This window comes from Dipodomys merriami, unplaced genomic scaffold (genome assembly GCF_024711535.1).
Source record: "Dipodomys merriami isolate MVZ:Mamm:240054 unplaced genomic scaffold, mDipMer1.0.p SCAF_1, whole genome shotgun sequence".
NCBI lineage: Eukaryota > Metazoa > Chordata > Mammalia > Rodentia > Heteromyidae > Dipodomys > Dipodomys merriami.
This window is the reverse complement of record NW_027202270.1, coordinates 141,156,191-141,228,279: the sequence shown is the minus strand read 5'-3', so window position 1 is coordinate 141,228,279 and position 72,089 is coordinate 141,156,191. Positions and strand designations below refer to the sequence as shown.

The 72,089-nt window shown below is 38.5% G+C and overlaps 1 protein-coding gene and 1 non-coding gene across 2 annotated transcripts; one reads left to right on the top strand and one right to left on the bottom strand.

Annotated features, from left to right (window-relative positions):
* The first annotated feature begins 31,035 nt into the window (after positions 1-31,035).
* On the top strand, positions 31,036-53,841 carry Naa30 (N-alpha-acetyltransferase 30, NatC catalytic subunit). Its single transcript, XM_070032850.1, has 5 exons — positions 31,036-31,270; positions 31,550-32,366; positions 38,454-38,577; positions 39,831-39,886; positions 50,214-53,841. The coding sequence occupies exons 2-5, from the start codon at positions 31,551-31,553 to the stop codon at positions 50,349-50,351; spliced, it is 1,134 nt and encodes a 377-aa protein (XP_069888951.1). The 5' UTR covers positions 31,036-31,270; position 31,550; the 3' UTR covers positions 50,352-53,841.
* On the bottom strand, positions 40,213-40,318 carry LOC138834833 (U6 spliceosomal RNA). The gene has a single exon (XR_011374273.1). It is a non-coding gene; the product is annotated as a U6 spliceosomal RNA (small nuclear RNA).
* Positions 53,842-72,089: the final 18,248 nt, after the last annotated feature.

Sequence of the window (72,089 nt, the reverse complement as noted above, 5' to 3'; positions counted from 1 at the left end):
CAGGGACACTGAGTTGTCACCTTGCAGAAACATCCATCTCCCTTATCACCCCATGGTGCTTTTCTACCACACATCAAACACCAGACGCACAGCCAGCTGTCAGAAAACATTGTCTTCTTGCCTCCTCAACAGGAGTGTAGTGTGTGGAAGGTACCATTTTAGAGTCTTGTACTTTCATGTGAGAAGTGCTTGTAAGGCAGCAGGAACTCGGGGCAGGGGTTGCATGTTAGAAAAATGTCCAGAAACATCAAACACCATGTTCTCTGCAAAAAAAGGTAGGCACTGGCTTTAGCTACTGATTTGTTTGGCTCAAGCTGAGTCAAACCAAACACAAAGAATAAACAAAAGTCTGCACACGACTGGCAGTCACCACGGGGGATGCCAAACCAACACAGGCTCACTCCGAACATTGTTCTCGCCCTGTGGAAGAGCAGCTGCACCTGCGGCCAGTTGAAGCTTGGCCGCCTCTCTTCCTCTGGACTTCTGGAAAATTCTCTGTGGCAAGAAGACAGGGATGGACTCATTGAAGCTCTGAATATGTTTGGTGCTTATTCGTAGGAAGATTTTGATTTGTCATTCTTCATGGGTTTTAATCCAAGTATTTTTTAAGGAACTATAAAATGCGATACAGCACAATTATTAAAAAATAATTTCTCCTTCAATAATTCAGTCCCAATACAGTCTGTCCTTCCAGGGAGAGTATGGAATTAGCCACTTGCCTTCTTGGACAACCCTAATGAATCTCTGTTTTTAAGTATATGTTTTCTGTTTAATATAAAATCTTACAGACCAATGTCTTATCTTCTGCTAGTTGTAATGGTATGTCAGCTTTTTCAAAAAAAAGTACTTGCTTCTTAAAAAAATTCTTTCCTTTGATATTATGAATGTCAAAGATTAGGAGAAAATTATCAATCTTAAGAACTGCCACCCCATAGGGTTAATTTCTTACATGAACACATAATACACACACACACACACACACACACACATACACACACACACACACACACACACACACACACACACACACACACACATACACGTTGGGGGTTTTGCTTTTTTTTTTTTTTTTGTCAGTTATGGGGCTTGAACTCTGAGCCTGAACGCTGTCCCTCAGCTCTTCAGCTCAAGGCTAGTTCTCTACCACTAGAGCCACTGCACCACTTCTGGTTTTCTGAGAGGTTTATTGGAGATAAGAGTCACGTGGACTTTCATGCCAGCAGGCTCCTGAGTAACTAGGATTACAGGCATAAGCCACCATTGCCTGGCATATATTGGTTTTTTGATGCTCGTCCTGGAGCTTGAACTCAAGGTGTAAATGCTAGGCACTGTTCCTGAGCTTTTATGCTCAAAGTTAGCATTCTATCACTTGATACAAGCCCTACTTCCAACTATTTGGTTGTTAATTGGAGATAAGAGTCATACACACTTTCCTGCCTAGGCTGGCTTTGAACCATGATCCTTAGATCTAAGCCTCCTGAGTGGCTAGGATTACAGGCATGAGCCACCAGTGCCTAGCTTAAATGAACATTTCTTAAACAGGGCTAGAACGTTCTTTTAGAAGGGACTACTCCTTACTCTTTCCATTTTATAGAAAAAGCATTAAAGCAGCTTCATGATACCTGCAGAGCTCTATCACGCAGTGGGAAACGTGAGAAAACCACCAAATTAAATGATTTGGTGGGCATTATGTTGTCATTCAGGAACAGCATAGATTCTCAGTCCTTCGTAGGATATGAAGTTGGGGGAAAGGACATCTTTTTACATTTACTCTTTTGTATTTTTCTTGTGTTGCCTATAGGATAAGATTATTGACCTGTTTGCAGCTCACTGGGATTCTGTACATTTATTTCTACATCAAGGTTTCCTTGAGCAAGAGAGGTCTAGGAGTGGCTGAAGCACTGAGTACATGGAAAAAACAAAGATACTAAGAGTCTCTTAGGCTTTCTTTCCTATTTGTAGTTACGTTGTTTGAAGATTCTTGTTTTAGTCAAGTATCTGTCTATTTTTACACAAGTACATGGCTTTTTGTTATATTCACAAAATGCTCTCTCCAAAAGCCAACCGACCTTCAAATATCCTTGAGAGTGAAAAAGGCAAACAATAGTGCCATTGTTCATGTATAAGGTACAGAGAACCTCCCAATGTTTGCTCTAATCTGCTAATACCTTGTGGCAGGTGGAAACAGTAAAAAGAATTCCCACAAGAACCATTTTCTCGGTTGAAACAAGATGGAAATGGAACTGGATTAAGTTCAAATATCATCTGTGACTGTAACAAATAAAGACATTAAAGATGTTTCTAATTCTATGGCAACTACAACTATTACTACCTCTTAAAATCCATCCCTGTAGCCTGCTCCCACAACTTAGGAAAATACAGCACAACAGGGTCAGCAACATCACGATTTCACAGCAGACCCACTAATCCACAAATTTTTAGTAATCACCAATCTTTAAAAAGAAGCAAGTACAAATGACACAGTAAATGTTTAATTCATAGTCAGCCAAATAATACCACTATACGGGTCATCACAACCACCACAGGGAAACAACCACCTCTGGAAGATTCAAGTCCAATTACAGGCCACTACCATTGCTATGGAAATCTGCAACAGAACGATGAGCAGACTTCTGTGTATGACATCACCACGAAGACTGCAAATAGAGAAAGCACAAATTTTGAACAACAGGAGTCAGAACAAGGGTGGATGGGATTATAAATTTGTACAACTTGTACATAAAAGAATCAATTGGATTTGATAAGTTTGGTAATTTTAAACTAACAGTTAACACTGCCTCTTTCAATAAAAACATCATCACAAAGGTAAGTAAGACTCTAGTTTTGGCAGAGGAACAAAGGAAAAGCAGAACAAAGGCACACAAAAATAAAATAAGACATATTAGCAGCTGGAGAAGTCTTTGGTTTTATATAACCTGACATTTTAATGACAACAGAAGTCTTTTTTTTTTTTTTTTTTTTTTTTTTTGGCTAGTCCTGGGGCTTGAACTCAGGGCCTGGGCACTGTCCCTGAGCTTCTTTTGCTCAAGGATAGCACTCTACCACTTGAGCCACAGCACCACTTCCAGAAGATCATATTTCTAGGAGGTTTCTATGCTAGCCAATTACTGGTAAGTCTATACTATTATACATTTGAACCTTCTACCAAAAAGCAGCTGTAGTAAAACATACAAGGATAAAATATGCTTCTGTTACCTCAAAAGAAATCAGTCAGGCACCAGTGGCTTCTGCCTATAATACTACTCAGGAGGCTGAGATGTGAGGATTGACATTTGAAGCTAGCCTGGGCAGCAAAGTTCATGAGACTTTAACTCCAATTAACCAGCAAAAATCTAGAAGTGGAGCTGTGGCTCAAGTTGCAAAGCACCAGCTTTGGGTGAAAAAAACTAAAAATCAGCAACTAGGCCCTGAGTTCAAGTCCCAGTATCAGCATGAAAGGAAAAGAGGAAGGAAAGAAGAAATGAGGAGGGAAGGGAGGAAAGAAAGGTAGAGGAAGGAAGGAAGGAAGGAAGGAAGGAAGGAAGGAAGGGAGGAAGGAAGGAAGGGAGGAAGGAAGGAAGGGAGGGAGGGAGGGAGGAATCAGACTAGTTATAAAGGACATATGATTGATTTTAAACTTGCTTCTCATTAAATCTTTTTATTTATTTATTTTTTGGGGGGGAGGGTCCGGTCGTGGGGCCTGAACTCTGGGCCTGGGCACTGTCCCCTCAGCTCTTCAGCTCAAGGCTAGCACTCTACGACTTGAGCCACAGCACCACTTCCGGCTTTTTTCTTTTTGCTTATGTGGTGCTGAGGAATAGAACCCAGGGCCTCATGCATGCAAGGCAAGTGCTCTACCACTGAGCCACCTTCCCAGCCCCTCTCATTAAATCTTTATCTCTGTTTTATTATGTTCTGAATGAACGTACAGATTAGGGCTAGCAATGTAGCTTAGTGGTAGAAAGTCTGCCTAACCTGTGCAAGGTGAGATTCCCAAAACAACAACAACAACGAAGTACAAATTAGAAAAACAGAAAATAGCATGAGTGGTACAATATTGTCTTACAACAAAATAATATGATCATGATTATGTGCAGAACTAAAGCTGTTAAGTTTGTAATTTAAGTTTAAAAAATAAAAGTGAAAGTAATAGTCAAGTTGTGATTTCTGTCTAAGTGCCAATCAATGGATGAGTGTATGTATACTTTGAAATACTATTCAGACATAAAGAAGAATGAAATCATGTCTTTTCACAACATGGCAGCTGGCTTCTTATGATCAGTGGAAAATTTGTTTCTGGCCTCTGAGACAATCTTATCTAATGAAACATAATGAAGCAATGGCATCTCCCCACTTACCCAAAGGGGCAACATCAGTGTTCTATTGGTGCAGATTTATACACACACTCAATCTAGTTTTGTGCAAAGGCTCACAGAGATGATCATCTCTCCACTATCCTCAGGAACAAATTCACCATTTAGAAGAATGTTCCCGTGGTCTACCTCTCAAAGAAAGAAGTACTAGCTTAATTAAGAGGGTTTTTTTTTGTATTATTTTTTCTCTTTTTTTTCAGTTGTGGGGCTCAAACTCAGGGTCTGGGTGCTATCGCTGAGCTTTTTCACTCAAGGTTAGCACTCTGCCACTTTGAGTCACAGTGCTACTTCCTCAATAGTTAATTTTTAAAATGGTTTTCTATCTATTCTATAAAAATTACTGGGTATTTTGTACATAATTCCAGGCAGGCTACCTAGTGTAATTTATTATACCATCCCTGTATCTCAGGAAAATAAATGAGGCCATTATTTACTATAAAACATCTGTCTCTGAAGATATCGCCTGAAGTGAAAGAACTAAATAATGGAAACCGTGACTTGGAAAATCAGTATTTAAAAGTTCAGTCAGTCAGTTATATAAGCCCTATTGCTTTGGCTTACCTTAGAGAGAAACGCATGTGTCTTTTTTTTTTTTTTTAAGTCAGTCTTAATACTTTGTTCAACTCTGAGATTTTCTTCACCTTTCCTACTTTCCTTAAAAATAAAAGTATAAGGAAGTGGCGCTGTAGCTCAAGTGGTAGAGCGCTTGCCTTGTATGCAGGAGGCCCTGGGTCCGATTTCTCAATAAACAGAAAAAACAGAAAAAGCCGGAAGTGGCGCTGTAACTCAAGTGGTGGAGCACTCGCCTTGAGCTGAAGAGCTGAGGGACAGCGCCCAGGCCCAGAGTTCAAGCCCCACAGCTGACCAAAAACAAAACAAAAAATAAAATAAAATAAAAGTATAAGAATAATCTTATGTATCAGACTATGTAAATTTCCTAGTTTGATTCTATATTGGGCCCCATCTTCTCTTTTTTTCTAATTTATAAAAATATAGAGACCAAAATACATAATTTCTACCACATTTGCACATTTTGTGGGGTTTTTATTGCTGCTGGGGTTTTTTTTGTTTTTGTTTTTTGCTGGTTGAGGGGCTTGAACTCAGGGCCTGGGCATTGTTGCTGAGCTCTTTCATTCAAGTCTAGTGCTCTACCACTTTGAGCTATTCTCCACTTCTAGTTTTCTGGTGGTTAATTGGAGATAAGAGTCTCATGGATTTTAATGCCTGGACTGGCTTCCAACCACAATCTTCAGATCTTAGCCTCTTGAGTAGCTAGGATTACAGGCATGATCCACCACCACCCACTACACATGCATTTATTTCCAGGTGAAAAACAAAACAGTTTTGCTGAGAAAATTATCAGAAAGACAAAGTACATCTCAGTTGTGATTGCCTTAAAATTAATATCCTTTTATTTGTACAAACAGTATTTGAAATCATTAAGATGGGACCCTAGTTATTCAGGTTAACTTAGAGCTCATTCATAAATACTTTATTTGAACAAATCGTTTCAATAATTTCCATTTCTACCTCTCCCAAGTATAATAATACCTCATAATCATCGTTGCTGGATGCTATGATTTTTTTTGAAGAACGTATTTTCGGAAAAAAGTTTCAAGATTCTTAGGTATCCAATATGAGTGAAAAATACTACTTACAAAAGTAGCATTTGTCAAGAGGTAAGTATTTATCAGATAAAAATATGTTTCATGAATATCAGGAAGCAGAAATTTGTTTTGAATGGGGGGCTTTCATGGGAAGAGAGAGAATGAATGGAAAGGGGAATTGTAGATGAAAAATAATACTGAGCATATGTATATGAGAAAGGAAGTGAGAATCAGTGTGATTGGTGGAGGAACAAGTATAAGTGGGAGGGGGAAAATGATGGAAAAGAAGACTCTGGACACATAAATGGACGTGTGAAATATTAACCCATCTCACACAACCATTTGTAGACAAAAAATAAAATTAAAAAATATTTGATCCTTGACTGCATTGTATAACCTACAAAATTAAGAAGAGTGAAGGAAGGGCTGGGTAGGGGAGGGATGAGTGAGAATGTTGAAAGGGGTGATATTGACCAAGATATATTGCATTGTCAGCACCTGTGGCTTATACCTGTAATCCTAGCTACTCGGGTAGCTGAGATCTGAAGATCATGGTTCAAAGCCAGCCTGGTCAGGAAAGTCCATGAAATTTGTATCTCCAATTAACCCCTAGAAAACTGGAAGGGGTCCTGTGGTTCAAATTGGTAGCATGCAAGCTTTGAGTGAAAAAGCTCAGGAACAGGGCCAAGACCTAAGTTCAAGCCCCATGACCACCACCAACAATAACAACAACAACAACAAATGGTACAGTGTATTCATAAACTACTTTGTTAAATGACAACTCCTTTGTACCACTATTTCAAGATAATTTTTAAAAAATTGAAAAACATCTTGTTAATCATTCCTGTGTGAATAGTGTGAATAATTTCAGAGTAACACGGTACTTCATAAAGCAAAGTATAAGCCTTCAACACACACTAAAGAGACAAAAAGCAGATGACTTAGTTTAAATGCCTGAATCCGGAGGACTCTTTTTATTTCATGTAGCATTCAAAACATGTCAATGCCATAGGTTCTACTGTTGATCTTTTCTGGAATTTCCCAAATGGAAAACACACCAGAGGAGCAAAATTCAGTTAAGAACCGGTTTCTGAGAGAACCATGGATGTGTCTGGTCATGTTAAACCTGCATGCTCAGACCATTCCGCCTCCCCACAAATCACCCAGTTGTCCTGGGGACAGTGTTTCCATGGCTATCACCTGCCACTTCTCTGCTCCGGCAGCCTATCAGACAAAACCCTCTGCCAGTTCCAACTAAATAGTATGCTTGCAGAGCCATGTCATTACCTGGCATACTTCAATTTCCAAAGAGTTGGCTGATAGCTAAAATAACAACACATTTTTCATGTTGTCCATGTTATCATTTTTGATGGATTTTTTTTCATCCCTTGCCCCACAATGCACATCCCATTGGCTTTTATCCGCATCTCTCTTAAATGGCTAAGGAGATCTGTGATATGTAACGAAATCACTTCTTTTCCTTGAATGTTCTTTAAGACAAGCCCCTGCAAAGACAAACAGCCAGCTCAAAGTATGCCACTGGATGATCAGGCCAGAGGCAGCCAATGTGGAGAAATACCCGCCACTAAAGGGAAAAGTCCAGCTTTTCAGAGCCAGCAGGATAGAAGCGTCTCAAGGTAACACACAGCACTAGCAGATGTTAAGCCTGAGGTCATTGCTGGAGGATGGATTCCCAATCAGCAATGCCAGGACTTCCTCAACTTTGCCAGAAAATTTTGGCCTTTCCATTCTGCCTGGTGCATTCTCCTTGAAAAAAAAAAAATCACTTGAGTTTAAATCAGAAACTAAAAGGAATTCTACATTCACAATGCTTTCAACTGTGTCTCATAGCTTTAAGAGGTTAGTTTTCTTTATGTTCAAGCATTATTATCATGAGTGTTCAGCAAGGTAAAAGATGTCTTTGGAAAAATTAGGTTTCCCTTTTAGAAGGGCATCATGAAGCATGTCGATTATCAGTCTTCTTAAAAATGAGAAGTTTTTTTTTCTACATTTCAGGCATTTTTTTTAAAGCTAATGTGCCTGCAGCTATTTCTGTTGCATTCATTTAATCGGCATTAATAAGTCATTTCTACTTTCAAGGTATTATAAATTGTCATGCCCCTTATAGGCTATTTTTATATATCACAGGAAATGAAAGTTCCAATTTGCAATAAGTACTTTCTTTACTCATGCTCAGAGTCAAATCCTGCTTATAAAGAGGCATAAGTAGAACTTTCTTAGTCATGTTGGATTATGCATTGACATAAATAATATTGGAGGGTGAGAAATAAATTTTACTGATTCATGGACCTAAGAGTAATTTGATGAGGGATGTGGTGAGACAGGATTTACTTGAAATCTCCATTATTAGTTAAAATATTGATCACATGCTATCATACTTGAAATATCAAGTATGACAACATTTTCCCTGCAACCATTTCAATATAAATAAAACATAAATAAATAAAATATAAACATAAATTAATAAGCTAGGAGCTGGTGGCTAATGCCTGCAATCCTAGTGACTCAGGAGGCTGAGATCTGAGGATCATTCTTCAAAGCCAGCCTGGGCAGGAAAGTCCATGAGACTCTTATCCCCAACTAACCACCAGAAAACCAGAAGTGGAGTTGTGGCTAAAAGTGGTAGAGTGCTGGCCTTGAGCAAAATAACTCAAGGACAGTGCTCAGTCCCTGAGTTCAAGCTCCACGGCCAACAAATAAAAGAAAATAAAAAAATAAATAAAGCCTAAATGATAATCCTTTGTTTAACCTCCTAATGTTTTGAGTTGTTGTCTGGCAAAACAACTCTTCCATATTTCCCTGGACATGAATCTGAGTCACCAGAATTTGGAATGCCAGTTTAGAACGAGCATCAATAAGCAACTCAGCTTCACAAAGCTAGCAAATATTTTGCCTAAAGGAGCTTTTTAACCTTTCTAAATCCAAACAGTCCTATAAATTATGATTATTTTTCCCTGGTAAAGACAAGTAGAGGTCCAGCATTCATATTCTTTAAATCAGTTAGCTCCATACATCTTGTGTATAGAGTGTTTAAGTGAGTGTATAAGAGACAAGTGACTCAGCTCAGAATGTACTTTAATCCACAGGTTTCATGGGGGTCTGCTCCTATGTTTTTCTTTCTTTCTCAAAGTTTTCTGAAGAGAAGGAAAAAGTAACTCAGTACTGTATCATTGGATAGTTTACAGATTAATCAAGTATGAATTTATTAAGTACTTTTTATGTACCAGGCACTGTGTTAAATTCTAGGGGTGTAGAAATGAGCTAAATACTCAATTCTTACAACAACCATATCATGTACATATTATTAATTCACACATTACAATTAAAATAATGATACTCTACTCATTTCTTTTTTTTTTTTTTTTGGGTCCAGTCATGGGGCCTGAACTGTGGGACTGAACGCTGTCCCTCAGCTCTTCAGCTCAAAGCTAGCGCTCTACCACTTGAGCCACAGTGCCACTTCCGGCTTTTTTTTCTTTTTGCTTATGTGGTGCTGAGGAATCGAACCCAGTGCCTCAGGCATGCAAGGCACGCGCTCTACCACTGAGCCATTTACCCAGCCCCTACTCGCCTCATTTCTAACCTATATAAGATGTAAACAATTTAATCTTTTTATTGTACATTAAAAAAATGAAAGTCTACTACATTTATCTCCTTCCAAGATAAAAGAAAATGTGGATTTCTTCCCTATAATATTGTGATAGCCACTACATAATCTGATATTTTAAAATAGCAATATATGTATCTAGATCTTGACAAAATCCTCCAAATTAAACCAGTGAACATTTGATAACACAAGTAAAAGAAATTGACACTGGCCGGGTGCTTATGGCTCACGCCTGTAATCCTAGCCACTCAGGAGGCTGAGATCTGAGAACTGAGGTTCTAATCCAGCCCAGGCAGGAAAGTCTGTAAGACTCTTATCTCCAATTAACCACCAGAAAACTGCAAGTGGAGCTCAAAGTGGAAGAATGCTAGCCATGAGCAAAAAAAGCTCAGGGACAGCGCCCAGGACCAGAGTTCAAGCACCATGACTGACAACAACAACAACAACCAAAAAGAAAGAAAGAAAGAAAGAAAGAAAGAAAGAAAGAAAGAAAGAAAGGAAGAAAGAAAGAAAGGAAGGAAGGAAGGAAGGAAGAAAGAAAGAAAGAAAGAAAGAAAGAAAGAAAGAAAGAAAGAAAGAAAGAAAGAAAGAAAGAAAGAGAAAGAAAGAAAGAAAGAAAAGGAAAGGAAAGGAAAGGAAAGGAAAGGAAGACAGACAGACAGACAGAAAGAAAGAAAAAGAAAGAAAGAAAGAAATTGATACAGAATTTCAATTGCAAAAATAAAAGGCCCCACAGAATGAACCCTAATAAAAACCCATAGACTTTACAAATAAAGAATCTGAATAGCCAATAGGCACATGAAAAATATAGTATCATTACTCATCAGGGAAATCAAAACCACAATGAGAACTTAACACACACAGCAATAAGAGAGACAGATACAAGTGTTGGTCAGGATACAGAGAAAGTGGGACATTCCTGTTGTAAAAGGTGTAGCCTTCCACATGTTTTGAGGTTCTTCAAAAAGTTAAACATAAAAGCCAGAAGCCAGTGCTCATGTCTGTAATCCTAGCTACTCAAGAGGCTGAGATCTGCATATTGCAGTTCAAAGCCAGCCAAGGCAGGAAAGTCTGTGAGACTCCTATCTCCACTAAACCAAAAGCTGCAAGTAGAACTGTGGCTCAAGTGGTAGATCACTAGTCTTGAGCAAAAACAGCTCAGGGACAGCACCCAAGTCCTGAGTCCAAACCTCAGGACTGGCACAGATACAAAACATATTAAACATAGAATATCATAAAACCAGTAATTCTACTTGGAGAAATATACAAAATCTACTCTGATATAAAGTGAATCTTAAAAGGGATTTAAAAAATATATTTGTACAAGAATATTCATAGCATCACTTTCACAATACCCAAAGGGTAGAAAGAAATGTCCATCATCAATGGATGAATACATAAACAAAATTTAGTGTACTTATTACTTAGCCATAAAAGGAAATGAAGTGCTGATATCTGCTTCAACGCGGATAAACTTTGAATATATACTGCCTAACGAAACCAGCAAACAAAGGGCATACATTTTATGGTTTTATTTACCTGCAGTGTCCAAACAGAGAATCCTAGAAAGCTGATTGGTGGTTGCAAGGGGCCGAGAGAAGAGGAAAAAAATAATTGCTGATGGATTAGGAATTTCTTTTGAGGGTGAGGGCTATGTTTTAGAATTAAGATGGTGGTGATAATTGCACAACTCTATTTTAATTCTATTGTGTATTGTAAATTTCATACCATATTAATTATATGTCTTTTTTTTTTTTTTGCCGGTCGTGGGGCCTGAACTCTGGGCCTAAGCACTGTCCCTCAGTTCTTCAGCTCAAGGCTAGCGCTCTACCACTTGAGCCACAGTGCCACTTCCAGCTTTTTCTGCTTATGTGATGCTGAGGAATCAAGCCTAGGGCTTCATGCATGCAAGGCAAGTACTCTACCACAGAGCCACCTTCCCAGCCCCATACATCAATTTTTAAAAGACATAAGGGAAGTAGATAGGTGACAAAGACCTTAGAAAGAGAAACAGTACGATTCCTTTACCTCTTGATCCCAAACATATCAAATACAACCGGACTTGGTGTGACATGAGGAGAAACAGCACTTGTAGTTTCATACCAATTCAAATTGGTTTTGAAAGTACTTTATAGTAAAGTTTTGTGTTTGGAGTTTTGAACAAAGTTCAGTAAAATGCAGGGGTTTGACTGTGCCCCAGTCTTGTGCTTCCTTTTGTTTATTTATTTGGAAAAAGCATGCTTTATAACATTTCAAGTCTAGGTATTTTATATTTTGTATTTCATTCCTCAATAAATGAAATTACCTTTTTGAAAATGTATATATTTTGGAGATGTGTGAAAATATGGAAGAAGAGAATTTTATTCGAGTCAAATGAGAAATACCTTGTAATTTCTATTTTAGTCAAAAATATTGTATGAATGTATATATGCACACATGTGTAATAGAGAGAACCAGAATTTCTTAAGGCTTTTCTGGGATTACAGTGAATTTTAAGCAGATTCCTAGTACATCTTGCATTTTGATGAATCTAGTCTGATAAAAAGAATCTCAAAAGGGGCTTTTAAAAATATTTCTTCTAGCTGGGAGCTGGTAGTTCATGCCTGTAATCCTAGCTACTCAGGAGGCTGAGATCTGAGGATCACAGTTCAAAGCCAGCCCTGGCAGGAATATCAGTAAGACTCTTATCTCCAAAAACCACCAGAAAACTAGAAGTGGCGCTGTGGCTCAAGTAGTAGAGTGCTAGCCTTGAGCTGAAGAGCTGGGGGCCAGTGCCAAGGCCCAGAGTTCAAGCCCCATGATCGACCAAAAAAAAAAAAAAAAGTATGTTGTGTTTGTATTGAAATATGAATTCCAAACGGTACTTTGTCTGCACCCCAATTTATATGTAATAAAAGATGTGCTCTTTGAAGCATATTTAAGAAATCTCAGAATGAGCTTGGTGCTGGTTGCTTATGAATGAACAAGTTGAGATCCAGAGAATCAGGGTTCAAAGCCAGCCCAGGTAGGTAAAGTCTGTGAGACTCCATCCCCAAAATAACCAGTAAAAGCCAGGCTTTGGGGAATGGCTCCAGTGATAGAGCACTACCTCAGCAAACAAGCCAATTGAGTTTGAGGCCCTGAGTTCAAATCCCAGTATTACCAAAACAATTAAAGGACTAAAACAATAAATCTCAGAGGTTTTATGTGATCAGCTTCAGTTTAATTTAAACAGAAATAATGAAAGAAATTTAGAAAATTTTTGTGTATCAAAGACTTAAAGAGTTCCAAGCTGGGTGCCGGTGGCTCACGCCTGTAATCCTAGCTACTCAGGAGGCTGAGATCTGAGGATCACGGTTCAAAGTCAGCCTGGGCAGGAAAGTCCGAGAGACTCTTATCTCCAAATAACCACTAGAAAACCGGAAGTGACACTATGGCTCACGTGGTAGAGCGCTCCCCCTGAGCTGAAGAGCTGAGGGACAGCGCCCAAGCCCAGAGTTCAAGCCCCACAACCAACAAAAAAAGAAAAAAAAAAGAAAAAGAAATAACAAAAGAGTTCCAGTTGTTACTGGAGTAATCATCAGTAATACATTTACAAATTATAATTGCATCAATGTCTGATATTCTTTCCCTATTTGAATGTTTGTAGTTTATTAAGCTCAATTCCTGAAAAAAAAATATGACTATATAAGTTCCTAGTCATGATTCTATATAAGAAAAGATTTTCTAAAGAAGGAATATTTTAGAAACAAATTCCGAGCTTAAGTTTCAATCTGTCATTCCTTCCAGGACCTCTAATTGCTTTCTGTCAAACTGGAAAGTTAATCTGGAATGTTTTCAGGATGCTCAACTTCTTGTAAGCTTTATACCTAAAGCAGATTCACAGTGTGCAGAGGACAACCTTTGACGTTACTCTGCTTTGCTAGGATCTCAAATGTCTTGCTTTGCTTTGCAGGTACCATTTCTCCTGGGAATTTTTCTTTTGATTGTTCTATTTCCTCCCATTTTTATTCTGTAATGTGCATATTAGGAGCCAAGGTTGACCTAGATGAGCAAATAGTTTTCTAGTTGTATTGTCTCTGAAGGCACAAAGGCAAGAAAAGCAATATCACATAAGCTATGGGATTTCTTTTGCATTCTCAGTCTGACTTATTTTGATTAAATAGTAATTTATATTTTCCTTTTAGGTTTACATTATGGTATTTAAGAAAGCTGGAGTAATTTGTCAACTTCATGAAGAAAAAAGCATTAAAACAAACAAATCAATTTCTTGGTGTTTTAGATTTTTTTATTTTTCAATTGTCACAGATTATAGGTTTGGAAAAGTTTTATATAAAATATCTGACAAAAGTTCAATATACATTTAATATTTAGTGGAATAGTAATTACTTTGCATATGAAGTTATTAGGTGGGGAAAAATGAGAAAGAACACAGATGAGAAAAAATGAAGAGAAAAAAGGTAGAAATTTTAACAAAGGAAGATGGCAGTAAGAGAAAAATCAAGCAAAATTAAATAGAACAGGAAAGCAAGAAGAGCAAAGAAAAGGAGGAAATTTAAAAAGAAAAGAGATGAAGATGTGATTTTTAAATAATAGATCTTACTGTAAGCCACATGCACGCACGCACACACACACACACACACACATATTTCCTTAAATAATATCTTTATTTCTTAAGCACATGCAATGTGAATAAAAAAATAGCCCTAAAGGTTTTTATGGGAAAGAAGCTTTATAAAGTGATCTTTACTTCTCAATGTTCTTGAATGCAAGAATAATGTAACACAGTTATAATTTATGTTTTTTTAAAGTGTTGTGTGTGTAAATTTGTGTACCCTGTTGTCTGCTATTAAGGTAGTCCTATATTTTCAATTCTAAAAGGTAATTGAGTAGTTTTAAGGGATACTTGAACTCCTTCTCAATGAAAAGTGCTGACAATGTAGAGTCCTATGTTGAAAAGTGATATTGATCTTCAATTTAAATTACTCTCAGGAAATTGATATCTGAGTCTTCTAGAGGGCAAAGGAGGTGCACTAAAGTTTGTTACACTGCATTGAGGAAAACATATAATCATTTTTGAGACTCTAATCTTTTTTTTTTTTTTTGCTAGTTCTTAGGTTTGAACTCAGAGCCTGGGCACTGTCCCTGGGCTTCTTTTACTCAAGGCTAGCACTCTAACCAATTAAGCCACAGTGCCACTTGCAGCTGTTTCTGTTTTATGTGGTACTGAGGAGTCAAACCCAGAGTTTCATGCATGCTAGGCAAGCACTCTACCACTAAGCTACATTCCCAGCCCTTGAGTCTCTAATCTTAATACAAGCATTTTTAGTTTCATTTCATGGTTTGAATTTGGCTACCAAGACCAGCTTGCAATCATTACTACCGTGTTCTTAGCATTCAGCCTGCTACTTGGGCTTCAGCTCTTTTATGTTCATTTGCTCCTTGAGCACACATAGTTGCTATCATGTGTAATATGTATGATGTTTGGCACAGCACACAAGTGTGTGTGTATGTGTGTGTGCACATGTATGTATGCATGTGGACGCCTATACTGGGGCTTGAATTTACTGACCCTTAGCTTTTTTGTTAAAGGCTGGTGCTCTACCACTTGAGCCACAGCTCTACTTCTGGTTAATTTGGTGGTTAATTGGAGATGAGTCATTGTAAGATGGTGGCCTTCCTTTTGAATGTTAGCTACCTGCAACAGTGGACATTCAGGCTAACTCACCTGGCTAATAATGTTTTGCTCCCTACCTGAACCAAGCATTGGTTGGTACACTGTATCATGTGTATGCACCAGAAATCACAAGCCAACAGGCAATGTGGTATTGAAAAGTCAATTGCTGAGAAAGATGAAGCCAAGTACAGCCTCTGAAAAGAAGGGTCAATATAATTCTAAATATATTACAGGACCTCCTCATAAGCAGTCCCAGAGAGGGACACTAGGTAGTCTTACTAAATGGTTGATACTTTACTTGGCCCTAACTCCTCAGAGGAAAAACAAAAAACAACAACAAAAACTGGGGCATTTTGAAATGTGTGCCACCTTGGCTTCTGAACACAATGGCACTTTTCATCTATTTCTGGTCATTTTTTATTTTCTTTTGTTGTTGGATCCCCTACATAATTGTAAGCATATCGCAGGCAAGCACAATGATAAGCGGCAGGTGGACGCTTCCTCCACAGATGCAAACAATACCTGCCTAGCTGGCAACACTTAATTCGGCCATTAACCCACTTTTCTACGCTCTTTTGAGCAAAAGGTGCAGAAAAGCTCTTAAGAACTTAAAGGAGAAGACGCTTTTCAAATTTCATTTTTCTGATTCAAGATGTTGTGGTGAGTCAGTCTGAAATTGCTAAGGAAAAAAAATATATCAGAAAGAAACACCTTCCAAAGAGCCATAAACAACCCCTGGCCTCCTTTAGAGCAAATGACACACATAACCTTTGACAACCTATGGCACCGCCACTTATAAAGCAACCCAGTTAGTTGGGAAAATGAAAGAACAGATTGCAATCTTGAGGGGGAAAATGTATTGCAGAGATTTTCATGTTCATAAATAAGAAATGCATAACAACATCATGTTCCTACTAGTTCAGGAACAGCATAAGGGAAGCAATTAAATACATAATGCATGCCCAGTTCTTAGTATTTATTACTCCCTTTTGTGCTGATGAGGAAACAGATACTCAGGTAAGTGATCTTGCTAAATAGAAGACTTGGATCCAAGTACTAGCCTGGCTGGCTTTTTCATCCATCATATAAGTTTATTCTTTCCATCAAGCTAGTTTTTTGAGAATAAATTTTTTTCCCTCTGAAAACTTTCCTTCAACTGCTGGGTGCCAGTGGCTTATGGCTATAATCCTAGCTACTCAGAGGATGGCAGTTCAAAGCCAGCCCAGGCAAGAAAGTCCATGAGATTCTCATTTCCAATTAGCCACCAAAAATCCAGATTTGGATCTGTGGCTCAGGTAGTAGAGCACCAGCCTTGAGTAAAAATGCCAAGGGACAGTGCCCAGGCCCCAAGTTCAACATCTAGTACAGACACAAAAACAACAACCAAAAAATAAATTTTTCTTCAAATAAAATCCTAATTATAAGCAAAAATTAAAATTAAAAATATGTACTGCCAGACTATTTGTTTCCTGAGGTGGAGATGAGGCCCATCTGGACTGGGAGAATTTGCAACTCAGAAGAAAACAGCCTCTTCATACTCAGGTTGTAGAGGGTCTGAGCATGAGTCTGGTGCCTTAACAAATTCAAGATTTGCTGCCTGATGTTTCTGAAACAGTCTCAAGGATTTTCTGTCTGGTCTTCCTTCCTCCACTCATTTCCCTGTTTCATCCATCCTCCAAACAGAGGCAACCAAAATTTCACTATGGCACCAGTGGTTGAGCCTGAAGAACAAGTGGGCACAGGATCTCTCCCACACAGCCCCTCACTTACAGAACTGAACAAGTACTATGCCCTGTATGTCCTATTTTTTATTGTTATTATAAAGGTCATGAACTGAGGAGTTCCAATTACATAAGTCAGGTAATGAGTACATTTCTTTTTGGACAATGTCACCCCTTCCTTCACACTCCCTGTTTTCTCTTCCATCCCTGTCCACAACATAGTGTCTACTGAGTACCACTGCGGCATTTGTTCACCTTCCTGTATGTCCTATTGATGAGTCTTTCTTCTAATTCTCTTCTCCAAGAACATCTATCTAGTCTCTTCTACTGGAATCCACCTACTGTTTCCCCTATGCCACTGCCTTTATGCAACTACCTGTCCTGCATTCTCTTCCACTGACATCTTATGTGATTTTCAGAGTTGGATTCCTTCCCTTCAAAAAGTGTGTTCAGGGCTGGGAAGGTGGCTCAGTGGTAGAATATTTGCCTTGCATGCATGAGGCCCTGGGTTCGATTCCTCAGCACCACATGAGCAGAAAAAGCTGGAAGTGGCACTGTGGCTCAAGTGGTAGAGTGCTAGCCTTGAGCTGAAGAGCTGAGAGACAGCTCCCAGACCCATAATTCAGGCCCCATGACTGACCAAAAAAAAGTGTTCCATTGTCCCACCTACTACCTTTGAGTGTACTTATTTGAAAAAAGCTCTTTTCAGGTGACTAAGTTAAGATAAGGTTATTGAGTAATTTCTAGACTTGCATGATCGGTGTCCTTATTCACAGGGGAGTATTTGTGCATAGGAATTTTTGTGGTTGGATGTGTTTTTCCCCCAGAAGTTCATGTGCTAGAAGTTTGGTTCCTAGTGTGATGGTGAGAGGTGGTAGATTTTTAAGGTAGTTCTTAGATTCATTTTGCTAGTTATGATAATAGAAGATTCATTAAAAATGATAAATTGGAGATGATCATTTTTATGTTATAAATATCTTATCACAAAAATGCACATATACACACAAAATATTAGGAGAAAATTATCCGTTGTCTGGATGTTATCAGTATGAATGCATGATGCCTTGTGGATTATGTCAGTATTGTTTCTGTTATACCTGAAATACTAAACATTTTCTTTATTTTCTTTTTTCTTGCCATCTTTTTTCTTTTTCCAGCTGCCTTGAGTCTATAGGTGGTGGTAAGGAACCTACAATAAGATACTTGGTCCAGGTGCTGGTGGTTCTCACTGATGAACCCCAATATTGGAACTTGAATGCAGGGCTTCTGCACTGACCCTGAGGCTTTTTTCCTGAGGGATAGCTAGCATTCTACCACTTTAGCCACAGCTCCACTTCTGGCAATTTAAGCTCCACTTCTGCTTAATTGGAGATAAGAGGCTCATAGAGTTTACTACCCTGGCTAGCTTTGAACTGAGATCTCGTATCTCAGTAGCTAGGATTCTTCAGTAGCTAGGATTACAGGCATGAAACACCAGCACCTGGCCAGATTTCACTTTTTTTTTGTGCCAGTTCTGATGCCTGAACTCAGAGCCTGGGCACTGTCTCTGAGCTTCTTTTGCTTAAGGCTAGCACTCTACCACTTGAGCCACAGTGCCAATTCTGGCTTTTTCTGTTTTATGTGGTACTGAGGAATCGAACTCAGGGCTTCATGCATGCTAGGCAAGTACTGTACCACTAAGCCATATTCCCAACCCCTCACATTCTAAATCAGAAAAAAATAAAGCTATTATTTCTATTTTATGTGTGTTTGCATGCATATATAAAATCCTAGATAAAAAATATTTTTGATGGATCTAGAAACCAAAGCATTAAAGCCAGACTCAAAAAAAAAGGACACATGTTTTCCCTCATATATGGATATTAGACCTAAAATATAAACATTTATATAAGTTCACTCAGGAGCTTGTGTGTGTGGTATATGCATGTGTGTGATACTATGGTAAACTCTTTGGGACAATTAAGCTGTACTTCAACAAAAATTACTATTAGAAAGTTGAAACATGGACTTGGAATGCGCCTTAGTAGTAGAATGCTTGCTTTGCATGCATGAAGCCCTGGGTTCAATTCCTCAGCATTACATAAACAGAAAAAGCCAGAAGTGGCGCTATGGCTCAAGTGGTAGAATGCTAACCTTGAGTAAAAGAAGCTCAGGGACAGTGCTCAGGGCATGAGATCAAGCTCCAGGACAGAAAGAAAGAAAGAAAGAAAGAAAGAAAAAGAAAGAAAGAAAGAAAGAAAGAAAGAAAGAAAGAAAGAAAGAAAGAAAGAAAGAAAGAAAGAAAGAAAGAAAGAGAGAAAGAGAAAAAGAGAGAAAGAGAGAGAGAGAGAGAGAGAGAGAGGGAAAGAGAGAGAGAAAGAGAGGGAAAGAGAGAGGGAAAGAGAGAGGGAAAGAGAGAGGGAAAGAGAGAGGGAGAGAGAGAGAGAGAGAGAGAAAGAGAGAGAGAAAGAGAGAGAGAGAAAGAGAGAGAGAGAAAGAGAGAAAGTTGAAACATATCCTGTCTTGTATAGGTACTCATATGAGAGGGGGCAGACATGGAGAGAGAAGACAAATACAATCAGAATACTTCATGTACACGTGAATAGACCAAGAACTTGATGAAACTGGTTTGAGAAGAGGGAGAAGGAAGAATGATAAGGGGGGAATTATGATCAAGATGTACTATATATGTGAATGCTGAGGTTAGTTATTCATATACACATAAAAGGACATGTAAATATAGAACTCCCTTGTATAATTAATTGATGCTAATAATGAAAGAATGGGTCTCTTATTTTTTAGATTTATTTCCTTGCTTTTCTTCAAATTGAACTCAGGTGGTATAAATTGTAGTCAATGAGAAATAAATTTACTTCTTTCCTGGATTAAAATGCACACACACACACACACACACACACACTGGCAACATAATTCGAGTGCACACAAAATTCATTGCGTGACATTGACAATAAAGATAATACACACCTACAAGACTTTAAATGTCTATTGAAAAAACACATTGTTGACTAAAAATGTTGACTTGAAAGAAATTTATGCAAACATATTTTATTGCTGTACAAGATTGCCCTCTTGTGTTTTCTCTAGTTAAGTTACTATTGTTCTTATTGATTTAATTTTTTTCAGCTTTTAACTTGTCCATCTAAAATTAATTCACCACTTAATGAACTGCAAAGCCATATATTCAAACCACACAGATCAGAGTTAGTGTTAATAGTATACAGTTTATGGTGTGCGATGTCACTTTGTAATTCTAAACTCTGGAAGTGGCGCTGTAGCTCAAGTGGTAGAGCACTCACCTTGAGCTGAAGAGCTGAGGGACAGCGCCCAGGCCCAGAGTTCAAGACCCATGACCGACAAAAAAAAAAAAATAGTATATGTAATTCTAAACTCATTTATAAAATTCTATGCTCTAATGTTAAGGAAAAGCATAGTCAAGCAGAAATAGATACCTCAAAAATGTAAACTAATATAAAAAATTATAAGCCCTGATATTAGGGGTGAAGTGAAAAGTAAAGAAAAATAATGCCAGGTACTGGTGGCTCACGTCTGTAATCCTACTTACTCAGGAGGCTGAGATCTGAGGATTGAGGTTAAAAGCCAGTCTGGATGGCAAAATCTGTGATGCTCTTATCTACAATTAACCAGCAGGAAACTGAGTTGTGGCTTAAAATGGTAGAGCACTAGCCTTGAGCAACAAAGTTTAGGGACAGTGCCCAGTCCCTGAGTTCAGAAAGAGAGAGAAAGGGAAGGAGGGAGAGGGAGAGGGAGAAAGAGAGAGAGGAAGGGGAAGAAAGGGGGTTGGGGACGCTAATTTGATTAAAGTGTAATATATGCATGTATAAAAACCACCATAGTGAACTCCTTTGTAAAACTAATATACCCTAAAAGAAATGAATGACTGGAATATAAAACAGGCTTTGTTGGGGAATGCATTCTAGTAAGAGAAAGGAGGGTGAATATGGTGAATATGGTAGACAAAAGAATAGTAAAACCTGTTGAATTGTGTGCTTGATGTGTGCCCACATGGGCACCAGTTCTAGGGCTTAAACTCAAGACTTGGGCACTGTTTCTGAGCTTTTATGTTCAAGGCTAGCACTCTACCACTTGAGCCACAGCTCTACTGCTGACTTTTGGTGGCTAATTGGTGACAAGAGTCTTAAGGACTTTCTTGCCAAGGGTTGGCTTTGAACTGCAGATCCTCAGATCTCAGCATCCTAAGTAACTAGGGCATGAGCCACCTGTACTTGGCCTTCAAATTGTTTTAAGAAGAGGAGAAGATGAGGGAAAGTGATAGAGAAGGTGAGGCTGATGGGTATTTACTCTATGCCTGTAAAAATACCACTATGAAATTCTTTCATATAACAAATATACACAACATAATTTTTTTTTTATTGGTCATGGGACCTGAACTCTGGGCCTGGGCGCTGTCCCTCAGCTTTTCAGCTCAAGGCTGGTGCTCTACCACTCGAGCCACAGTGCCACTTTCGGCTTTTTCTGCTTATGTGGTGCTAAAGAATCGAACCCAGGGCCTCATGCATGCAAGGCAAGCATTCTACCACTGAGCCACCTTCACAGCCCCAAATAAAAAGGTTTTCAAAAATGAAATAAAGCAAACCTTTAACGCTAACTTCCCCCATTACCAATTTATGAAGGATGTCACTAGTATTTAGTGCAGATCTACCTTATTGTCCTTATAATTTTTCACCTTTTGCTTATTTACTTACTTTGTATATAAGAACAATTAGGGGCTGGGAAGGTGGCTCAGTGGTAGAGCGCTTGCCTTGCATGCATAAGGCCCTGGGTTCGATTCCTCAGCACCACATAAGCAAAAAGAAAAAAAGCCGGAAGTGGCGCTGTGGCTCAAGTGGTAGAGCGCTAGCCTTGAGCTGAAGAGCTGAGGGACAGCGCCCAGGCCCAGAGTTCAGGCCCCACGACCGGACCCAAAAAAAAAAAAAAAAAAAAAGAACAATTATATTCTGCATGATTTTGAATTTTTCCTAGTACATCATATTAATAATGTATTATGTATTTAATGCTGTCAATTAGAATAGGTACTCATATGTTGCTAGTAGAAATGTAAGTTTGGCACAGATATCCTTTATTATGGTGTTTGGGATTCAACCAGAGGTTGGCAAGTGTTTGATTACTGGGCCATAAATAGCTTAGTGTTTTGAAGGCAAGTTCTTGGTATGTACCCCAGTAGGCCTCTTTCTCTGTTTCCAAGAGCTGGGATTACAAACATGTTCTACTGTACCTAATTAGTATACCCCTTTTAGCAAATCAAATCAGTAACATGTAGTAATAGCCTTAAAATAAAGATCTTTAGATTTGCTTCTATATTTACAGCAATAGTTGTCATTTGGTGATGGAATTACATGTGTTTCTTTATTCCAGTTGTCTATATTATCCATATTTACATGTCCAACATGTATTAGTGTTTTTTTTTAATTTTTATTGTGAAAATACTATACAGAGGGGTGTATTAGTGTTTAAATGCAGAAATCCACATGTTGTTAGTATTGGTAGAATCAAGATATTGTCCATCCTTTATGATATCAAAGTACATGTTATAAAGATCCCATAAGGAAACTTACTGAAAGCATTGAAAAATAGGGGTAAGGGAGATAAGCAGAAAGCAATAGAGGTGGTTAATCTGACTAAATTATGATATGTGCACATGTGAACTGCCATGGTAAAATCCTTTTGTACAATTAATATACACTTTAAAATGGAAAAAGTCACAGGAAAATTAAGCAGACTATGTTGGGGTACGTGGGGACAAAGGACAGGGTAAGAGAGGATGAATATCGTCAAAGTGCTTTACATGCTTGTATGAAAATAGAACAATGATACTTGTTTAAAATGTTTATTTTTATTTTTATTTTTGCCAATCCTGTGCCTGAACTCAGGGCCTGGGCACTGTCCCTGAGCTTCTTTTGCTCAAGGCTAGCACTCTACCACTTGAGCCACAGTACTACTTCTAGCTCTTTCTGTTTATGTGGTACTGAGGAATGGAACCCAGGGCTTCAAGCATGGTAGGCAAGCACTCTCTACCACTAGGCCAATTTCCCAGGACTCTTGAAATTGTTTAAAGAAGGATGAGGGAGAGAGAGATAAAGGGGTTGAGTCTGATTATATACGTGTGAGGAAATGTCACAATGAAATCTCCTTCCTTCCTTCCTTCCTTCCTTCCTTCCTTCCTTCCTTCCTTCCTTCCTTTCTTTCTTTCTTTCTTTCTTTCTTTCTTTCTTTCTTTCTTTCTTTCTTTCTTTCTTTCTTTCTTTCTTTCTAGAAAAGGCTACTCTGTAAGCTCACAGAGCATTTCTAAAGATAACCAAGACTTCGGTATCAATCTCAGGATATAGCATCTTGTTGAGTGAGTAGAGGAAAGTGAGGACACCTGCACCAGTAAGAGGAAGAAAGTTAAGATGGATTCTCTCCTTTCCTAGACTTGAATATTTGGAGAAACTGGAAAATAGAGTTAGTCAATATATCCCTTCTCCAAATACACAAAGAGAGCTAACAAGGCAACAAGCATTTATTAAATGCTAGGCTGCTTGTATAAGGCCAGAAGCTAAATGTGGTGAATTACCAAATGGAATTGAAGCAGAATAGGTTAGGAAAAATCAAGCAGCTACCAGGAATTCAAAAAACTTAAACTTAAAGCAAATACAGGAGCTATCCATCCATCTACTTCCCTTAAGAATAAGAGACCGAGGGCTGGGAAGGTGGCTCAGTAGCAGAGCGCTTGCCTTGCATGCATGAGGCCCTGGGTTCGATTCCTCAGCACCACATAAGAAAAAAGAAAAAAACCAGAAGTGGCGCTGTGACTCAAGTGGTAGAGCGCTAGCCTTGAGCTGAAGAGCTGAGGGACAGTGCCCAGGCCCAGAGTTCAGGCCCCAGGACCGGACCTCCCCCCCCCCCAAAAAAAAATAAGAGACCAAAAGTCATTTTAGGGGAAAATGAGGCAGGAAAAATTAGAGAAAATGAGGCCGGGAGAAGGCAACTCAGAAATGAGCTATTTAGAAACATAAAAACACTACCTTTGTTTCTAAGATAAAAACAACAGGATGCCTTCCTTATCTCAAAGATAAGCATCTGTTTTTTGACAGGATGAATTCTTACTTGGAAGAAATGCCCCAAACATCCAGGAACTCAGAAAGTATAACACTACCTATCTTTACATAACTTTGAAGTCAGTCATATCAATATCCTTGATGCAAAAGAGCTGCGTGTCTCTCTCCTTGAGTGCCCACATTCTATTAGAATGTCTCTACCTTTCTGCTTGTCTGTCAGCTAGCTGCTTGCTTACTTACTCAATAAAGATCTGCCAAGTTTTCTTACCATTATGACTTGTTCAGAAATCTGTGATTGAAGTCAAGGACCCTAAGTGAAGAGTCCCTAACTTTAGAGGGAAACTTCACAACCCCTCACCTGCAGCCAGTGATAGAATGAAAGACTCACCTCCCATTATCTCATAGGATCTCCTCAGCTAAATAGTAGCTAAAAAGGTGGTCTTTCTACCAGAAATTTTGCAACAACCTCTTATCTCCCTTCGGCACCACCAACCTCAATCTATTTTCCACATTGTACCATGAGTGATCTTTTCATAAAGCAAATCATCAACAGATTCCCAGTGTACCTTGGAAGAAATTCAACTATAGCTGATAAGGTCTCTAGTGATTAGGCTTCTCTTTTCCATGTGTCTAGGCTCTACTGCTGCTTTTTCTCTCTTGCCCTCCAGGCCTTCTGATCTTCAGCAAGCTTTGCCTCTGGAATTCTGGGTTACAAAAGACCTACCCTTTAACTTTTGTCCAACTAACTGAAATAACAGGCTAGGCCTGCTCAGGGTTACACTATGATGCATAAAACAGGAGCTTTAAGGCTGTGCTAACCTTGACCGACTCCATTTTGTAGAGCAATAGTTTTGACGTTAGCTATTCCATTGTGAGTATAAGTGCCAAAACAGAATGCCTTTTTTAAATATATATTTTTATTGTAAACATACTGTATAGTGGGGTTACAGTTACATGAATAAGGTAATGAGTAATTTCCTATTGAGCAGTTACCCCCTCCTTTGATTTTTCCCCTACCATCCCTTCCCTCCCCACCTCCCCAATTACAGGATGGCTTTAGATTTTGTTTATGCAAGTAAACAAACACCATCTGGATTAATAATACAAATAAAATACTGCCATTTACAAACTTATCCAATTAAATAAAATACACGTGCGCGCGCGCGCGCGCACACACACACACACACACACACAGATAGCAGAGCATATGAAGATGAAGTGAGAATGTTGGGTCTAACTGGCACCATCTTGTCTTCATGGTGGAAGAAGGGGAAGTCCCACCTCCCAGGTAATGGGCATGACTGAATTCCTAGAGGCAAGGGCAAGGACTTTGATGATAGGTTACTGGACCTGTCAGTCCTATGCCTTGAACTTGGGGGAACTCTTGAGTTTCCTGTGTCCCTGCCCCTTGACTTGACCCTATTTTAGAGTCAGACCAGCTCAGATACCATTAGGCCAAGCTTTGTGTGCTATGTCTCCTGTCTCCTGGCTCACCTTCAGTAAATATAGCGACCCACTTCAGCTCTCCATTGGGGTTGATCTGGGTTGTTGGTATTTTTTTTCTGCAATTTATTTCCTCCTCTCCTGCTCTCATGACTCAATCTTCTAACAGTAAATATATTTGCAAGCTGTAGGTCTTTGTGACAATAGTCTCCCTGCAGACACCAGTTCTCCAATAAAGACTGCCAATTCAACCTCTCAAAATGTGGCTTCTCTATATCTTGTCAACAGGATTTACCTTATATCAAAACCTCTACCAGAAAAAGCAGGTCCATGAATTTATCAAACATATCAGACATAGCAATTTATGTGCCCTCTGAATCATATAAAAAGAGGGACATCTAGTATTGAGATATACCAACATGTCATTACCCTATCCTGTCTATGCCTAGGAATCATCAGCCCAGGCTGGTGCTATGTCTATAATCCTAGTTACTTAGGAGGCTGAGATCTGAGGATCACATTTTGAAGCCAGTCCAGATAGGAAAGTCCAATAGACTCTTATCTCTGATTAAGCACCAAAAACAAATAAATAAATAAAGCTGAAGGTAAAGCTGTGGTTCAAGTGATAGAGAGCTACCCTTGAGCACAAAAGCTCAGGGACAGTGCCCAGGCCCTGAGTGCAAGCCCCATGAACAGGGGGAAAATTAATAACAGGTAATGAATTCCCAACTTTGTCCCACGGGCTTCAGCTCAGCTCAATCTCCCTTTTAGATGTGACCCATTCAAATTGGCATTCTTCTGGATTCAGAAAGTTTGAAGATCAACTCAATGGTGTGTCTGAAACCAGCTGTTCACCTCTGACCACCATTTGAACATCAGAGCAACTCTGCCATTTGACACACATATCTCAACAGCTAAGTGACAGCTCTTTATTAGTATCATATCTGTCTACTCTATGCATCTGTGTCCTTCTCTCTGCTCTTGCCCTGAACAAGGCCTCTTTTAAGCCCGAGGCTGCTTTAACCCTTTTTTAGCCATCAGGTAACCTCTATGTTATTGTTAGGTATAACATGAGAACTGAGAGTTAATAATCAAGACTGGAATAAAAACAAAACAAAACTGTGTTGCCAATGGCCTAGACTAACAAATGACCTCAGTCATAGTTCAAGAATTATGCCAATGCAATTGTTGTAGCTTGTGAATTCCTGTTTTTCAATAAATTCTGACATTGTGGAAAGACACAAGCAAGTTTATCTATGTTTCTGATGGAACTTGCTCATGATGCTAACTCTTGCTTACCCTCTTAAGTCACTAAATGTTGCTTTTGTTGAGAAACCTTTTCTTGCCCCACTATGTGTATCCTTCCTAGTCACTACTTTCCCTAGTGTAGTCGTTTCTAAATGTTAGTGCTAATGATTGAACTCAGAACCTCATGTGTGCCAGGCCAACACACTACTACTAAGCCATACCTCAGCCTTAAGTCTCTGGTTTAGCTGTTCTCCCCATCTTGATTGTAAGGTCTATGAAGATGAGGGCAAAGTCTTCCCTGTTTTCCTTGGTACCTGTAATGCCTAGCAGAGAAGCAACAGCTGTTCACCCAATGAATGGAAAAGTGGGCCAGTAAGTGAGACAATTTAATCATATTTGACTTCCAAAAACTTTTAAAAGGTACTGCTGGTTGCATATATGTTATGATGATGCTGAAATATAGCCTTCTGGGAATGCTGTATTTCATTCAGTATGAAGTCCAGAATCCTTAAAGATGCTTTTCAAGTTAGTTTTCAAGGCATTTATGGGGGTGAGGGTCATTTTGATACATTGCCTAATTTCTAATACTTAAAAAAGAATCCATCTGGGTGTCAGTGGCTCATGCCTGTAATGCTACTCAGGAGGCTGAGATCTGAGGATTGCGTTTCAAAACCAGTTCAGGCAGGAAATTTCATGAGCTTCTTATCTCCAGTTAACCACTAAAAAGCAAGAAGTAGAGCTGTGGTTCAATGGCAGAGTGCTAGCACTGAGTTAAAAAAAAAAAAATCAGGGACAGTACCCAGGACCTGAGTTTCAGCCCCAGGACCACCTCCCCATTTCCAAAAAAATGATGTCAAGGGAGTATAAAATGAGTCAAAAAATGCTTACAAATATTTTTTTGCCAGTCCTTGGCTTGAACTCTGTGTATGTGCACACACACACGCATACACATAGATACACACACATATATGTGCAGATATGTGTGCGTGTTTCCTCTTACGTGTGGAAGCTAGACATAAAAGAAATACATATTCACAGACATGTACATACATGCATGCACATACACATATCCATAATTATTTATATGTATAAACTTGGAACTTGAATCTAACTTAGGAAGAAAAGGTGAAAAGGGAAAGGAAAAAGAAAGTGAATAATTTTGTAATATTGCAAGTATAAATAAAAAAACATAATGAAAACTGTTAATCAATAGAGAGATGGGGGCAGGGAAAGAGAAATAGACTCTGAGTAGTACTAGCAGGAGGGAGGTGAACTAACAAGGATTAAATGAAAAGGTTGAATAGTGTCCAAATAGATTATTTGCAACTATAAAAATAGAACAATGAGACCTGTTGAAATAGCTTTGGGAAATGGGGGAAGAAGAGCATGGAGAGTTAGAGATGGGGTGAGATTGATGGGAACACATTGTAAAAGTGTGGAACTGTAACAAAGAAAGCCTTCCCTCTGTAACTAATGTAAGCTAACCAATTTCTTAACTGCAATTAAACTTTGGAATGTGTTTTTTTTTATGTATACAAATGTATGGACTGCCATTAAAGCCTGTTTTAGTTCTTCCTTTCAAAAAAAATCAAAGAACACAAAATGCATAGGCAGAATAGCAGACATGTCCCTAAAAATTACCTATCATATATTTATTTAATAAAGAAGTTGGAAAGAAATGTATTAAAGGGCATAATGTGATTATCTATGAGGGCATTATGTGTAAATATACATAAAAGATTTCTTTATATACAGTCATTTAAAAGTGTTTTTAAGGTTAAAGGATAGGCTTGTGGCAATCAACCAATGGTACAGTTAGTTGAAGTGGATTAAGGGTGTAGGCAAAAAGGATTCACCCTAGAATTACCTCTGGACACAGGGAAACTAGCAGTTCAGGCAGCTAGCCAGAGAAACCCTCTTCAAGCCCCCAGCTATATCAACAGAACTGGGAAGTTGCTTTTTCTTTTACTTAACAATAGGCCACAGTGATAAGCAAAATTGCCATCCTGCAAAGCTCCCAGAAGTGTAAAAAGACCAGGAAGATCAAAAGAACCGTTAGCCACTCCCTGAACTTCAAAGCTTGCTTCTGTGGGAACTCTGAGAAGCAGATGCATGTTTATACATCACCGAGAGTCTCCCATTACTGTGTATAAATACAACATTAAAGCTATCTTGATGACCTCATCCCTTCTATTTCCCATGTTCTTAGATTTAACAGTTATGTATACATACTGAAATGCACAATGTATCAGGAATTGAGACCTGCCCACCACCAAGAGCACCCCTACCAAAAGCACCCCTGTACTTCATAGCATTACATTTTCTGCGCTTTCTACATCTAGGTTGTTAATGTCTTGGTTGTTTCTGTATTTTCTCATGCAGGAAAAGTAATTAAATTAGTATTTTATTTCAAATTTGTGTTTTAATGTAATATTTGAGCAAAATATATAAAATCATTTACCTTCTCTGGACTGGTTTCATAGATTCAGTAATAATGAGAACTGTCCCTTCATTAACGTGTTTTCATGTAAATTATGGTGACCTAGAGCCAAACTAATTCATGTAAATGTGGACTGATGTGTTGGAATTGAACACATGGCTTCAAATTGTTCATTTTAATGATAAAAATGCATCCGTGATTATTTTAAGCAAACTTAAGTCCTAAGTTATCATGTATGTGATAAGCTCCTACATGAACCTTGGGAAACAGGCATTTATACCAAGTGAGATCTACTGAAAAGGTGTATAACAAAGTCAATCTTGAATTCTTGCTTTCAGAATAACATATATTTAGCATTAGAAAAGAGACAACTCATAACTCAGTAAGAAGTATTTTCTAGATGAAGTCATAATCAAAGAGGAGTCATAAACAAGATCAGACACAAGTACAAAGCACATAGAACAAGTGCAAAGTACAAGTCAATTTTTTAAGTAACAGGAAAATGTGTGTGTGTGTGTGTGTGTGTGTGTGTGTGTCAGAGTGAAAGACGGAGAAGTAGAAGGGATGATTGAAGACACTGGTGGTAAGAGCATGAGACACAGCCAGAAATCATTAGGCATATTTGGGAAACTGTTCAGCAAAAAGTTCATTCATTCAAATAGGAATCACTCATTGAATGTTTTGAGCTGGAGCTGTGACTGGCAGGAACTAATGAAAAGCTAACACATCAAAAGATGAGTTTCCAGAACTCATCGGAAGAGATTGACACGAGGCTCCAGCCTTTGAGCCCTCACCGATTACTTTGTTACAGTAGCATTCCTACAAAGGCGCAGACGGGCGCTAACCCATTAACCGAAGAGTAGGCCTAGATTTGGGCGGAAGCAGTGGATACTTCATGCAGACTTAGCCCTGTGCGCTGGAAAGGAGACAGGATGGGAACGGGACCTATCCCTGCAGGGAGCACATTTTTAAAGCCGAGGAGGCAGGAAGGTGGGAAACACAGTGATTGACTGAGAAAGACAGCATCAGGCTGGCTGGTAGGAGGGAGACATGAGTCCTGAAGAACCGATTGGAGCCAGCCCTCCGCCACGCTCGGGGCCCGGGGGTGGGCTCGAGGCCGGGGGTGCAGTGGGAAGGGGCATCGACCGCAGAACCAGGGGTGTGTGCCACCCGAGTCCCGCCGGCGGCCGAAGGGAGCAAGCGGCAGGACAGGCAGCGCCGGGCGCCGAGGAGCGGGGCGCCGAGCCTTCCCACCGCTTCCGTGCGGAGGGGCACGCGGGATCCCCCGGCGTGCCCAGACCATCCGCCCGCCCAGGGCTCTGCCCCAGGGCTCTGCAGGCCACTTCGGAGAAGCCAGCGTGAGGTGAAACGTGGCGGACGCGGAGGCCGTCCGCCCGGAGCCCAGGCGCGGGTCCCTCCGCGGCACCCCGAGGCCGGTGCCGCGCGCAGGACGCTCAGGTCTCCGCAGCCCGCCCTGAGACGCCCTCTCCGGGTCCACGTGTCTCCCGGAGCTGCTCCGGACACACACTGTAAAACACGCCAGGTCCACGGGCCTGGCGGGATTCGCGCCGCTCCGGGCGGGCGGCGGGGTCCGGGCCGCGAGCGCCCGCCGCAGGCCCATCCCTCACCGGCCGTGCGCGGCGGGCCGGGCCGCCGCGGGTGGAGGAACCCACCCAGGCCGAGGAGAGAGCGGAGGGGCAGGAGGGGGGGACTCGCCCAGGCCGGCGGCCACGGCCCCGCCCACGGCCCCACCCACGGGCGCGCGGAGCGCTGGTCCAGAGCCCGCCCGCCCGGAGCCCGCGGGAGACACCTTCCGTCCCCGCCCCTCCGCAGGTCACCTCCCTCCACGCCCCTTTTCTCTCAACCCCGGCAGCCGGCAGGCAAGGAAGTGTCGTGAAAGCGGGCCCAGGAAACTTTACCCGGGGTAACAGCCGAGGCGCTTTACGGCGGCGGCGGAGTGGGAACCTTGGTGGCGGCAGCGGCGGCGGCCGCGACGACGAGGACGACGACGACGACGGCGGCGGCGGCGGCGGCTGAGGCCGAGGAGTGGCGGTAGCAGCGGCGGGGACCCGTGCGGGGTGAGCCGGCCGGAGCGGGGCCGGGAGGGCGCCGCGGGGCGGGTGACAGTGAGCGTCTGGGCCCCGGTGGACGGTGGCCGGCTGAGCAGCTGGGCGGCGCTGAGGAGCGGCGGGCGGCGCGGAGCTGGGGGGCCGCCCGGTGAGGGCCGGGGCGGTTTCGGCCTTTGTTTCCCCCCCCTTCCCGTCCCCCCCCCCTCTCACTCCCCTCCGCCGCCCCGGCTGCTCGGCGCTCGCCGGCCGGGGCTCATGGCCTCCTCCCTCGGTGTGTGTCGCTCCTAGGATGGCGGAGGTACCGCCTGGGCCTAGCAGCCTCCTCCCACCACCAGCACCTCCGGCCCCGGCGGCCGCCGAGCCCCGCTGTCCGTTCCCGGCGGGGGCCGCCCTCGCCTGCTGCAGCGAGGAGGAGGAAGACGACGAGGAGCACGAAGGCGGTGGCGGCAGCGACCGGGACCGCGGCGGCCGGAGCCCGGCGAGCGGCGAGGCAGCGGCGGCCAAGGGGCATCCGTGTCTCCGCTGCCCGCCGCCGCCGCCGCCTGCACCGGAGCAGCAGCAGCAGCTCAACGGCTTGATCAACCCCGAACTGCGACACCTCCGGGCGGCCGCCTCCCTCAAGAGCAAGGTCCTGAGTGCAGCCGAGGCGGCCACGATCACGGCCACCCCGGACGGGGGCCCTAAAGTGACTGCCACAAAAGGTGCCGGGGTACACACGGGCGAGAGACCCCCTCACTCCTTCCCCAATAATGCCAGAACTGCGCTCCCCAGCCCGACAGAAGCAGCGGCGGAGAGCGACCCCGCGGCGGCCCGCAATGGACTGGCCGAGGGCCCCGAGCTGGAGGAGGAGGAGGAGGAGGAAGAGGAGGAGGAAGATGAGCAGGTGCGACTGCTGTCTTCGTCCCTGACCGTCGGATGCAATTTAAGAAGCCCCTCGGGTCGGGAGGTCGAGCCTGGGGAGGATCGGACGATAAGATATGTCCGCTATGAATCCGAGCTCCAAATGCCTGATATCATGAGACTGATCACCAAAGATCTGTCTGAACCCTACTCCATTTATACGTATAGATATTTTATCCACAACTGGCCACAGCTGTGCTTCTTGGTAAGTGGATGGTAGGAAAAGTGGGCGAGCCCAACAGAGAACCCTGCGGGGCGAGGGAGTGTGAGGGCCCCAGAGTTGTGCCAGTGGATGCAATCCTGCATTTCATAGAGCCTTACATGTGAAGTGCACACATTCCTAGTTCTTTCAGTGGAACTGTCTGGAAGGTAAGACTTTGTGATTTGGAGTAACTTGACACTGATGCAGCAAGCCCACATGATGCATATTTCACTGTGGGGAGAAGAGGGTCCTAATGTCCTGTCTATATTAGCTTGTAAACGTATTTAACCATCTTTACCCTCCCTTATCCTCTAAGCATTTCACATTCATTTAATTTGAACATACTTCTCTTTGAGTACAGGCATTATTAATCTCTCAATTACTACCATAGTAGGGATTGTCTTGTCAGTCAACTTGATGTTGCCACATTGGAGAATTTAGTCTTACATATATGTTCAGTAATTATGGGGATTGTTTTCCTCTTCAACAGGACAATTAACTGTTGGAGCCAGCCTGCTTTCTGGTGCTTCATTGCAGAAGATGTTGCTAACATTGGTGGCTGGCTGAAAGACTCTTGAAACTTTGAACAGAATACCTTTCTGTGGATTGTAGGGAAATTTAAGTGTGAAATTGTTATTCTGATTCTTTTTTTTTTTTTTAAGAAACTGGTCAAAGATAATCTTAAAAATTGGTACCACTAGTTTGTGTGGGGTATAATTTGTCAATATTTTTTTAGTTACATGTAGTTGAGATTTACTTGGTTATAAGACTGCCTGCTGCCCGTACCAGTAATTTCTTCACAGAAACACTGACCCAATTTCAATCTCTATGAACCTTAACTTAAATATTGACAGTGAGTATATGCTTTTGTATTATATACACACGTATTGTAATTGAAACATGCTTTTACAAAGGAGTGGTTTATGGTATGAGAGAAAAGCTACCACTGTTACTGGTTTTAATACTGACTTAGTTGCACTCAGTAATTAATTCCTTGTAGTATGTTTTGACAACACGTTAAGAATTTGACAACATAACCTAAGCATTACTGTAATGGTAGTTTTGCTATTTTTTTGTGTTTAGTTTTACTTAAACTTCAACTTAGTACCATTGCTTAAAATTTATGTACTATTTCATGTGCTAGAAAACTGCTCATTCAAGGTTCTTGTATCGAAAGTTCTAAGATGTTCATGTCAATGAATATGGGAAAATGGCAGCACAATTACACATGTCACATCAGATGTCATTTTTAGCAGTTGTCATTGCTAAAAATTGTAGATTGACTTAATTGTAATGTAATCCACAAGGATCTATAATTATTCGCCTTTTTAAATGGAAATAGGGCTGGAAATGTGGTTTAGTGATGGTGGGCTTGCCTCACACATGAGGCACTTAGGGTTGATTCTCAGAACCACACAAAAAAATTCAAGTAGATGATTTTCTGTCAGTAGTATACATGTTTAGTCATCTTATAAACCTAGACTTTTCTCAACTTGTCTGCTATTTTAAACTCTAGTAAACTTCATAAGCTGTAGTCTGGATTTTATATAGATACTCCCCAACTGAGTTAGTTTGTATTTAACCTTTGCTAGACAAAGTTAATGTTAAATTTTGAAGCTGTAGAAATTGAAATATGTACAGGTAATTGGCCTATAAGATTTCCTAATACAAGTCTGAGTCTGGAAGGTAGTTGGCATGCTTTTAAATTTGAATTTCTCATAAGAACATCTTTTTTAAAGCAAGTACTTACTTTAAAAGGATATCTAAGAGGATCCTAGAGACAGTCTAAGACCAAACTTTTTGTTGTTGTTTGTTTAGTTTTGTTTCTTCCTTGAGGAAAAGAAAGAGAAACTTTATATATGACAGAGAGGTAAAAGTAGAATGTAGGCTCATGGCCTTTTATTATGGTAACAAGATTCGGGAAAATGACATACCTTTGACCCATTTTTTAAAACTCATTGTGTCACAAAGTTGACTTCACCAACATCAATCTCAAGAGACTAGAAACCTGCAAAATGTTTTTGGTTTCCATGAAAAAAACCTGCATGGGGTCACATGGAGTATATGAAGTTAGACTGTACAAAATTGTTAATATTTGATTAACAAAAATGAGTCTTTTTGTAACTCTTCCAGTAACTGTTGTAAAAATAGAGGTCTATACAAATGTAAGATACTTTCTGTGCTTTTACCTCTTCAGAGGTTCTGCCCTCAGAAGTTCTTAAATTTACCACTAGCAATATAATGTAGTATTTCCATTTGTTTGTTCTAAATTTAACTTGCTGCCTTCCTCCAGTTTTCTGTTTGTAGTGTTCTGGAATTTTAGAATCTATTTGACATGATGTATATTTTTCATAGTTTTATAGCCATAGAAACCATCCACCTTTTGGAGTTTAATCTTGTCAGAGATTTTCTGTTTTCATCCTTGTGAGGGAAAAAGACATTTAATAGGGTGTGTTTTATGCAGAAGCTATAATTTAGAAAATTCAAGCAGTTTAGAGATTGCTATGCAAATATACTTAGCAGTACTTCATGAAGGATAAAAGTACGTATTGATCTTTACTCTCAACATTTCATTAATAACTGTACTGGGATTTTATTTCCAGATGATATATACAACTTGACTTTTATTTCTTCAGGTTCCTAATTGGGAAAACAATCTAAAAACTAATATACTGGTTTTTATTAACTTAGTTTCTGCTAAGTAAAGGAAGATTACTTTGAAATTCCTATTTTAAGAGTACTGGCTAGTTGTATTATGTTTAGTAGTGTTCTGGAATTTTATCTTTTATAAAGATGGCTGATTAACTGTAAGATGTATCTGGCCTATAGTTTTCTATTACAGATTTATGTAGATTTCCCTTTCACATGAGTCTAGTTTATGAGGTTAGGTCAAAAAAATTTTGGACATTTTAAAACTGCTGTAAAAGTGATGTACGAAGAGGTTACAATTATGTAAGTCAGGTAATGACTACATTTCTTTTTGTGTGTGTGTTGGTCATGGGGCTTTGAACTCTGGGCCTGGGCACTCTTCCTATGCTCTTTTGCTCAAGGCTAGCACTCTGTCACTTTGAGCCACAGTGCAATTTTCCGTTTTCTGGTAGTTAATTGGAGATAAGAGTCTCCCAAACCTTCCTGCTTTGCTGGCTTTGAACTATGATCCTTAGATTTTAGCCTCCTGGGGAGGTAGGATTATAGGCATGAGCCACCAGTGCCTGGCCTTGAGTATACTTCTTTTTGGACAATATCACTCCTTCCCTGGCTCTCTCCCCATTTTTACCTCCCATCCCTACCCACGAATTATATAGTTCATTTTCAACGTAGTGTCTAGTGAGTACCACTGCTGCATTTGTTCACCCATTTTTTGTCTCTCCATTATTGTGCCCCCCCTTACCGTAACTTCCAGAGACAGATAAATGAACAAACAAGACAAAAAGAAAACAAAAACAACAAAGAGGAAGCCTCTGATTTCCATTTCTTGGAGTTCATTTTGATAAATGTTATATGGTCAGAGGCACATAGACATCATGCCTTTGTGTTTCTCCCAAAATGTTTTTTTTGACAGTTTTAAATGTAGCATTTGATAAGTGATTTTATGTAGAGGGTATGTAAACACATGTATATATATTTGAGTGAGTTATTTTCAAATCAGAAAATGCTATTCTTGGTAGATGGCATGTACAGTTCAGTGGTAGAGTGCACTGGTCTTGTATGTTTGAGACCATAGGTTCATTTCCCAGCAACAAAAAAAACAAACCTTAGGAACCAAATGCTAGTTATTTTATAATCCTGGATACTCATTAGGATGAGAGCTGGAGGATTGAAGTGTGAGGCCAAGTAAAAAGTCCAAGATACTCTATTTCTAATAACTAGCAAAAGTAGGTTTAGGTGTGGGTTTAGGTAGTGGGCTGAGTGGTAGAGCACCAGCTAAGCAAGCAAGCAAGCCAAACAAGAGTGCAAGGCCCCCAAATTGAGCCCCCTACAGATATCTAAAAAATAATACAGAAGAAAAACTCAGGATGAGAGTGTATTTCAATATTAAAGTACATGTTAGGGGCCTTAGGTTCAGCACCAAACAATTCCAAAGGCTTATTGACCCTGGATAATTTTGGAATGTGTGACAAAACAGAACTGAACTAGTATGGGTTGAAAGTAACAATTCAAAATGATTTTTTTGATATAGTTCAGGTTTATGTGAAATAGATTAACATTATCTTGCCCAAAATGATTTGTCTCCAGTTTGTTAAAAAGGGGCTTTTTGTCTCAGGATAACAGACTGAAAAATATTTCAATAAATTAAAGTTAAAAATGTGTATTAGAGATAAGTTGAATTAAGTATTAATTTTTAAACCCATTCTTGGCTTTTGATGTTGAGATAGTTGATTTATGAAAGTTAATTTCTATAACTTACATTAATAAAGATAAAGTGGAAGTGTTGCCATATTTATATTTATCAGAGGCAGAATTTTTTATCAGTTCTAGGAGTTTTTGAGAAACATTTGCAATGGTAATGCCAGAAATCTTAATTAAAATAGAATGTTAGCATTTAACTTCATGTAGCATTTAACAGTGTGGAACGTTAATATTTTCTGAGAATAGAAAGATTTGTAAGTCATTATATTAATGCAATATGAGTTTTATTTTTTTGAAACAGGGTCTCCCTGGTTTGACCAGAATGGTCTTTCTTAAATTCAAAATCCTCCCTCAGCCTCCTAAATGTGATGTGAGCTATTGATATTCTTAGCACTTAATGGTAATTACACACATTATCAGGAGTGTTCTAAAAATGAGACCATCATACATTAACATCTTCTAAATTATTTAGTACCTTCTAAACAATCCCTTTTTTTTTTTTTGGTCGGTTGTGGGGCCTGAACTCTGGGCCTGGGCACTGTCCTTCAGCTCTTCAGCTCAAGGCTAGCGCTCTACCACTTGAGCCACAGTGCCACTTCCCTTTTCTGCTTATGTGGTGCTGAGGAATCAAACCCAGGGCCTCATGCATGCAAGGCAAACACTCTACCACTGAGCCACCTTCCCAGCCCACCGGGTATAGTTTTTGTTGGTGGTGGTCGTGGGGCTTGAACCCTGGGCCTAGGCACTGTCCCTGAGCTCTTCAGCTCAAGGCAAGTGCTCTACCACTCGAGCTACAGCACCACTTCCAGTTTTCTGGTGGCTAATTGGAGATAAGAGTCTCACAGACTTTCCTGCCCAGCCTGTGACTTTGAACTGTGATCCTCAGATCCCACTTCCTGAGTAGCTAGGATTACAGGAGGCATGAGCCACTGGTGCCCAGCTTTAGGTGTATTTTTATGCTTATATTTTATTAAAGCTTTATTATAAAAACATAATACTATAACTGATGGGAAAATAGTGCAGTATATTTGCTAGTCAGTAGCTTTTAATAATTTATTTTTCTCTCCAAAACTTAAAATTAGTCCTTATCGAAAATAAGTATTCCTTGTGTATATATATGTATTTTTAATTAATAAAAAATTGGTTTGTCATGGGTTTTGCTCAAAGCTAGTGCTCTACCACTTTGAGCCACAGCTCCACTTCCAGTTTTCTGGTGGTTAATTGGAGAGTCTCATGGACCTTATTGCCCAATTGGCTTTGAATTGTGATCCTCAGATCTCAGCCTCCTGAGTAGCTAGTATTAATACGCATGAACCATGGCTTGTGTAATTCTTTTTTTTTTTTTTTTTAAACCTTATGTTCTTTTTTTGGGGGGGGGCGGTCATGGGGCCTGACCTTTGGGTCTGGGCGGGATCCCTCAGCTCTTCAGCTCAAGGCTAGCGCTCTGGCTTGTGTAATTCTTATAGAGTACTTGAGTGTTTACCTTAGGGAAATTTTGTCTTTAAGCTTTAAGAAGCACAAAAATTCACCAGTTAAGAATATTGAGAAATTCTTTAAACCAGAACATTTGAAGGAGTTTTGAAATTTAGATATTTAAAATTGTCATTGTTGTCATTAGAATTCCCATTATCTCTTCCTCTCTCAAAAACACTAGCCAAGGGTTGGTTGCTGTTTTCCCTTGGTAATAGTGCAGTACCTGATGGCAATTGTATTCTTCATAACTGTTTGTTTATTTTTAAGGCCATGGTAGGGGAGGAGTGTGTAGGTGCCATCGTTTGCAAGTTGGATATGCACAAAAAGATGTTCCGCAGAGGTTATATAGCCATGTTAGCCGTGGATTCCAAATACAGGAGAAATGGCATTGGTAAGGAAAATATTTCACTAAAAAGATGAAAAAGTTATTTTCAGTTTTGTGTTTTGAAAAAGACTTAACTGTAAAAATGTAGAAATGAACTTGAAGGTAAGGGAAGAACTTAAGATTTTTATCTCAAAATAATATTTGCAAAAAGTTTTGAGTCTTCCTGCTTTTAAGTATCTAACCCTTTGAAAAGCTGACACTGTTAAAAATATATTAATCATATTAGTGCAGAGCTATGACATTGAGCTGTAATTTGAGACATGATCTCAAAAATGAATTATTTTCTTAATATCTTAAGCTTTTTTTTTTTTGAGACATGTAGTTGCCCGGGCTGCTGGCCTTGAACTTCAGGGTTCAAGTGATCCCCTGCCAAGGCTTCCCAAATGTTGAGACTGCAGTCATGTACTACTGTGTAAGGCCTATATGTAAGGCTTAATTGCCTTTTTGAAATAGTTCTATAGCTTTCAACTGACATTTTTATTGAATTCGGCTTGGTTTATACGGCAAGTTTGAATGTGATGCATTGGAAAGTACTGAGGACTCATGAAAAATGATAGGCATTTGTTTGATGAATGCCAAAAGCAAAAAACAATGACTTAGACATTTTGTGTGAAATGCATGCATATTTTTATGTGTAGTTTGAAAAATAAGAGATTTTAAAATATTGGCTTAATGAACTCAGATTTTGCAATTTTTTCCTTTTGCTTTCTCACATGTATCTGACATATGTTAACTTTTGCTAGATGACACCATGAGAGTGCTAGACTTTGTTGTATCCATGCTTACTATAGAGTTTGCAAGAATTGACTGTCTTGGCCCATTCTTGCACAGTGAGTTGTTGTGAGGCTGTCCTGTGCCTGTGTCAGTGGTTTAGAAAGTCTTTGGCAAGATCAGCTCAGGTCATGCAATAAATTTCGGGCCAGCTCAAGGAATTCCTAGGTTTCTTTGTCTATAGCATAACTTGCTTTTTTCTTTTTTCCTTTCTTGTACTTTCTGGCAGAATAAAATTCTTACGTGGAGCAAATAATTCTGTCGAGAGAGGTCTTTTAAGAAGAATCTTATTGTGTGTAGGTTCTCTTGACTTTTTTGATCTTGTATCAATTTTTTTCCCTCAATTTAACATATGCATGTTCAGTATATTTGCATTTAAGATAGAACCTTACATTTGATATTTGTGTGCTTAATGAATATCATAATTTAGGTTCTTTAAGTAACTTAGTTATATTTTTCCTTCATTAATACTCTGATCTATGTTCTAGGTACTAACTTGGTTAAGAAAGCTATATATGCTATGGTTGAAGGAGACTGTGATGAGGTAAGTCTTAACTGCTTAGTATGTTTATCCCTAGCTGTTTTCTGGGTGTTTAAAAAAATAAACATTCTATAATTTTTTTTTTTTTTTGTCAGTGGTGGGGCTTGAACTCAGCTTGAGCTCTGTCCCTCAACTCCTCAGCTCAAGGCTAGTGCTCTACCACTAGCTAGTTAATTATAGAGAAGAGTCTCTCTGACTTTCCTATCTGTCCTGGCTTCAAATTGCAATCCTCAGATCGTAGCCTCCTGAGTAGGTAGAATTACAGGAGTGATCCACCAGCACCAGGCTTATCACTCATTTTCTTTTCTTTTTTCTTTTCTGGTGGCTGGAAAAATATAGAATGCTTCTCACATATGTATCATTCTTGCGCAGAGGCCATGCTAATGTTCTCTGTATCATTCCAATTTTTAGTATATGTGCTGCTGAAGTGACCATTTACTACTTATTTTCTTCCTCTTCCTCCTCTTCTTTCTCCCCTCCCCCTCCTCCTCTTCCTCCTCTCCTGGGGCTTGAACTCAGGGCCTGAACACTGTCCCTGAGCTTCTATTGCTAGCACTCTACCATGTGAGCCACAGTGCCACTTCTGGGATTTTCTGCTTGTGTGGTACTGAGGAATTGAACCAAGGGCTTCATGCATGCAAGGCAAGCACTACTACTAAGCCACATTCCCAGCCCTTATCACTCATTTTCTAAGCATATTTTTATGCTGTTATATACAAGTGAAGTTATTTTGTAATGATAGCTTTTTTTTGTTGGTGCCAATACTGGTTAATTGGAGATAAAACTCATGGACTTCCTTGTTCCAACTAGCTTCAAACTATGATACTCAAATGTCAGCCTCCTGCGTAGCTAGTACAGGCATGACCACCAATACCAGCCACAATTCCTTTTATTTAAGAATATTCCATTCATTTCCATGTTAAAATACAAACATTTAATAGAGTATTTTGATGATCAGGTTAGCCAATTATATCATATTAAACCTTGTAAACTTACTGTCTTTCCCTTTCCTCTTTTAATTTTTGGTAGAATGTGTTTATTGCTTGTATTTCTTCGTATTACCATTTGATCCCTTTTGGTTTTGCTTCTCCTTTCACTATAGTGAAACTACTTTCTCATTGAGGTGCTTGAATTTCTTCTTTCCTTCCTTCCTTCCTTCCTTCCTTCCTTCCTTCCTTCCTTCCTTCCTTCCTTCCTTCCTTCCTTCCTTCTCTTTCTTTCTTTCTTTCTTTCTTTCTTTCTTTCTTTCTTTCTTTTCTTTCTCCCTCCTTCCTTCCTTCCTTCCTTCCTTCCTTCCTTTCTTTCTTTCTTTCTTTCTTTCTTTCTTTCTTTCTTTCTTTCTTTCCTTCTTTCTTTCTTTCTTTCTTTCTTTCTTTCTTTCTTTCTTTCTTTCTTTCTTTCTTTCTCTCTCTCTCTCTCTCTCTCCTTTTCCTTCCTTCCTTCCTTCCTTTCTTTCTTTCTTTCTTTCTTTCTTTCGCTAGTCCTGGGGCTTGAACTCGGTCTGAGCACTGTCCCTGAGCTTCTTTTGCTCAAGGCTACCACTCTACCACTTGAGCCATTGTGCCCCTTCTGGCTTTTACTGTATGTGTGGTACTAAGGAATTGAACCCAGGGCTTCATTTGCTTATGCGAATGCTACTTATTTCTAGTGACATACAAGGTAATGCACATACTTAAAATGCAGTAAGAATATAAAGAATATTTTATCAGCAATAATGACTAGATCAGTTTGTTAGGAACCAAGGAAATCTAAGATGTTTTCTGAGTAAAGTAGCCATGTAATTAGGGTGGAATGGACAGGCTATCCTTTTTTTTCTCTAACTTTTTCTTTGGAATGGGGGTAATTCCTTTAAAAGCTTTTTAAAATTCACGTGTGCATATATTATAATTTAGTACCTTAACTTCACTTACTGCTTTCAGAGTTTTTTTTTTAATGTTGTTGTTGTTGTTTTTTGGTCAAGGGGCTTGAACTTTGGGCCTGAGTACTGTCCCTCAGCTCCTCCACTTTTCTGGTGGTTTATTGGAGATAAGAGTTTCACAGCCTTTCCTGCCCAGGCTGGCTTTGAACCACAATCCTCAGATCTCAGCCTCCTGGGTAGCTAGGATTACAGACATGAACCACTAGTGCCCGGCTTTGTTTTCAGTTTTATATTTCATTACACTATTAACAGCTTTTAGTGAGTTTCCTTATGCCATCTTTACACACAGATGCAGTGTATTTTGATACTTATTTGTCCTCCATCCTCTTTCCTTCTCCCTCTTCTTTCTTTCCCCCTAAAGAATCCCATATTTTCATCCATGTTATATGTATATATATTCATATATGTATATATGTGTGTATGCGCATGCATTGTGTGAGTATATAGGTTATTTAAGTCTGGATTTCAAAAATAAGTGAAAAAGTGATATTTGCCTGTACTGTAGCTGAAATTCAGGATCTCATACCTCACTCAGTGTTCTTACTTAACAGCTTGCATTCTACCAACTGAACCATGCATCCATTCTGGCATTTTACTAATTAATTGGAGATGAAGTCTCTTAGATTTTATTCCCCAAGCTGGCTTCAAATCAAGATCTCCAGATTACAGCCTCTATATAGCCAAGCTTATAGGCATGAGCGACTAGCACCTGGTGATATTTGGCTTTTTGAACTTACCTCACTCAACATGAAGATGTCTAGTTCCATATACATTTCTACAAATGATATAATTCTTTTTTGTTGTTGTTGGTGGTGGTGGGGCTTGAACTCTGGGCCTGAGCACTATCCCTCAGCTCTATCAGCTCAAGGATAGCGCTTTACCACTTGAGCTACAGTGCCACTTCTAGTTTTTGGTGGTTTATTGGAGATAAGAGTTTCTGGGCTGGGAAGGTGGCTCAGTGGTAGAGGGCTTGCCTTGCATGCATGAGGCCCTGGGTTCGATTCCTCAGCACCACATAAGCAAAAAGAAAAAAAACCAGAAGTGGCGCTGTGGTTCAAGTGGTAGAGGGCTAGCCTTGAGCTGAAGAGCTGAGGGACAGTGCCCAGGCTCAGAGTTCAGGCCCCAGGACCGGACCCAAAAAAAAAAAAAAAGTTTCTTGGACTTTCCTGCCTGGGCTGACTTTGAACCACGATCCTTAGATCTCAGCCTCCTTAGTAGCTAGGATTACAGGCATGAGCCGCTGGCCCCCAGCTATAATACAATTTTTTTAAAAAATGAATTTATTCATAATTTTTAGTTCCAACCAGCTTACAAATACACTTTGATGCTATAGCTTTACAGGTAGCAAAATAGTTGACCTAACACTCATAAATACAGTCACAGCCACTAATATTTGTCTGCCTCAGCTATTCTTTTAATGTCATAAAAAAGCAATTGCAAATAGACTGCAAGGTATATGAGGGCACAAAGGCAATAAAGTGAATCTCTTGAAACACTAAAATATAACATGTTATCAGCATGATTCACATGATAATGACATTCCTTTTAAAGAATAAGTTTATCAGTAAAATATAATTTAGTACTCTGGTATTATACTTTATAAGTAAATTAAATGTAGGTCTATACATCAGCTTAATAAAGGACCCTTTTCATTAACTTACTCTTAATAAAAGGGCCATAATTAAGTCTTAAATAGGCAAAATGATTACATGGGTTGAGGCATAGGATGAAAATTTGTAAAAATTAGTTTGATATACAGAAAATGTCATATATAACAGCAAAGTTAAGTAACACATTAAAAATCATCTCTTTAATATTTTTTGTCTTGTAAACGTCCCATAATGAAAAACAAACGTTAGTGATAGAAGACTAAATAAATTGTGTTTTGGAACTTATTTTTCAAGAGGAAGAAGGTATATGATTTCAATAAAATTAAAGGCATAGATCCTAAGAAAGGCTTCTTAAAAAAGGCTTCTTGGTGTCTTGTTTTATTCATTCCTTGGTTAAAGAGCACTTCTGTTGATTGCATAGTTTGGCTGTTGTGAACAGAACTCCAGTAAACATGGGTATGCAGGTAGATTACTGTACTTTCTTTCAGATACATGCCCAAGAATGGTATGGTGGGCTTCTTGAGAAACCTCCATAATGATTCTTGTAGTGATTTGACGACCCATCAACAGTGTATAAGGAATTTCTACCTTCACTCCCCCATCCTTTAATGCTCATCAGCATTTTTTGTTTTTTTATTGATAACCATTCTGACTCAGTTGTTATATTCTTCATGTATCAGTCATTTGTGTTTCTTTTTCTGAGAACTGTGTCCAATTCATTTGTCCATTTATTATTGGGTTATTCATTTACTGGGGTTTTTTTGTGGGGTTTTTTTTTTGAGCTCTGTATATTCTGGATATTAAACCTTTATCCATTGAATAGGTAGCAAAGATTTTCTCCTACTGGGGTTACTTTTGGTTTTGGTCATTATTTCTTTTGATGTACAGAAATGCAGTCTCATTAATCTATTTTTACCCTTTATTTTCTGGGCAATTTGAATTCTACCCCCAAAATAATTAACCTGTATTTATAGCTTCCAGTTTCAGATGTTGCATTTAGAGTTTTGATCTATTTGGAGTTTTGGTTTTTTTGTTTGTTTTTTAACAGGGAGAGAAAAATAGAGCTTCAGTCTGTCTCCTATATGTAGCTAGTCTGTTTTCTTAGCACCATTTGTTGAAATGGCTGTGTTTTCTCCAGTGTATGTTTTTTGTCCTTTTTGAAAAATTAGGTGACTGTAGTTAAGTGTTGTATTTCTGGCGTTTTTTTGTTTGTTTTGATTGTTTCATTGGGTTTTATGTCTGCTTTTGTGCTAGTATCATGCTTTTTGTTATTGTGGCTCTGTAATGCACTTTGAAACTTGGTATTGTGACACCTCCTGTTTTGTTTGCTCTAAAGATATTTTATGTTTCCATATGAATTTGAAGGTTGATTTTTCATATTTCTGCTAATGCCATAGAGATTTTATAGATATCACATTGAACAACACCCTATTTATTTTATTTTTCAAGTCTATAGTGAATGGGATTTTCTTATTTCTTTCTCTGCCTGACCATTGTTGATATTAATAAAAAAAAACAAAAAACAAAACCCAAAACTATCCAGCTGGGTGCTAAAGCCTGTAATCCTAGCTACTCAGGAGGCTGAGAGCTGAGGATTTCAAAGCTAGCCCTTGCAGGAAAGTCTGTGAGACTATCAATCTCCATTTATCTACCAAAAGGGCTGGAAGTAGAATTGTGGACTCATGTGGTAGAGTTCTAGCCTTGAGCAAAAATACCTCAGGGCTAGTGCCCAGGCCCTGAGTTCAAACCCCAGGATTAGCACAAAAAGAAAGAAAAACAACTACTGATTTTTGAGTGTTGATCTTCTATCCTGTCATAGTTATTCAGGATTATCAGGTTGATCCATGAGTAGTTCAGTAGAATCTTTTGGATCTTAGTGAATAGGGATAATTTGACGTTTTCCCTCTTTGTTTGAATCCTTTGTATTTCTTTTTCTTGACTTATTGCTTTGGCAAAGAATTCTATATTGAATGAGAGTAGGGAGAGTGACATTCTTGTTTCACTCCAGACTTTAGAGGAAATGATTTCAGTTTTCCCTTGTTTGGTATAACATTGGCCATAGGCTTGTCAACCCATATCCTTTATTCAGATTATTTCATTCTGTTCCTAGGGTTTTTTTTGTTGTTGTTGTTGTCGTCTGTTTTTCTTTGTTGTTTTTTGGTGCCAGGCCTGCACACTATCTCTGAACATTTTTTACTTAAGGCTCATGTTTTACTACTTGAGCCACAGCTCCACTTCCAGCTTTTTGGTGGTTAAGAGTTTCAAGGACTTTTCTGCTGGAGCTGATCCCAAAGCTGTTGGCTTTGATCAGGCCAGACAGGCTTTGAACTGTGATCCTCAGATCTCAGCCTTCTGAGTAGTTGGCATTACAGGGGTGAGCTGCTAGTACCAAGCTCTTTTTCAGAGCTTTTTTTTTTTTTAATCATAAAGGGGTGTTGAATTTTGTCAAAGATTTTTTTGTCAGTCATCAGCTCCTTGCTTTTTTTTTTTTAGCTTTTTAATTATGCTTATTGCTGTGTTCATTGTGTTTTTAGTATGTTTAACATTTTAGTTTCACTGGAAACATTTTGTTTGTGTGACAGGATACTAGATAAAGAACAGAATAAAATGGAGTTAGTAAGTTATAAGGATTTTCATGAGCAGTTTAGCTTATCTAAAGGATATAAGAAGCCTGGGTTCTACATCCATCTTCTATTGCTTTGCAGTTGTGTGTCAGGAAGCAAGTTATCTAACTCTTCTTACTCTCACTTCTGTCTGTGTACTGTGGTATTCTGATACTTAGTTTTGTTGTAAAGGAGCAATAATTAGTTCATTTAGCAGATGCCAGTAGAAGACCATCTAGGTGTTAGACAACAATGGAATTGAATTCTTAGCCACATTTCAGTTGTATCTCTATTTAGCTACCCTTTAGATATGTTTTGATATTTTAGATTGCCAAATATCAGTGAAGGAGGACCTAATTCCCCTTTGTCTTTTTCTAAGTGGGTTACATCTCCCATTTATTGTTTTATTTTACTCTGGGAAATGACCCAGGGAATTACTGAAGAGTGATTACTATTAAGCCTTAATTCATATTTGGACCCCTAGTTCTTATTCTACTGGTTGCCTTAAGTTTCATTCATCAGTAAAATAGCGACAACTATATCTATTTGATAGAGTTAATGTGAAAATAAATATTAGCTTTTCTTGGTTAAAAATTTCACACTCACACTGGGCACCAGTGACTCGTGCCTGTAATCCTTCCTAGCTACTCAGGAGGCTGAGGTCTGAGGATCATGGTTCAAAGCCAGGCCAGACAGGAAAGTCCTTGAGACTCTTACCACCAGTTAACCGCCAGAAAACGGGAAGTGGCGCTGTGGCTCAAATGGTAGAGCGCTAGCCTTGAGCTGAAGAGCTCAGGGACAGTGCCCAGGCCCAGAGTTCAAGCCCCACAAATGACCAAAAAAATTTTTTTTCATACTCTATTTCTGTAAAGTTAATTATAAATTTTGCTTTGTTGCAGCTTTAGTGTTTCTCATATTAAATTGTCTTAACATTTTAGGTATATTTAGTTCTTGACCTAACACAGACTTTCAGGAATTTCCTAAGAGATTTACTCAAAACTGAAACTTGAATTAATTAGACTAGAAGATTTCTTTAATGAACAGAGAGAACTTGACTTTTAATTCTGAACTTAACATCAGTTTGTTTGCTGTACAGTTTTTTTTTTCCCCTTTTATTTGTGTTTGTGTTGAACTCAGGTCCTGGGTACTGTTTATGACCTTTTTCACACAAGGCTAGTGCTCTGTTTGAAACACAGCTCCATTTGTTTTTTGGGTGTGTGGTTAATTGGAGATAAAAATCTCAAGGACTTTCCTGCCAAGGCTGGGGTTTTTTTTTTTGTTTATTTGTTTGTTTTTGGTTTTTTTCTTGTCGGTCTTGGGCCTTGAACTCTGGGCCTGAGCACTATCCCTGAGCTCTTCAGCTCAAGGTGAGCTTCTACCACTTGAGCCACAGTGCCACTTCCAGTTTTCTAGTGGTTTACTGGAGATAAGGCTCTCATGGATCTTCCTTGTCCAGGCTGTCTTTGAACCTTGATCCTTAGATCTCAACCTCCTGAGTAGCTAGGATTATAGACATTAGCCACCAGTGCCTGGCTGTCTCATTTTTCTTAAAAGTGTATTCTGCTTGGTCTTGAACTATTACTTGATTTTCAGTCTTTTAGAGGTTTGATTTTTATCATGTAGTTTGGTTTCATGAGTTAATTTTATAGGCAATTGATTTTGGGTGATGTTTTTTCATTAAGTACTCTGGTCATCTAGAAAGCATATCATTACTTTCTTTAATGTTTGTTTATGTAAACTTCTGTCGTATAATGAAAAGTGCCAAGGACATGTTTAGTTAAAGTAATATTTAAGAGCTCTCTGTATGTCAGTATGTTTGTTGCAGAGGAAACTGTAAGGGAGATGCACATTGGTCCTTGCCCTTTTTGGGTAAACTTACCAGCTGGGAGAGATGACATACTCATCAAGCCTTAGCATATTTCATAGCAACACTGCAGCATTTTGGAGTAGTATAAAAGGAAAGCTGTATTCTACCTAATATGCAAATGACAATTGAAGGCCAAAACCCAGGAGTGTAGAAAGGATGTTCTTCAGTTTAAAAAAAAAGAAAGAAAGAAAGGATATTCTTAAGTGAACAATTTGTCCGAAAGGTCTAAGGTGAGAAATATCATGCTGAGTTCCAGAAAGTTGGTGTTGAGCATGAGAGAGACATAAAGCAAACTTGAAGATGCTAGGTACAAGTCTTGAAGCCTTTTAGTAAAGGTCTTAGATTGTAGGCTTTATTGTTTGTACAAAGGAGTCAGAATTATTTTAACTAGGGAATTTAACAAGAACATCACTTGTAGGAAGTAGATCTGTTTGAGTTAGGAAGCTGTTGTAAGTACAATAAAGTAGGTATTAGCTGGCTTCCACTAATGTTCTCTCACTAGATATAGAAGAGGCTGTTTGGTAGATTAAGAGAGAATTGAAAATACTTTTTCTTTGGATATGTTAGGCTGGTGGAGAGAAAGAGGTTCAATATTATATTCAGGAATTTGGATATAAGTTGAAGTGTGTCTTTACATCTGTTCAAATTTGAGCAGAACAATGCTTTATTTGAGCATTTGTTTTTTTTTCCCTCCATTCCAGACACCTGAGGGTTGTGACAACATAACAGTAACTGACTTACTTTGTTGATAATTGTCAGTGAGATAGAATTGAGGTAGGTAAGAATCAATAGAAAAGACAAACAGATACATAGAGATCTATATAGATATGTTTGTAGTTATAGAGTTGAGAAGATGGGTAGAGTATTTTGGTAGAGGGAAATAGAAATTAAGAAAAACATGCATCATTCGAAAGTATTAGTTTTTCATTGTTTCAAGGCCACCAGTTTAGATTTGACAATCAAGATTCAAAACCAGCCCAGGCAGGAAAATCTGAGAGACTCATCTCCAATTAACCATCAGAAAGCCACATGGTAGAGCTTTAGTTGTAGAGCATTAACCTTGAGTGGAAAAGCTAAGAAACAATACCCAGACCCTGAGTTCAAGTTCCATTACAAGCACCAAAAGAAAAAAGAATAAAAGAGAAAAAATAGAACAACCTCAAATGGAAGCTAATACTCCATGTTCCTCTGTTAAGTTTTGATATCTGTAATGTTTAGACTAGTGGCTCTCAAAATCTAGTCTGTGGGTGAACAGTGTCAGCATTACCTTATAATTTACTTAAAGTGCAAATTCTTGGGTCCCCACCACAAACTTACTCAAATTCTAGAAGTAGGCTTTTGTTGAGTCCTAATGCCTGGCCAGGGTCCAGTAGACTTTGGAAAAGGCCAGAGGCTTTTGTGAACCACAGGTCTTTTTGGCAACTATCCAACTTTCTGTGTATCAAGAAAGCAGCTGTAAACATGTTTACATTGTCTGTTGTTTGTTGGCTGTGTTCCAATTTTTAGTTTTTTTCTAGTGTTGGAGATCAAAACCCAGGACCCTCCACATAGTAGGCAAGCCTTTACTACTAAGCAAGGTCCCCAGCTTACCAATAAAATTTTATTAACAAAATCAGACAGCGGACACATTGAGTCAAGTTGTATAGTTTTCAGACTGTTGTCTAGACTTTTAACATTCAGTAGTTTTTACCCCGGTAACATGTTCATAAAATCTTAGGAGTAAGAGATCAGTTTGAATAGTTTCAAGTAGTGTTTGTTTGCTTCTTTAGTCTTCTTAATTTCTTTCTGTTATCTTTTGTCACCTCACTTCCTCCACATCTGTTTTATTTATTTATTTATTTATTTATTTATTTATTTATTTATTTTGGATCCGGTCGTGGGGCCTGAACTCTGGGCCTGGGCGCTGTACCTCAGCTCAAGGCTAGTGCTCTACCACTTGAGCCACAGTGCCACTTCCGGCTTTTTTTTTTTTTTTGCTTATGTGGTGCTGAGGAATCGAACTCAGGGCCTCATGCATGCAAGGCAAGCGCTCTACCACTGAGCCACCTTCCCAGCCCCAACACATCTTTGTTTTAGTATGAAACATATTCTCATTGCTAAAAATTCTAAACATGACAAACATCAGACACAACAGAAAATAGGTCCCTAGTGATCACACCCTTACCCTCAATGTAATTATTACTATTATGATGACTATTTCTCTGTACATCAGTATTTTTATCATCAGTTTTAAAGCAGTGTAGCATGTTTTATTTAGTATTTGATCGGGTTATATACTTTGTAAGTTTTCCAAATTATGAAATTATAACAGTTTTCTCTTATTTCTTTGAAGGTTGTTTTGGAAACAGAAATAACAAATAAGTCTGCTTTGAAACTTTATGAAAATCTTGGTTTTGTTCGAGATAAGAGGCTATTCAGATACTATTTAAATGGAGTTGATGCACTGCGACTTAAACTGTGGCTGCGTTAAGAAACTGACATCAAAGAACAACTTCCAACCACAAAGAATCGACTTTTGCATGCAATGCAATTTGTACAGAATTGCTTTGCAGGTGGATTTAGTAATTTCCATACAGCTCTTATCTGTCAGTGTCTCATTGAGTGTCGCACAATATTTGTTGCACTTTGGCATGGCGCGTTTGTTCTGAATTAAAAAAGATTGTTTTAAACTTCAAGAGTTCTTTTGGTACCAACAAGATGTGCCAGTTGATAGCCAAGATTTGTTCATTTGCAAAGTCTACTGACAATGTTATTTACATAGTGATCATTTTATCACAGAACCAGTAAGTGGGACATGATTTTTGTTCCTTAAAAAAGCCAATGTGTGTAGAGTGTAAAAATCTTAAGCATACTAACATTTCACATGAAACCTGCCATAGTTTTCTGAAGGGAGTGAGGGAAAAGCTTCAATTTTAAATTTTATTTTCCAATATTAAATTTCCATTCTTGAATTTTGGTACCTCAGTGATTAGTGAATGAAAAAAAATGTAGGGTGGGATATGTCTTACAATGAGTAAAGATAACAATTAAATTGTGTCTGCCAGTGCCTGTGTAGATAAGTATTCTTGTCTTCTTCATCTATAGTTTTCTATTGCATGCTGACTTTTTCTTTTAAGGCCTTTACAAGCAGACTTTTATTTTTATTTAAATCTAAATTTGATAATAAATTATTTCAGATTTTTATAATTTGGATACTTTCCAGGTGAGTGACAACGTGCTTTACTTTAGAGGTCTCTTCTTTCCTTACAGTTAGAAGTTCAGTGTACTTGGGAAATGTTTGAGAAATAGCTCAAAAAGGATGAGAAAAGTTGATGGAGCTGGGAATTGCTGGGTTTTGGATGCACTTTTTTTTTTTTTAAGAGTGGGGGGATTCTTTTTGGAAAAGAATAAAAAATTAATGTAAATTGGTATGATTTTATTTAATCAAAATTATTGCTAAGCTGTGTGAAGAGCAGCTTCAATAAAGTAGCTGGTTTTTGGTTTTTTTTTCCCATTTAAGATTTATATTTTGCTTCCATTTCATAAAATGTTTTAATTTTGGTTCTTGGTCTTGGAAATAAATTTAAAGGTGGGCTGTACCCATTTTAAGCTGCTTTATTTTCTTTTCACTTATATGATCAGATTTTTGAGGAACTTTGTTCTATTCCTTTTGAAAGACAAAAAGGACAAATGCAAATCTTTGTAAATGAGTTCTTAGGGTTTTCTAAGCAGCCATCTTCACTGTATTCAAGCTAATCAGTTCAGTGTAACAAATTTTTAAGTTAATTCATTTCATTTGATTCAGTAAACCTGTACTGGATAAATTTATTTAATTGGAAAACCTAGGTACCCACATGTAAAAGGATGAATTTTCTGAAAAAATATTTTGTAGGTATCTGTTGTTGTTTTCCTTGAACATGCTTTTATCTAGCTGGGATTTGGTTTGAATTTTATGACTATAATTACTGTATTTTTAAAAACCCTACCTCCATTAACAGTTGGTAAAGGCCCCTGTTCAGGAAAGTTTGTTGCTTTTTTTTTTTTTTTTTTTTTAAAGAAAAGCTGCTCTTTGTTTATTATAGTGTTTTGAAAGTGAACATGGTAACAATACTTCTAAAAATAAAGATACACAATTTATATTTGATGAAAATAAAAACTTCCTGTTGGTGGGGTCATTTATAATTCCTTATTTTTAAGAAACCATTTTCTATTTTACATTGCTCTTTAAAGCTAAATGGGCAGAATATTGGTTATATTAAAAATATAATGACCACACAGTACTCAGCTTACAGTACTTAGCTTTTCAGCTGACCATTTTGAATCTGGTTTTGGTCCAACTTTATTTGGGTTATAACATTCAAGAAATGTTGATTATAGTGATACTTCTCTTATCCTGAATAATAGAAGGAAACTAGCTAATGAAGGAAACTAGATAAAACACTGTATTTACATCATCAAATTTTCTTTTTCTCCTTTATATTTGACTTGCTGGTTCTTAGGTATTGTTGATGTACATTTGCTTGACTCACTAATAGGGGCAGTTGGAAAATAGACACATTCTAGATTATCAGTTCAACCATTTTTATATTTTTGCCAGATTGTCATTGAAACCATCACTACTGACCCCCAACCCAAGAATTGCTGAATTAACTGGACTGATTGACTAGGCTTTTGTAAACATGGCTTTTAACTATGTGGTTAAAAAGTCAAATTGTTGCCATATAGTTAGTTTAACAATGCTATATGTTGAGTATTAATGTACCTTAAATCTTTCATTGGGTATGCAAAAATTGTTTACCTAAAATTTAAAATTGTAGCATGATAATCTTAACACCAAAACTCAAAGCCTTCATTCAAGTTGAACTAGCATCAAACTTTGATATTAGTCTTTCATTTTTCTTCACATCAACTTAAAACCGTTCCATTTATAATTGACAGGGTTCACTTGGCTAAAACTGAGCAAAATTGGTATAACTTTCTTTTAATGGGGTTCTGCCTCTTTAAGACTGACTGTACTGTCCACTGACACTGGTTTGGCAGTAATACTGCTAAACATTTCAATATATGCTACCATGGAGCTATATATGTGAGTATTAAAGCTGACGAATATACTACCAGTTTTGATATGTGGGCTAACTGTAACTTTCTCTACATTGAAATTAAACTACCTAATTTAGAGAAGTCCACAGATCTGAAATCATAAAGTAGGTTTTGAAGATGATGCCAAAAAAAAGGAAAAAAATTCTATTAAAAATTGGTTTCGGGGCTGGGAAGTTGGCTCAGTGGTAGAGTGCTTGCCTTGCATGCATGAGGCCCTGAGTTCGATTCCTCAACACCACATAAGAAGAAAAAGCTGGAAGTGGTGCTGTGGCTCAAGTGGTAGAGCGCTAGTCTTGAGCTGAAGAGCTGAGGGACAGCGCCCAGGCCCAGAGTTTAGCACCCATGACCGGCAAAAAAATAAAAATTGGTTTCAATATTTTTTACTTCTACAGGTTACCTTCCTGCTTGCTTGACAAATCTGTGTAAAGGAGTTTGTCATGTTTTAACTTTCTTTGCCTTGTGTTACAGTATTAGCTGACATGTATAAGACTGGATATATATGTTATTGTGGTGTCAAAAATCATGACATTCATTACTGTTGAGGAACATAGACAAAATCAAATCAGATAAAATCAAATCAGTAGCACTTCAGTTACTTTTAAGTGCACCATGACATCACCAGAATGAGTGCTATAAACTTAGAGGGCTTTCAGGTTTGTAAAGACATAACCATAAATTATATTGACATCAGATACGAGTTGAGTATAAGATACAGTGTGTATCCCAAAATATTGGACTGTTTGATGATTGGATATTGCTTTATAATTTTTTCCTATTGTCCCATATCCTTTTGGAGAGAGATTTAATGGGATTTGAAATGTGCAAGTTGTCTAAATAAGATGCAGTCAAATAAAGTATGGTTAAGTTGTGTTTGCATTTTTCTTTTAAGATGCAGGTGGTGCATTTTATGATTGGGTTTTGTTTTTATCTACTCAGAAAAAAGCCTGGTTATTTGAAAGAAATGATCATTGTTATCACTCTACTTTGTGTTCTGACAAAGTAAATTTGAAAATAACATGAATTTGATTTTCCTAAAAGCAATTGTAGTTAGTCAACTCATATACCAAATATCAATACAAATCGATAGCATTTTTGCATTTATTAAATTTAATGTTAACTTTTTTAGTCCTTGTTCAATTATAGTTATTATTCCTTTGACAGTTTTTTTATTATAGTTTATTAGTTTTGGTTTGCACAGTCCATTCTTATATAAATAGTATTTTCCTTTTGCTAAACATGAGTAAAATAAATTAGTACCATAAAAGGTTTTTTTTAATCCCATCTTGAGAAACTTAAATTAGCAGCTTTGTATCCTTTCATACTTCAAATTGTTCAAGTATTTCCAGATAAAAATATCTTTTAATTGTGTGACTGCTAAATTACTTTTATCATGCATGCTAAATATTCATTCTTTATAATGTGAGAATGTCTAATTGAGTTCATGTTTTACTTGGGTCTTCATAAATTCACCCTAACTAAAGGAACAGAAAGTTGGTACCATTAGTGCATTCATTGAAGACAGTATTTATCTCATTTAAGGGATCTCTTATAGAGATAGATATAAACAGTACCGTGCATTCATTGAACAGAATAGATAGATAGATAGATAGATAGATAGATAGATAGATAGATAGATAGATAGATAGATAGATAGATATTGAAGACTGCTGTCTATATCAGGTGTGGTGATTTAAAAAAAATAGTACAGAAGCATACATCTCTTCAAATTAGCACTGTTCAGTTGCACTTTTAATGATGGAAATCTTGTACTGTCCAATATGGTAGTAGTCACATACAGCTACAGAGTCCCTGAAGTGTAGTTATGTGATTAAAGACCTGAAATCTTAATTTCCCTTAGTTAGAATTAGCCATATATGGCAGTGGTTATTGTATTGGACAGCATAGCTTTAGGTAATATTAAGCAGTAATAATTGAGGGAAGCATACTATTCTAGAATTTTTAAATACTGATTAATTGAAATACAAAATAAATGGGTAATAAAAATAGCCTCTGAACACATAGAGATAACTTTATGTTGAGAGTGCTTTTTTTCTGTGTATGTGTGTACCAGTCCTTGAACTCGGCCTCAGTGCTGTCCATGAGTTTATTTTGCTCAAGGCTAGTATTCTACCATTGAGTCACAGCTCTGGACAATATATTTAGTTGGCAGTGTTCAATCCTCCCCACCCTAATTCACACTCATTGTCCCCATTGTGGTGATATCCTCTGTAAAAAGCACTCCTTGCATTTTTATTGTTGGTTCTTTAGATTGCAGAGATGCACAGATTCAAATCCAGAAATTGGTTTCTAACGAAACCAGTGGTTTCTTGTCTTAAAACGTGGTAAGTCAGACCTCATAATTTTTTAGATGAATTAGAAGTCATTTCTAAATAAAATTGATAGGTTCATTTTATCAGTGATCAACCTGGAGCAAAGAGGTTTGTCATACTTTTTTTTTCTTTAAATTCTGGAAGGTAGTTTGTGTTGCCTAGGTCTAAGGCAAGTGCTTTTGTTTGTAAGCAAACCAAATTTGGTCATAAAGTACCACTCTCACCATACCTGGTCCTCTGTAAAGTTGTAATTCGTCAGAGGGTAGGAGTGAGAATGGCAAACGTGCCTGGTTTGGTACAGCCCTTAAGCAAACTCAAAACACATGTGAATGTTTAATCTTTATATAAAAAAGAAGACAAGTACCAAAATACACCTACTACCTTAAACATTTATGCTCTGCATGGATTTTAATGAAATAGTTTTCAGTCTGCAAGGTTTTTATAATGCTAAGAAATAAGCTTGTTTTTAGTCATAAGCTTATATTGAACAACTATTTGCAAAAATTTCTCACTTTTGAATACCTTAGTTTTCTAAGAATCTGTTTATTTTTGTAAATAACTTCCAGGGAAAGGACCTGAGTTTGAAAGAAATTAAAGCTATTTGTTACTGGATTTGTTACATAGTACACTGATTAGAAATTTCTTTAAACCTTGTCTCCTTTCACAGGATTTTCAGTAAACATTTGCCTTTTTACAAAAGTCAGCAAGTTGCATGAACTGGGGGTGGGAGAGAGAGCCAAACAAACCAAAACCCCCTCCAAAATATGTATATTGTCCCCTTTCCTGGAATCCAAATAAGAATTTAAATTCAGAGCTAAAGGCAGTGATCGTTATTTTAAAGTGCGTGTATTTTAAGGAATATACATGTTCCATTAAGGAAAGTATTGAATGTTGTATGTGTCAGTGGAGGGTGGAGGGGTGGGGGTCTAGGGGCCTGAACTTAAGGCCTCAGTGCTGTCCCTGAGCTTTTGTGCAAAGCATGTATTCTACCACTTGAGCCTCAGCTTTGCTTCTGGCTTTTTGGGTGATTAATTGAAGATAAACGTCTCAGACTTTCCAGGCTGGCTTTGAACAGCGGTCCTCGTATCTCAGCCTCCTGTGTAGCTAGGATTACAGATGTGAGCACAGACGCCCAGCAGTATTGACATTTTAAAAGAACTGTTGCATTAAAATCTACAGATGGATGAAACATTAAAGTTAATATAGTTGCTAAAATTTATGTTTATAGATCTATGTTTATCTATGTTTATAGATACATTGCCCTAATATGTAGATCAGTCTTCTTTTTGGTCAGATTTTGGTGACTGTGGTTAATGACCATTTTAAAGATGCTGGAACCTGCTGTCTTAAGCTAAACCTCTGCTTTTAACCTTATATACCTCTCTCCAGACTGTGATTGCAAGCTATGATTTGGTGCATAATCTGCTAGCATACCTGCTTTTATTGTGAATATAAGTAAAATTTATAAATCCACCAGGTATTAACTAGGTAATTGAAAATTATTTCCAGTTTTATCTTTGGCCACCTTATCAGGCCAGCTTATTAGGATCCCATCTCACCCAATAAAGAGCTGGTAAGATGGTGTATGCCTGTCTGCTAAGAGGGAGGCATAAGTAGGAGGATCACAATTTGTGAATAAATGAGATGTTATTGGAAAAAGTAGCTGCAGCAGATGTGACTCCATAGATAGAATACTTTCTTTGCAAGCCCAAGGCCCCAAGTTCAAACTCCCCAAATAAAATTGAGAGCCAAATGGGCCAGTAAGTATGGTGGAATTGCCAACAGTGACTAATAATAATGAGGCTGAATTTTTAAAATGCATTAATGTAAAAGGTAACAATGAGCAGGAGAGATTAAAAATAGGCGATATGTATGCAAAAATTTAATAGAGCTGATTGAAGACAATTGAGGTGGAACAAGTTAGAGATAAAGACCATCCTATCTATTACCAAACTCCCCTATTATGATCAGAAGGGGGTCAGTGAAAAATCAGAGGATGCTGATTAAAGCCTTTATCTGAATTTAAAAAGAACCACCCTGAGCCACATGGATGACTAGAGTTGCCAGAATTTCATAAAGTATGAGTTTGTTGTACTTTGTAGTTCCTAATGAATATACATAGGAATGTATTTATGTATATTCATTAGGAACTACAAAATTAAGTCAATGAGTCCAATTTCAGAGTGCCTAATTGGAGGCACAGAAAAGCATCTAGGTCCTATTGCCCATCTTGATACTGAGGACAGAGGTACTGTGGTTTGGCTCATTGGATCCTTCAGGTGCTGGGAGATGATCACTTTACTAGGATTGTTGGATAGTAAGTGGTAGTAGAAAGCTTGAAACAGATTGCTGCTTTCTGTTTTTCAAAGCACTTTCACTTGCTTTTAGTGGTCTTAGGGTCTTTTGAAATGCAAATCAAAGCATTGAGATTCCATCCCACCCTCATTAGAATGATTTTCGGGGAGGATGTGTGTATGCTGTTGGGAATATAAATTAATGCAGCTAATATGGAAATCAGTATGAAGGTTCCTCCCCAAAAGTAGAATGAGATATACCATATTATCATGTTACCACTCTTGTACATACATCCAAAAGAAAGTAAACTAACAATAAATAGATACACCTGCACATCCATGTTTACTGCAGCACTATGCACAGTAGCCAAGAATGGAATCTGATTGGGTGCCCATTAAGAATGAGTAGATAAATAAAATGGTTTATATATACCATGGAGTATTTTTCAGCTATAAAGAAACAGTTGTGTCATTTGCAGAAAATTGGTGGAACTGGAGACCATTATATTAAATGAGTCAAGACAAACATTTTCACTCACATACAGAATGTAGATCATAAAAAAAAAAAAAAAGAGACGTTGGTGGGAGGGAGGTAGAGGAGCTAACCAAATGTGGAATATGAAAGCCAGATTCATGTTTTCTTTCATATGCAGAATCTATACCTTAAATAAAAAAGGCCATCCCTTTTTTTGGGGGGGACGGTAGGGGAGGTAGAAGGAAGGATGAAAAAGTGATGGAAGTGAATAACTGAAGTATGTTATGTGCAAGTATGGAAGTAGAATAATGAAACCACTATTAAAATTGAAAAGAGAGTAGGATGTGAAACTTGTAAGTCATATAAATTTTAATGTATGCCTCCATTCATTTATGTGCCTTGTTTTTTCAAGTCACCAATACAGTGAGAGCCTGAATAATCAAGGCCTCTGATAGTGGAAATACTTTGGTTTTGCTAATGAGACAGCCAATACTCAAAAGTGCTTAAGGTGAGTTTTAAAAAGTATGCCACAGTGGTGCTCCTGAACCCAGGCCTCCACTATCTCTATGTTTATGTTTTTCATTTGTTTTATTATTATTGTCATATTATTTTTTGAGACAATGTCTGATTATATAGGCTAGGCTGGCCTTGAACTTACAATCCTGCCTCAGCCTCCAGAGTGAGAGCTGGGAATGCAGGCATTCACCTTGCCTGGGTAGATCTAGTTTTGCTACCACACACAGATTTCAGCTATAAATCTGAGGATAGAGCCAAATATATTTAATTCTTTTGGATAAATCAACTTTAATGACTCCTAGTAAATTATTTAAATACAGTTGTTTTATTCAGCATAAAATTTAACTGTTCTCAAAATGTTTAATAGGCCTAATTTATAAAATCCATTAAAGGATTTTGTATTCTATAGATTTTTCTAACATCTAATTGATTTCCAATACTTACTTAGGTCTGGAATATTGAAAGTCTTTTTCAGAACAGACTTGTATTTTCTTATCCTGTGCAAGTTGAAATTAATAATCTTATTACATAATTCATTTATATTTAATTTTAAAATTACTAAATACTTTGCTGACATATGTAAATTCATTTTACTTTGTTAAATTCTAAGTAAGGCCATAGAAATACTTTTGTAAGGAGAAAAAAAGTTTCTGGGGAAAACCACCTTGATTATTTAAGTGTGAAATCTAATTAAAATGTGTAAGGATATGTAACTGTGTAAAGATATAGAAAATCACAGCATAATATTTTCCTCAGTACTAAATCTGTAAAGATGTGAATAAAACATTTTATATGGCACTATGTTGATATATATGTTTATATATTATGTATTATAATATGTTGTGTTTTTTTTTTAGTGGACCTTTTTTCTGATGGCTAAAAAGTTGCTTGAAGTATCTCAGATTAGTGATACAATGTTAAATGATTGGGTTGGTCTATAAAACTGGCTTCTGAAAGAGTAGGATGCTAATGTTCAAAGTCCTGAGTCTTTTTATCTTTCTTTTTCTTTTTTTTTCTTTTTTTGGTCAGTTGTGGGACTTGAACTCTGGGCATGGGCGCTGTCCCTCAGCTCTTCAGCTCAACGTGAGCGCTCTACCACTTGAACCACAATGCCACTTTTGGCTTTTTATGTGGTGCTGAGGAGTTGAACCCAGGGCCTCATGCATGTGAGGCAAGCACTCTACCACTGAGCCACCTTCCCAGCCCCAACCTGAGTCTTTTTATCCAGAGAATAGGCCAGGGATCACAAGCATACTGTAAAAGAAAAACTTCAATATTTTCCTACCCATAATAATGAGGTTATCAGATGCCTGTGGGAAAAAATTGTACTAGAGTCAAAATAAATATTATGCAAATGAATGCACTGATGCAGGATGCTTTTAAGGTTCACAACAAGAAAGAAGCTCTGACTTAAAAATCATCTGAGGTATCAAAGATGACTAGACAATTTGTATTTCTCTGTTTTCCTCCCTCCTTTCCTCTCTTTACATCCTTTTTTAATGTCCTTTACCTTAAGACTTGAGATCACAAATGATTGTTTTTGGCCATGAAATAACAGCTCTGTTCAATTATTCATGAAACAGAAATTAATGAGTAGGCACCTTTGCTAGACCTTGAGACAACAGAAGCACCTGAATGGGGTCTCACACATTTGCCTTGAAAGATAGGTAGCAAGAAGCTACCTATCTTCCTTCTCCAAGTGGATAATATGGTTGGTGTTTGTTGGAGCAGTTTGACTTTTGATTAATTTCTAACTACATATGAGCCTCATCTTAAAAAAAAAACAACCTGAAGGGCATAACTGAATAAAGTACCAGCTATGTATTTGGATACTTGAAGAGAAGGATGCTTGAGATTTAATCTTAAATTTTTTTTTGGTTCCATGTCTGAGTGAAGCTCCTGGAAAATGGATATGTATGCTGGACAGACTTGTAAACTACATAGCACAAACACTGTGGGAGCGATGGAAATGTTTGCCAGCGTTAAAGGAGATGTTTGAATTCTCATCCAGAATACACCATGACACCTACTATGTGCCAGACATTGAACCTGGCAGAAGAAAGCAGTCACTCTGTTCCTGCAGTATCAAATCATCTGTGAGGTACAAGAAGGCAGAAGTCTAAGGAAGGAAAAAGAAAATGGTAATGCTTTGAAGAAGACAGCAGTCTCCACATTCTAATAGGAAGCTTGGGAACATTTAAGTATTCAAATGCCTGGTGAGTCAGAACTACAGAAGGTAAATCTTGAAAGATTTATTAGGAAGCAAGAGAGAAATCTTCCTAATAAATACTTTAAAACTGGACAATGAATGTAATGCACGTGTTTGTATCTCTTCAACAGATCATAACCAGTATTTTGTAGCATCTCTCTGTGCCTCTTAAAAACAAACAAACGGGCTGGGAAGGTGGTTCAGTGGCAGAGTGCTTGCCTTGCATGCATGAGGTCTTGGGTTTGATTCCTCAGTACCACATGAGCAGAAAATCCGGAAGTGGCGCTGTGGCTCAAGTGGTAGAGCGCTAGCCTTGAGCTGAAGAGCTGAGGGACAGCGCCCAGGCCCAGAGTTCAGGCCCCATGACTGACAACAAACAAACAAACACACACAAAAAACAAACCAAACTCTAATTGGCATTCATTGTTAAGTGCTAAGGATTTGATATTTCCATGTATGTGTGCCAGTGTTAGGGAAGGTAGCTCCATGACAAGACCAAGATCCTCTTACATAGTTGTCTCCCTTCACAAATGAGGGTCTTAATCTTGTCTGCTCCTGGGCGTGTTATGGATGGCCTTTAGTCACCCACGAGCCCCCTTTAGGAAGTACCTAAGCGGAGGAGAGTTACTTGGCTCAGTGTAATGCCCCTTCTCAGAGCAGCCTATATTCAAAGCCTCGTTAATGCGGATGTGTACAGGCTCAACTGCACCACCACTATTTGGAATGGCAATCCCAGGACCAGGAGTCATGGGTTTGCTGAGCCTGCACTGCACTACATCTCAGCTCAGCTTCCCTCTGCTCAAATCTGTCTCCTGACAGTATTTCCTGAAAAGCTTCCTGCATGCTGGTTTTCCTGACAAAGTCTGCCTCCCAAGGAACAGACTTCCATGTCTTCACGAATAAGAGAAATAAGAGAATATTTCATGAAAATAATAGAATAGCTTTAATAACCAACTTTTATATTTTCTTTATTCAGGGAGGATGGGATATGAGAGGGATGTGTCAGGAAAAGCAGAACCACAGCTAGGATTTAGATTTAGGGAGCTTTCAATGAAAGTGCTCAACACTACCAAAATTATGTCTTAGAGTAAAATGCAATGCTTGAAGAGTCAGATTTAGGCGCAAATCATGTCTGACTTGGGATTGGAAAGGGATAACTTAGAAGGGATTTGGAGCTAGAATATAAGGGAGAGAATGCAGGAAGGGGTGACATTGTCCTAAAAGAAATGTACTCATTATTCTCGTCTGACTTATGAAACGGTAACTCCTCTGTACATAAATTATTATTATTATTTTTAGTTTGGGAGTTTGAACTCAGGGCCTGGGCACTGTTCCTGAGCCTTTTTTCTCGAAGCTAGTGTTCTGCCACTTTGCACCACAGCCCCACTTCTGGTTTTCTGGTGGTTAATTGGAGATAAGAGTCTCACAAACTTTCCTGCCCAGGCTGGCTTTGAACCATTATCCTCAGATCTCAGCCTCCTGAGTAGCTAGGATTACAGGTGAGAGCCACTGGCACCTGGCTGTACATCACTTTTATAATGACAATAAAAAGAATATAAAGGGATATTAAAAACTTAGTTTAATTAATTGGAGATGAATATATTTAGAAGCCTTTTCTAAACAAATTCTGCCTTCTGCCTGTTAACTGAAATATTAACCAAAAACAACTATACAAACACCATTGATGCATTCACAAATATTAGGCAGTATGATGCAAGTAGGAAGGATGACTTAAGAGATTCTCTTTTGCAGAGCAGTTTTCTTCCTTGGGTTTGTATTTAGATGGCTATTTTTAATTTTTTACATTGGGGTATCTCAGATTGTTTTTTAGTGAGATGATATATTAACTGCAGGATTTTGACCCCAAATTACTACTATAAAACAAGAATATAGAAGGAAGCACAAAATGTTGAGGCTTATCAAGCATCTTAGATAGTGGTTAATTAAATGGACTTTGACATAGAAAGCTTTGAGTTCAAACCACTTAAAAGCTACAAGATCCTGGAGATCTTAACCGAAGAGTATTAGTAGTCTTAACTGTAATATTAAAAGAATAATAATTGTCCTCACTTCATAGGGAAATAGAGTTGAGTAAATGAAACAGTGCAAATAACATATTTAGAAGAGGACCTGACCCAGAGTATGTATGAGTTGCTTTCGTTAGTAGTAGTAGAAATGGAAAGTATTAGCATTTCTAGTCCAAAAATTAAAAATCAAGAACTTGTTATTTTAACCTAAACCTAAACATTATGCTAATTTCTAAGTCAGGAATTGGGCACGAAGAACTGTGGGTACAAGGTCATCTTTACAATGAATGTCAGCAAGCTGTGAGCAGACCTTCAGCTGACGTGGTTACCCCTCGCACTTGGTCTGAGACCTGTTGTCTGACAAGAAGGGCTGCTTTTCTTAGTGAAGAGCTCTAAGATCCTACATAATACCCTGTTCCACCTGGATTGAGTTACTGATGTTCCTTACATGGTGCTTTTTCCCAGGTTAGCGGCTGACTATTCACTTATTTATGGAAATTAAATCTTTCCTCTTACATTGAATCTACCTTCAGAGTTGGCACTTCTTTAATAAAGCTCTTATAAACTTCCAATATATGACTGAATGTACACATTAAAAACTTTACATTTTGAAGAAATTTCAATTTTATGAAAGAATGGCTGTTGTTTCTTTTCTTTTTCTTTCCTTCTCTTTCTTTCATTCTCCTCCCTCCCTCCCTCCCTCCTTCCACCCTCCTTCCTTCCTTCCTTCCTTCCTTCCTTTCTTTCTTTCTTTTCTTTTCTTTCTTTCTTTCTTTCTTTCTTTCTTTCTTTCTTTTTTTCTTGCTTGCTTGCTTGCTTGCTTGCTTGCTTGCTTGCTTGCTTGCTTTCTTGCTTGCTTGCTTGCTTTCTTGCTTGCTTGCTTGCTTGTTTTCTTTTCTTTCTTTCTTTTTCTCTCTCTCCCTTCCTTCCTTCCTTCCTTCCTTCCTTCCTTCCTTCCTTCCTTCCTTCCTTCCTTCCTTCCTTCCTTTCTTGCTTGCTTGCTTGCTTTCTCTCTCTCTCCTTTTCCTTCCTTCCTTCCTTCCTTCCTTCCTTTCTTTCTTTCTTTCTTTCTTTCTTTTTTCTTTCTTTCTTTCTCTTTCTCCTTTTCCTTCCTTCCTTCCTTCCTTCCTTCCTTTCTTTCTTTCTTTCTTTCTTTCTTTCTTTCTTTCTTTCTTTCTTTCTTTCTTTCTTTCTTTCTTTCTTTCTCTTTCTTTCTTTCTTTCTTTCTGTTTGTCTGTCTTTCTGTCTCTCTGTCTCTCTGTCATGCTGGTCTGGTGCTTGAACTCAAAGCCTAGATGCTGTTCCCTGAGCTGTTTTTGCTCAAGGACAGTAGTGCCCTACCACTTGAGCCACAATTCCCATTCCAGCTTTGTTTGTTTTGTTTTAGTGAAGATAACAGTCTCAGATTTTTCTCACAGATTTTCCTGCCCTGGCTAACATCAAACTGGGATTCTCAGATTTTAGCCTCCTGAGTAGCTAGGATTACAAGTGTGAGCCACCAGCACCCAGCTATTCTCTTTACTTCTAGTTATGGCTTTTAGAACCATCTTTACAAGCTGTAGACATGATGACCCATTGCCCCTCAATGCTTCAATGTGTATTTCCTAAAAATGTTCTGTTACATAATCATAAAACATTAATATTGAACTATTACTAGTACCTAATATATTCTACAAATTCCATTAAAATGTTACCATTTATCCCAGGAATATCCTTTGTAAGTGCAGAATCCAGTCTAACATCATGGGTTGTATTTATTGTCACTTCTTTTTAGTCTTCATTCCAGAATAGTTTCTAAGGTTATCCTTATCATTTCTATTCTGTAAAATATTCCTCAGTTTGGTCTTGTTTTCATGATTAGATTCAGTTTATACATTTCTGGTAAGAATACTACAGAAATGATATATTCTCAGTGCATAATATCAAGAGCCACATGGTTTTAATTTTATTTTTGTTAGAGTCTCACTAAGTAGTTTAGGCTGGTCTCAAACTTGTGACTCTGCTTCCTTAGCCTCCCAAGTCCTGAGATCGCAAGCAAGGTTCCTTACATTTTGGAGAGAGATGCATTGAGATTGTGTAAAAAAAATCATGCTCCTGATCAAATTTTGCCCATCAGTTTTGGCATCTATTAATGATTTATGACTGAATTATTTTTACTATGATAATTGTCAAATGGTAATTTTCTAACTTCCTAAATGATTATTTTCTGATGATCCAAATAATTATTATTTTGCAGTCTCATAAGGTAGAGCTTTCCTTTTTTCCTACAAATATTTGCACATGTATTTATTATGTAAATATGAACCAATAAATTTCTATTCACTGTGTATTATTATTTATAAAATGGCTTCCTGTGCTTTCTACGTGTCCCCATCATTTTTTGAGTGCTTATCAGAAGGACAAGAAGATGTTTTAGGCTCATCTGCCATATTCTGGGAATCAGTCATTTCTCCAAAGAGCCTTGACTTCTTTTAGTTGAGATTATTATTTAGAAACTATGTTCTTCGTGCTCATTCCTATTCAGTGCACTTGTTTCTATTGACATCACTTGCATATATGCACACATACATCTGTGTCTCTGTGAATGTGTGTGTGTGTGTGTGAGTGTGTGTATCCAAAAACCATGAATTCAGCCAGGTTCTAGTGGCTTGTATCATGCTTGTATCATGCATGTAAGTCTGGCTACTCAGGAAGATGAGATCTAGAGGATCTCAGTTTGAGGCCAGCCCTGGGAGAAAACTTGGGCAGAGGCCATCTCCAAAGTAATCATCACAAAGCGTGTCTGGAGGTGTGGATTTTTGGTAGAGTAGTAACCTAGCAAGCATGAGGCCCCAAGTTCAAACCCTAGTACCACCAAAAATAAAGTCCCCTCCCACAAATCCACACTGATTCTTTTCTCTTTCTTTTCTTGCCAGCCCTGGGACTTTAACTCTGGGTCTAGGCACTGTCCCTGAGCTTCTTTTGCTCAAGGCTAACACTCTACCACTTGAGCCACAGCGCCTCTTCCGCTTTTTCTGTGTATGTGGTACTGAGCAATGGAACCCAGGGCTTCATGAATGCGAGGCAAGCACTCTACTACCACTAAGCCACATTCCCAGCCCTACCTTTCAATCCAAATCCAACTCCACAGTGTTTATGCTAGCTGCTTGTTTTTTCAAAATGTTAAGGCTTTTTTTCTTGATTTTTTTTGTTGTTATAAAGGTGATGTACAAAATGGTTACAATTACATAAGCCAGGTAATGAGTACATTTCTTTTGGAACAATGTCACCCTTTCCCTTGCTGTCTCCCAGGTTTTCCCTCCATCCCCACCCACAAGTTGGATAGTTGATTTTAAACATAGTATCCAGTGAGTACCACTGCTGCATTTGTGTCACCCTTTCCTAGTTTCTTTTATATTTGTAACTTTTTTCTCCAAACCTTAAAAACTCTGGCTCCCATTGTCCTCAGTACATTGGGTTAGGTGGCTAGTGGTCCTGTCTTAACCATGTTAGCCATCTCTGTGGCCAGCCCCACGGACTATGCAAGTTATCAGCCAGTATTTTGGCCTTGACTAATGAGAATGAATGTGGAAGACAGACTATATATTAAGCCTGAAGTAGACGTTCTCTTAAGGATAATATGGACTACTTATTTTAATTTTAATCCGTTTCAAAGTTCAAAACAGATAAGCAAAAAACCAAACCGAAACAAAATCTTACAGTGACAGGTTCACAAGCATTGGTCACAGAGGTTGTTTGACTTGGCAAGTGATTATATCTTGGGCTTATTCTTATAATCAGAGGTTGATAAAATACCTTATTGAAGCCATTAAAGTTAACTATTTCATTCCATAATGGGCAGATTTGCATATCTTCGTGAAAGTCATGTGCAGTATTGCAGTATCACTCAATTTATATTTCTTAAATTGTACTCATTTTTGATCATGTCCTTTTTTTTTTTTTTTTTTGTCAGTTGTGGGCCTGAACTCTGGGCCTGGGCGGTGTCCCTCAGCTCTTCAGCTCAAGACTAGCACTCTACCACTTGAGCCACAGCGTCACTTCCAACTTTTTCTGCTTATGTGGTGCTGAGGAATTGGACCCAGGGCCTCATGCATGCGAGGCAAGCACTCTACCACTGAGCCACCTTCCCAGCCTCTCATGTCCAATTTTTGTAAAACATTTCCATGTACTTTAATGTCCTGGCTGGAAGTATTATCTATTGCATAGAGTCCTTAAAGCCTTATTCATGTGAATAACTTTGAGTTTGCTTCACCAGTCTATATTTTTATGGTCATCAAAAGTTGCTTGCCCTAGCAATTCTGATTCAGTAGCTCTGGGGAATGCCTACATTTTAATGACATGTCTAGGAGGTTCCTGAGAGACACTAGATTAGCATGTGTTTACTTGAGTCTAGAAGAGTCTTGAAGCTGTAAGCAATCATTCCTGGTGACAGGTGACATTGAAGTGGCTATTATAACCCATATAGGCTTTCATAAGCAAGCAAATCAGTGTTCGATACCTAGCTATCAACACTTGCAATGAGAAGACAAATGTGTCAGTGTGTTAAACACTCATGTGTCAAGGCTGAGTTAGTGTGGTTTGAAGAGGTAATGGCAAAGCCAGAGAGTTCTGAAAAACCAGGCAGAACTGCAGCAAAATGCTCCCTGTGGACCCTCCCCACTCCCTACCCCCCACCCTCACCTAGTTGCCACTGACAGCCTAGCCTGCAGAAGGGTGAGCAAGATTTGGGCTTGGTTGGTTAATGTTCTTAAGGAAGATTGAGAAGTGACTAGTGACAGGCCAAGGACACAAGCTACATACTTCCTAGTAAAGTCTGATGGAACAAGGATAGATGACTGAGTAAATTATATTCTTCAACAGAAAGAAAGCAACTCTCAAGTCAGTATTTATTTAATCAGCTCTCTGGAGTGCATTCACAGAGACTATTGTACTCAATCATAAATCACCTGGCAGGGGGCCTTATCATCACATGCCACAGATAGGGAAAGAGAGCTGAGAGTGAAGTTTACAGGCAATGATGGCAATGATGCAGCTACTAAGTGGCCATGAAAACTCACAGTCTTTGGCTTTAAATTCAGCGTTTGTGCAGTGAAACTGACAATAGTATCTTTTACTTTGTTTGCCCTACCAGGAGAATGGTATTCTGGAAAACAGACACTGTCATGCCTGAAAGTGTAAAGCCAGCAGACCTGTGACTTTATATCTAATGACAGCAGGGCCACTTTTGCAAAGGCATTGTTTTCACCTCCCCAAATCATGTTATTTGCATGCATTACTTTCTTATTTTATTTCACAGAATTTGGTCTAGTTGATAGCCAAACACCTGTGTGTGACTACTGGGTTAACGAACGTCTCTCACTGAACTATAAAAACTATGGGATAAAGGAATGTATTTGGTTTTGCTCATTTCTTTCTGTACTTTGCACATTATCTGATATGTAAGAAGCTGTTGAAAGGATAAACAATGATAAGAGAAATTTAAAAGGACACAGGAAGAAAACTGTGGCCAAATTTGTCTCAAATAGAATGAGACCTTGGGGGAAAATCCAAGGCAAATACAAAACCTTCACCTTTTCTTTCTGTAAAAATGTTATCCTCTTTCTCTATTCCCTTCTCTCCTCTATTTTCCCCTCCTTTCCTGACTCTCTTTCCCCATTTTTTGTTTTTTTGTTTTTTTTGGGTCTGGTCGTGGGGCCTGAACTCTGGGCCTGGGCCCTGTCCCTCAGCTCTTCAGCTCAAGGCCAGCGTTCTACCACTTGAGCCACAGCACCACTTCCAGCTTTTTTCTTTTTGCTTATGTGGTGCTGAGGAATTGAACCCAGGGCCTCATGCATTCAAGGCAAGCGCTCTACCACTGAGCCACCTTCCCAGCCCCTCTTTCCCCATTTTTTTAAACTATAAAACTCTTTTATCTCAATAAACTATTCTACATTGGAAATAAAAAAAAATGGAAAACACTTTTTGTTGTTGTTGTTGTTGTACTCCTGGGGCTTGAACTCAGTTCCTGGTTACTATCTGTCACTGTGCTTTTGTGCTCAAAGTTAGCACTCTACCACTTGAGCCACCACTCCATTTCCAGCTTTTTGGCAGTCTCACAAACTTTCCTGATTAGGCTGGTTTTGAACCATTTTCCTCAGGTATCAGTCTCCTAAGTGGTGAGGATTACATGTGTAACCACCAGCGCCTGGCTTGAAAGTCATTCTTTTGAAGGTTGAGCTTCAGACCATTTGAGGTCCTTTGGTAAAAGTCTGAAATTAACTCCCTTAAAGCCTCCTAGAACTTTCATTTGTAATTACTTTCACTTGTTTCTAAATTCTCTCAGTTTTACTTAGAAAGTTTTAATAGAAACTTTAAAGCCATACAGAAAAAAATAGTATTGTAAACTTCATGTACTCATCACCCAATTTTAATAATTAATACATGTTATAAAACTTGGTTCCTCTCATCTCCTTCCACTTGTGTTGGCAGCGATGCTGAAGTTATTTAAAGTACATGCCAACATCATATCATTTTACTTATAAATAGTTCAGTATCTCTAACACAGGCTTTTAAAAAGCACAACCCAATGCCATTTTGACTCTTAAGGATAATTCACTCACATAGTTTCAATATTACATAATTTCTTACCATGCTCAATTTTTTCCCATTGTTAAAGATCATTGGAAAGTATTCAAATTGGCCCTACATGGCATTGTTCCCAAGTCTCTTTAATAAGTAATTTTTCAAAATAGCATTTATGTATCAGAGAAACAGGATCATTTATTTCATACAATATTCTTTCTTTCATATTTGAGTGATTGCCTTCTTGCCCAACATTTCCTTCTGAAACTAGTTCTATTAGACCTTTTAGGCATTCAGTGTGACATTTCAATGCAGGTAAACATTGTACAGTGATCTGTTCTGGATAATTATATCCATCACCTTAAACATTTCTCCTCTTCCTATTGGGAATATTCGTCTCTATTAGCTATTTTTTTTTTGGCAGGGGGTGGGGGAGAGGACAGACTTGGGCCCTGTTCCTGAGCTCTTTCACCCAAGGCTAGTACTTTACCACCTTAAGTCACATCATAGTCCCACTTCCAGTTTTCTGGTGGTTAATTGGAGGTAAGAGTCTCATGGACTTTCCTGTCCTGGCTGGCTTCCAACCATGATCCTCAGATCTCAGCTTCCTGAGTAGCAAGGATTAACTCACCAGTGCCCGGCCTATTAGCTATTTTGAAATACATAATTAATTCAATTTGTTCTTTTTTTTTTTTTTTTTTTTTTTGGTCCGGTTGTGGGGCCTGAACTCTGGGCCTGAGCACTGTCCCTCAGCTCTTCAGCTCAAGGCTAGTGCTCTACCACTTGAGCCACAGCGCCACTTCCGGCTTTTTTCTTTTTGCTTATGTGGTGCTGAGGAATCGAACCCAGTGCCTCAGGCATGCAAGGCAAGCGCTCTACCACTGAGCCAACTTCCCAGCCCTCAATTTGTTCTTTTTTTCTCCCAAATTTCCTGAAAATCAATAGCTACATTTTTAGACCTGACTAGATTTATATTTGCTCTCTTTGGCAAGAACACCTTCTAGGTGGTTCTGTGGACTCATTCATTCATCGCATCAGGCAACACAGGATGTCTAACACTCCATTTTTAGTGATTTTAAGATTGGTTAAAATTATGGGAGACAATTCTCCATGGGGTTTTTGCATTTATCTCTATTTTGCCAGAAGAGAGGTCTAAGTTCACTTTATCTTTCTTATCTTTTCATGGGTATTTGTGTAGTAAACAGTTATGAAATATTAGAATTCTCTAAGCTCAGAGTTCCTTTCCTCAAATACAATCCATTATGTGTACAAGGTCATATGAACATCTTTGTGTTGCTCTGTTAAAATTGAGGCTCCTGGAACTAGAAAAAAGTGCTGAAACTTGTAACTAACTACTATTGATCTGAGTAGTAAACTGTCTTCAGTCTCTGCATGTCTGTGTGTATGTGTGTGTGTGTGTGTGTGTGTGTGTGTGTGTGTGTGTGTGTGTGTAGTATGTATGTGATATATCATTCTTATTTGCCTGCTTGTCTATCTATCTATCTATCTATCTATCTATCTATCTATCTATCTATCTATCTAACCATCCATCCAACTATCTATATCTGAGTAAAACATAGTATTTGCAGATATGAGATACCATTGTGGAATCCCTCTGAGTAATTAATATGCAGTATATCAAAAAAGTCAGGAAGTTGAAATATGTCTGGATTCTGGGGTGTGATATAAGTAGGACAGGGGTAGATGATCAGAAAAGGGAAAGGAGGATGAATAATCTATGTACACATGTGAAAATGGGACACAGAAACACAATGAGACTAGGAAATTTGAGGGAGAAGGGAAGGAGGAGAGAGGGAATAAGTTTATTCAAGATGTATTGTACCCATAAATGAAAACACCTTTGAAAAATAATAAAATACACACACACATACACCCTATACCCCCCCCCCACGATACTGTTAACATCAGTATCACAGTGGTATATTTGTTATAATTGGTGACCTATATTCATATGCCATTATCACTCAGTCTGTAGTTTACCTTAAGTTTACTTTTGGTAGTGTAAACGTTATGGGCTTGACAAATATATAATATGTGCACCATTGTAGTGTCACACAGAATACTTTTCTACTCCAGATCCGTGTACTCTGCTCATTTCTCCTCCCTGTCAGTCCCTGACAGCCACTAATTTAAAAAAATTGTCTTTATGGTCATATAATTGTATAATTGCAATCAGATAGTATTGTAACCTTTTCAGAATTGCAATCAGATAGTATTGTAACCTTTTCAGATTGACTTCTTTCAATTAAAAATATGCATTTAAATTTCTTACACATTTCTTCATGTCTTACTAGCTCACTTCTTTATAGTGCTTAATAATATTCCATTGCCTGAGTATACAGTCTATCCATTCACCCACTGTGAGACTCCTTGGCAGCTTCCACATGTTGGCAATTATTAATAAATCTGTTATGCATATCTGTATAGAGTTTTGATGTGGACATAGATTTTCAGTTCAGTTGAGTAAATACCAAGGACTATAATTACTTGTATGATGTGTCTGTTAAGATCTTTTGCCTGTTTTTATAATTAGATTGCTTACTGCTTTGGTGGAAATAAGAATAGTTGTTAATGTTTCAGTTTGTTTAGATTTTTGGCCACCTGTTAGGACAGAGTGAAAAGTACTAAGCTCCTTACATGTCACATTGGAAACTGGAACTATCATAATTGCTTTTAACTTTTTAAAATGTAATCTT

Bases quoted from the DNA above. Each gene is read 5' to 3' on its own strand.
- Naa30 (XM_070032850.1), top strand. From the start codon at position 31,551: ATGGCGGAGGTACCGCCTGGGCCTAGCAGCCTCCTCCCACCACCAGCA. The intron at 38,578-39,830 runs GTAAGGAAAATA...TCTATGTTCTAG, and splicing joins ATACAGGAGAAATGGCATTG to GTACTAACTTGGTTAAGAAA. The intron at 39,887-50,213 runs GTAAGTCTTAAC...ATTTCTTTGAAG, and splicing joins TTGAAGGAGACTGTGATGAG to GTTGTTTTGGAAACAGAAAT.